This window comes from Lampetra fluviatilis, chromosome 48 (genome assembly GCF_964198595.1).
Source record: "Lampetra fluviatilis chromosome 48, kcLamFluv1.1, whole genome shotgun sequence".
NCBI lineage: Eukaryota > Metazoa > Chordata > Hyperoartia > Petromyzontiformes > Petromyzontidae > Lampetra > Lampetra fluviatilis.
In genome coordinates, this window is record NC_136322.1 from 8,281,944 (window position 1) to 8,353,290 (window position 71,347).

Sequence of the window (71,347 nt, forward strand, 5' to 3'; positions counted from 1 at the left end):
GGTGTAGTGTATAGTGTAGTGTATATAGTAGTGTATAGTGTAGTGTATAGAGTAGTGTATATAGTAGTGTATAGTGTAGTGTATAGTGTAGTGTATATAGTAGTGTATAGTGTAGTGTATAGTGTAGCGTATATAGTAGTGTATAGTGTAGTGTATAGTGTAGTGTATATAGTAGTGTATAGTGTAGTGTATAGTGTAGCGCATATAGTAGTGTATAGCGTAGCGTATAGAGCATCTGAAAGCGCCGCCACCGCTGCGCGGAATGACGACCGCAGTCACGGGCGGGTTCCTCGCTCCCCTGACGAGATAATCACCAGTGGAGGCTTCAGCGGTTCAATTTGCGGCGTGCACTTTGCGTGCGTGCGGTCCTTGAAAACGGCGGCGCTCAGCGTTGTCCTTGTTGCGCTGCTGTCCCCCGTAACTCAACGCAGTCGTACCCATGCGCGCTCCAGGCTACATTGGCACCACATCACCCGCACCGGTCCCCCGTCAGCGTGTCGTGTTTGTTGTGTCAGCGTCAAACGCCAAACCCGAAACGGAAACATTGGCCCACCGCTGGCGTGCAAAGGATGAACGGTTGATGCACGTGGCGCTCTCGTGACAAGAATGGCCCCCCGGGGTTGGACGGCGTTTGCGTGGAGTTTGTACGATTTCCCAACGTGTGTTCTACAGAGTGAGTGGCGTTTGTAAGATGTCCCCCTGTTCTACAGAGTGAGTGCAGATGCCCCGTTGTAGGCTCCACAGACTGGCGGGGCAAGTGCTGTTAGCAGCACCTATTGAAGGCTACTGGCACCGTGGCACACGAGGGGGTGGGTGGGTGAGTGGGTGGGTTGGTGGGTGGGTGGGTGGGTTGGTGAGTGGGTGGGTGGGTTGGTGCATGGGTGGGTTGGTGGTTGGGTTGGTGGGTTGGTGGCTTGGTGGGAGGGTGGGTGGGTTGGTGGTTGGGTTGGTGGGTTGGTGGGAGGGTGGGTTGGTGGGAGGGTGGGTGGGTGGGTGGGTGGATGGATGAGTGGGTGGGTTGGTGGTTGGGTTGGTGGGTTGGTGGGAGGGTGGGTGGGTGGATGGATGGGTGGGTTGGTGGTTGGGTTGGTGGGTTGGTGGGAGGGTGGGTGGGTTGGTGGGTGGGTGGGTTGCTGGGTGGGTGGATTGGTGGGTTGCTGGGTGGATGGGTGGGTTGGTGCGTGCGTGAGTGGGTAGGTGGGTGGGTGGGTTGGTTGGTGGATGGGTGGGTTGGTTGGTGGATGGGTAGGTGGGTGAGTGGGTAGGTGGGTTGGTGGGTGGGTGGGTGGATGGATTAGCGTGGATGGGTGGGTTGGTGGGTGGGTGGCCAGCACCACGCCCGGGACGCCTTTCATGGCGGAGCTCCGCTAATTGCTGCGCCACCGCTCCCCACGCATCACCCCCCCCAACCCCCACCTCGTCACTTCGCTTTGTTTACGCGGCAACCCGCGAAGGGCGAGAGAGGATGCTGCGGAACAAAGGGGCCCTTTGAGATCAATTCAGCTGAGTAAATAACCCCGCCCCTGCATCCTCAGAGCCGATGCAATGATGGACAGCAAGATCGGTGTAGTAGGCAGAATGGCTGAACGATGAATCGATTTGAAATCGATGGGTCGCGATTTGAAACAACGCGATTAGGGAATCGCAAGGGCTGCGTTATTAAATATTTTATATTAAGTTCACTTGCTTGCTTGCTTGCGCGCTTAAGACCGTGCAAATCTTTCGGTCGTTTTTTAACCCACTTCCCGTGATCCAATCGAGCTGACATTTCGCACACAGACTCGTTTGTGCGTGACAATTTATTTTCGTGAATTTTTTTTTCCCAAAATTTTACACTTTTTAGGAAAAAATAAATTGTATTTAATTACCAATTGCTTAATGGTGGCAGGCAATCATCTGACCCATAGGTGGCAGCCATCTCAAGCCAGAGGACGAGAGGACTCTAGCCGCCACGCATATAAAGGATTTATAGTGAAAACTTTGTTTTAACGGGTTAATTTTTTATCGATTTGAAAAGTCCGATTGCTTTCTTTTTGTAAAATGTTTTATTTTCGTATTATTATAACTTTTTTAATTTAACAATTGATTGTTCGATTTCAAATGAAACATTTTAATAAAGACACGTTGCAAAAAATTCATATATTTTAAGTTCTCATCCTTGCATTAGAAAATATAGAGCGGTTCATATTTTGATGGAATCATGTGGTAACGCTCCATCACATGTTTTAACAAAGTGAATATTGAACTGAAGCTTGACTTCAAAAAATGTAATCGCAAATCAAATGGCAATCGCAAGATCTGTCAGAAAAATCGCTATGAGATATTTCCCCAAAAAAATCGTTCAACACTGGAATTCAGCATGCCACACACACACACTCACCCACTCGCTCACTCGCTCACTGACTCACTCACCCACCCACTCAGGAATTCATCCCTTCACTCACTGGCTCACTGAATCGCTCACCCACCCATTCATTCATTCAGTAACCCACCCACCCGTTGATTCACCCACTCATTCATTAATCACTTTGCTTGCTGACTCGATCACCCACCCACTCATTCAGTCACCCACCCACCCACTCGCTCATTCGCTCACTCATGCATTAATCCCTTCACTCGCTGACTTGCTCACTCACTCATTCAGTCACCCACCCACCCACTCGTTGATTCACTCACTCATTATTCTAGACACTACATTCCTATATACAATACACTATACACTCCACTACTATATACACTACACTACCATATACACTACGGTATACACTACACGACAATACACTATTATTCACTACACTATACACTACACTAATATACATTCCACTATACACTACAATACTATATACAATACAATACTATATACAATACACTACTATGTAGACTACACTATGCACTACTATACACTACACTAAACACTACACTACTAGATACACTACACTATTATGTAGTCTACACTATGCACTACTATACAATACATTAAACACTACAATACTATATGCACTACACTATACACTACACTACTATATACACTAAACTATGCACTACTTTACTCTACACTAAACACTAGACTACTAAATACACTATACACTACACTACTATATACACAAGAACATGTGTGTGTGTGCACCCACCCCAAGACACACACAAACACAAGAACGTGGGTGTGTGTGTGTGCACCCACCCCAAGATACACACAAACACAAGAACGTGTGTGTGTGTGAGTGTTTATGTGGGTGCACACACGCACGCACATCGATTTAAAAGCAAAAAAAAATTAACCCGTGAAAACAAAGTTTTTCACTATAAATCCTTTATATGCGTGGCATCGGTTTTATTTTATTATTCATTTCTGTTTTTCTTGAGTAAGAGTTTCATTTTTTATCACATTGGTATTTTAAATTAAATATGAAAAAAAAACTCCCTAAGTGGAAATTTTTTTAATTTTTTTTTCACGAAAATAAATTGTCACGCACAACGAGTCTGTGTGCAGAATGTCAGCTCGATTGGATCACGGGAAGTGGGTTAAAAAAAACGACCGAAAGATTAGCACGGTCGTAAGCGTGCAAGCAAGCATGCAAGTGAACTTAATATAAAGGATTTAATAACCCGCTCCCCAACCCCCTCGTGGTTCGCGAATCAATGTGACGGCGAGTGGTGAATTAACGACCTAAACGACTGGGGGCTCCACTGGGTCCGCCCCGCCTAGCCCGCCCGCACGCCCTCCGCCCCCAGGGCAAAGGGGGAACTTCGTTGCCCCGAGGGCGCAAAGTCGCGGACACGGAGGGAGATGCCACGTGCTCATCGATCACGTCGCCCAAACCTTGACGGAACGTGCGCGTTGTCACGTGACTGGCGGTGGCGGTGGTGGTGGTGGTAGTGGTGGTGGTGGTAGTGGTGGTGGTGGTAGTGGTAGTGGTGGAGGTGGTAGTGGTGGAGGTGATAGTGGTGGTGGTGGTGGTGGTAGTGGTGGTAGTAGTGGTGGTTGTAAAGGTGGTAGTGGTAGTGGTGGTAGAGTTGGTGGTGGTGGTAGAGGTGGTAGTAGTGGTGGTAGTTGTGGTGGTAGTGGTGGTAGTAGTAGTGGTGGTGGTGGTGGTAGTGGTGGTGGTAGTGGTGGTGGTGGTGGTGGTGGTGGTGGTGGTAGAGGTGGTGGTGGTAGAGGTGGTAGTGGTGGTGGTAGTTGTGGTGGTAGTGGTAGTGGTGGTAGTGGTAGTGATGGTGGTAGTGGTGGTGAGGATGGTGGTAGTGGTGGTGGAGGTGGTCGTGGTAGTGGTGGTGGTAGTGGTGATTTTGGTAGTGGTGGTGGTGGTGGTAGTGGTGGTAGTGGTGGTAGTGGTGGTGGTGGTAGTGGTGGTGATGGTGGTAGTAGTGGTGGTGATGGAAAGTTGGCACAGTGGGGGGGCACAGGTGGTGCATCGGCCAGTAGTCATCTCAGTCAGTCGACCCGTGGCACCACCTGGGTCTGCCCCGTGACCTCCTCCTGCACCTAGCCTGGCACAAGCGCCGGTCGTGACGTCGCCGAAACTTAGTGACGAATGGCGTTTGTTGTTATTGTTGTTGGTAGGTAGTGGTAGCGGTCGGTGGTGGTGGTGGTGGTATTTCTGGTGGGGAGCGGTGGGTGTAGTGGTTAGCGCTACGCTACGCTATGAACCCGGCGACCCGAGTTCGATTCCCTCTCACGGCCAACACCACCAGTGACGATTATCTGAACCGGTCCTGGGCCTCCCCTAGGTCGACTCAGCCTCAACTGAGTAGCTGGTGTAGCGGTGTGTAGTGAACATCGCTAGCACTGGGGAGATAAAGGCGGTCGGGCGTGATGCTGGCCACCCACCCCCTCTGTGTGTGCCACAGTGCCGGTAGCCTTCATAGGTTGCTGCTGCTACTCGCTATTAACAGCACTTGCCCCTGCAGTCTGTTAGAGGCTACACGGAAAATCTTTGTCTTTTGTAGGTGGTGGTAGTGGTGGTGGTAGTCGTGGTGGTTGTGGTGTTAGTGGTGGTTGTAGTGGTTGTGGTGGTTGTGATGGTAGGTGGTGGGAGTAGTGATGGAAGTAGTGGTAGTTGTGGTGGTAGTGGTGGTTGTCGTGGTAGTTGTGGTGGTAGTGGTGGTTGTAGTGGTGGCAGTAGTTGTGGTGGTAGTGGTGGTTGTGGTGTTAGTTGTGGTAGTAGTAGTGGTGTAAGTGGTAGTGGTGGTTGTGATAGTAGGTGGTGCTAGTGGTGGTTGTGGTGGTAGTGGTGGTTGTGGTGGTAGGTGGTGGTGGTAGTAGTGGTGGTTGTGGTTGTAGTGGTGTAAGTGGTAGTGGTGGTTGTGATGGTGGGTGGTTGTGATGGTAGGTAGTGGTGGTAGTGGTGGTAGTTGTGGTGGTTGTGGTGGTAGTAGTGGTAGTGGTGGTTGTGGTGTTAGTTGTGGTGTTAGTAGTGGTAGTAGTGGTAGTTGTGGTGGTTGTGTTTGCGGGACATCCAGCATGGCGGAGGCCATGGCTCCTGAGAACAGAGAAAACTGAGGCTGGATCCACCCAGCCTCGTGGCGAAATTCTCAATCGATGCGAAACTCTGCAAAGTTTCACCTGGGGATAGGTTGCAAGCATCCTCCGCCAGCCCCTCCCCCTTCCCCCCCTAGCCCCGCCCCCATCCTCCTCGCCCCCCCCCCCCCTTCCAGCACCACCCCATCGTTTGCGGTTTGACGTCGGCAAATACATCTTCTGACAGATGGTTCTGACGCCCTTAAGCATGGATATTTTACGTCTTGATTATTAGAAGCTTTCGTGACTGCAGGCATGGCTCTTTGGTTCTTTGGGTAGAGTCACGTAGAAAGAAAATGAATTAAATAATAATTGAATACGACTTTTTTCGATTTAAAGCTGTTCGTGACTGCAGGGATTCATCTTCTTGGTTCTTTCGGTGAAGTCATCACGTAGAAGGGAAATAATAAAATAGTAAAAATAAAACATAATAAAAATTCTCACGACGGCTGCTTGCGTTGTGGCCGAAACGTCGTGAGAATTGTATTTTATTATGTTTTATTTTTATTATTTTATTATTTCCCTTCTACGTGACTTCACCGAAAGAACCAAGGAGATGGAATATGACGTTTCGATTGCAACACAAGCAACCATCATCGGGTACGAATGAATTTCTGCCCTTGGCGAGCGGATGACCCTGGACAATAGGCTCACAAACAAGCACGGAGGAAGGAAATCGAGTAAATTTAGGAAGTGTAATTCAATGCAACAACAGAGAGTCGGTTAACACACAGTTAACGCGTAGCCTGGTTGATTACATTCTTCCAAAGATTGCTAAATTAGAAGTTAACTGTGCAACAAACACGGGAAATCCTCCCCGTAAGAGGTGGTTCAAACTTTTAACTTCTTGTTCGAATGCGTGTGCGTGTGTGGAGCGGTGGTGCCGCGCTTAGCGCTACGCTGCCCAGTGACGATTATCTGAACCGGTTCCGGGCCTCCCCCAGGTCGACTCAGCCTCAACTGAGTAGCTGGTGCAGCGGTGTGTAGTGAACATCGCCACTGGGGGAGACAAAGGCGGCCGTGCGTGGTGCAGGCCACCCACCCCATCTGTGTGTGCCACAGTGCCGGTAGCCTTCATAGGTGCTGCTCGCTAACAGCACTTGCCCCTACAGTCTCTTACAGTCTCTTACAGGCTACACGGGGGATCTTTGTCTTTGTACTGCATCGTACATTATCACGGTGGAGCGGTAGTGGCTCGGTTAGCAGCTGCGCTACAAACCCCGGCGACTCGAGTTGGATTCCCTCTCACGGCCACCGACATTGGTAACATCCCCCCCACCACCCACCCACTCTCGCTGGCATCCACAGGACACGCGAACGAAACACGGAGGAATGAACGACTGGAAACGAACGAACGAACAAACGAACGACAAACACGTGCGCCGCAGCCGCCATTACGTTCCTTTCTTCCTGTACACGTCACGTGGCCGCGTCACGTGGGACTGCCGTAGCCAATCGGGGGACACTTGGCGAGGCAGCGGCCAACGCGTCGTTAACGTCACGGAGTGGGAGGACCAACGCGAGTGACGTGGGTTGTCTGTGTGTGTGTGTCTGTGTGTGTCTGTGTGTGTCTGTGTGTGTGTGTCTGTGTGTGTCTGTGTGTGTGCCTGTGTGTGTGTCTGTGTGTGTATGTCTGTGTGTATGTGTGTGTCTGTGTGTATGTCTGTGTGTGTGTCTGTGTGTGTGTGTCTGTGTGTGTGTGTCTGTGTGTGTCTGTGTGTGTGTCTGTGTGTGTGTCTGTGTGTGTGTGACTGTGTGTGTGTCTGTGTGTGTGTCTGTGTGTATGTCTGTGTGTGTGTGTGTCTGTGTGTATGTCTGTGTGTGTGTGTTTGTGTGTGTGTGTCGGTGTGTGTCTCAGTGTGTGTGTGTGTCTGTGTGTGTGTGTCTGTGTGTGTGTATGTCTGTGTGTGTGTCTGTGTGTCGGTGTGTGTCTCAGTGTGTGTGTGTCTGTGTGTGTGTGTCTGTGTGTGTGTGTCTGTGTGTGTGTGTATGTCTGTCCGGCAAAACAACCTCCTACCTCCTCGCGGTGCCGGACGGGCAACACTGTCGTGGGCAGTGCTGTGGGGGGAGGGCCAATGCCCATTGGCCTCTCCCCTCATGGCGTCTGTGACCACCACAGTGGCTAAACGGGGGCTCTGGACGGGTGCGAGGGGCTGGTAACCCCTCCACCTTCAATTAACCACCACTAAACTACGATTTAAACATAAACCTGTAATTAATAAGCTTGTGCCGGAGGCCCCGGGGGGTCAGGCTTTTATGACGTCTCCTGGCCAAACCCCATTTGGCGGAGCCAGGAGATTGAATTTTAACCCTCGGGGCTCCTCCAGTAACAACGAAAAACCATTGCGGATGGCCACGTGGAATGTTCGAACGCTCACTGCGGAGGAGAGGCTGCCACTCCTCTGTCGGGAGCTGGACCGGTACCGCCTGGATCTCTGTGGCATTCAGGAGGTCCGGTGGACCGGTTCTGGCTCCTGCCACCATGAGGGGTGGACAGTCCTCTACTCGGGGCAGGAGACTGCCAAACAACAGGGTGTGGCTCTTCTTCTGAACAAAAGAATGAAGGGGGCGTGGGAGCGTGGCGGTGAGGTGTGGGAAGCTGTAAGCCCCAGGATACTTTGGGCTCGCCTTCCCATCAACCAGAGGCGAGGAGTGGTGGTCGTGGTTACTTACGCCCCCACCGAAGACGAACATCCGTGGAGGGATGCAGGCAAAGCCGATGAGTCAGACGCTTTCTATGACCTACTGTCACAGGTGCTGGCTAAAGTGGCCACTCGAGACAGAGTCATCTTGTTGGGTGACTTCAATGCCCGAGTTGGTCATGATGCTGGCACCTGGTCTGGAGTGATTGGAAGGCATGGGCCAGATCAGCTCAATAACAACGGTAGGAGGCTGCTAGATTTCTGTGCAGCCCATGGGCTTGTAATTACCAACACGCTCTTCCGGCATCGGCGCATCCACACAACATCATGGATGCATGCCGGGTCCAAGCAAGAACATCTGCTGGACTACGTAGTGACGGACCAGCGGATGCGAGCCCATGTCCTTGACACCAGGACCTACCGTGGAGCTGATCTGCCCTCTGACCATCGACTAGTCATCTGTAAGATGCGCCTGCCATTCTTCCACTCCGGTGGTGGGTGTACACCCAGGATCCCATTCCAACCAAAAGTGGCCTGGTCTAAGTTAGCTGATGAAAGTTGCAAGCGAGAATTTCATCATCGCTTGCAGCTGGGGTTGGCATCGTCCCCCACTCCACCTGATGTCGAGGGTAAATGGGCGAGGTTTAAGACTGTGACTCATGCAGCTGCAATGGCTGCTTTGGGTACGCGGTCCAGACCTCCCCGGGAACCCTGGCTGACGGAGGAGGTGTTCAGGTTAATTGAGAAAAAGCGACAGGCCCACTCTCATCGCCTACAGCATCCCACGTCAGAGAATGAGGAGGTTTACCGCAGCCTTCGCTCGGAGGTTCGGAGAGCCGTAAGGCGCTGTAAGGATGGGTGGTGGTCGCGGGTTGCTGAGGAGATGGAGTCTGCCTCAGTGGCCCGCGATCACAAATCACTATTTAACTCCATCAAAAAAGTAACCTGCAGCGCCACACCTATTACCATCATTAGAGGAAAAAACGGTGATCCAATCTCCGACCCCCAGGAACAGGTTTGCAGATTTGCTGAGCATTTCTGTGAGGTCCTGGGGGAGGGAAAATCTCTCAGCCAGGAAAACATCATGGCACAAAGTGGGGATAACCCTGCTGAGGCTGCGGTGCCTCAAATATTGGAAGAGGTCACCCCCTGTGAGTGGCTGGCTGAGGTACCGGCTGTTGAGGAAGTACTGAGGGCGATCCGGAGTCTGAGACCAGGGAAGGCACCGGGCAGAGATGATCTCCCAGGCGAAATGCTGAGGGAGGGTGGCGTTTGTGCACAGACTGCCCTATATGACATCATAACAACAGTCTGGACCACTGGACGGGTTCCGCAGGACTGGAAGGATGCCCTGGTGGTCCCCCTCTTTAAGAAGGGGGACCGCACAGACTGTAACAACTACAGGGGCATCTCACTCCTCAGTGTGCCGGGTAAGGTCCTGGCAAGGATTATTCAACATCGCCTTGCTAGGCATGCTGAGGAGAGGCTTGCGGAGCCCCAATGTGGTTTCAGGAAAGGGCGGTCCTGCACAGATGCCATATTTTCTGTCCGTCTGCTACAGCAGAGGTGTAGGGAATTCCAAAAAGACCTACATCTCTGCTTTATTGACCTGGTCAAGGCCTATGATACCATCAGTAGGACTGGGCTCTGGGTTGTTCTTCGTGCTTTCGGAGTCCCTGACCCTCTGCTCACGATCATTAAGGACCTTCATGATGGTGAGCGGGCCCGGGTAAAACTACGTGGCCGGGAGTCGGAGCCTTTCCCTGTACACCTTGGGGTGCGACAGGGATGTCCTCTGGCTCCCACATTATTTAACATCTATTTCGACTGCGTAGTTCGTGAAGCCTTCAATAGCTGTACCGGGGGAATTACCATTTGGTACAGATATAATGGGAGGCTGATCGACGCCCGGGTGCGATCAAGGGATGGCTCCCTATTGGTCAACCACGTTATGTATGCCGATGATTTGGTAATAGCTGCTCATTCTGAAGAGGAGTTGGAGACGCTGCTGCTGAGGCTGGAGTGTGCCACTAAGAGGTGGGGCCTTACCATCAGCCCCACCAAAACTAAGCACCTGCCTGGGTATTTTGTACCATCGGGCACTCCGCCCCCACAACTCCCAATCGGTGATGGGGCAGTTGTGGAGAGAGTAGAGAGTTTCCCATACCTGGGCAGTGTGCTCATGACCAGCTCCAGTTTATCAGCAGAGGTCTCACTCCGAATCAGTCGAGCGGCAATATCTTTTCATCGGTTGCGTAACGCTGTGTGGAAGCTACCTGGTCTGTCGCTCCGCACGAAGCTTCAGGTCTTCTCGGCCACGGTCATTCCCTCCCTTCTCTACGCTTGCGAAACGTGGACCCCCCTAGTGGAGCATCTTCGCCGGTTGGAAACATTTAGGCTGGCCTGCCTACGATCCATCCTGGGTTTGACCAGGCTGGATTGTGTGAGGAGCTCACAAGTCCTTGAAAGATCTGGGCAAAGTCCCATCAGTGAGCTCCTCCGGCAGGCAAGGCTGCGTTGGCTGGGTCATGTAGCCCGCATGCCCAGCCACCGCATGCCTAAACAGCTTTTGTTCGGCCGGATCGAGGGGGCTAAACGGGCGCGGCACGGGCTAGAGAAGAGATGGAGTGATGTGGTACAGGAGGACGTGGAGCTGAGTGGACTTGCCGATGACTGGTACCAGCGGTGTCAAGATCGGCCTCAGTGGAGGAGGCTCGTGAAGGACGCTACTGGGCAGTTGGAGGCAGTCGCCCTCCAACAACAACGGAGGGCGGAGGAGCGACGCTCACAACAACGAGCGGAGCGCCGGGTGGCTAAAGCACAGCAAGTTGGCACAGTAGGGGGCACAGGTGGTGCATCAGCCAGTCATCTCGGTCATCTCGGTCAGTCGACCCGTGGCACCTGGGTCTGCCCCGTGACCTCCTGCCAGCGGGCGTTCGACACTTCACGTGGCCTCAAGGTGCACATGGCCTGGCACAAGCGTCGTGGTGACGTCACCGCCACTTAGTGGCGAATGGCGGTTGTTGTTGTTGTGTGTATGTCTGTGTGTGTGTGTGTCTGTGTGTGTGTCTGTGTGTGTGTATGTCTGTGTGTGTGTGTGTGTCTGTGTGTGTGTGTCTGTGTGTGTGTGTGTATGTCTGTGTGTGTCTGTGTGTGTGTGTGTGTGTGTCTGTATGTGTGTCTGTATGTGTGTATGGCTGTGTCTGTGTGTGTGTCTGTGTGTGTGTGTGTGTATGTGTGTCTGTGTGTCTGTATGTGTGTCTGTGTGTGTCTGTCTGTGTGTGTGTGTCTGTATGTGTGTCTGTATGTGTGTATGGCTGTGTCTGTGTGTGTGTCTGTGTGTGTGTCTGTGTGTGTGTGTCTGTATGCGTGTCTGTGTGTGCCTCTGTATGTGTGTGTGTGTGTGTCTGTGTGTGTGTGTCTGTGTGTGTGTCTGTGTGTGTCTGTCTGTATGCGTGTCTGTGTGTGCCTCTGTATGTGTGTGTGTGTCGGTGTGTGTCTCAGTGTGTGTGTGTCTGTGTGTGTGTCTGTGTGTGTCTGTCTGTGTGTGTGTCTTTATGTGTGTGTGTCTGTGTGTGTGACGACTGTGTGTGTGTCTGTGTGTGTGTCTGTGTGTGTGTGTCTGTATGCGTGTCTGTGTGTGCCTCTGTATGTGTGTCTGTGTGTGTCTGTGTGTGTGTGTCTGTGTGTGTGTGTCTGTGTGTGTGTGTCTGTGTGTGTGTGTCTGTGTGTGTGTCTGTGTGTGTGTGTCTGTATGCGTGTCTGTGTGTGCCTCTGTATGTGTGTCTGTGTGTGTGTGTGTGTGTCTGTCTGTGTGTGTCTGTGTGTGTGTGTCTGTGTGTGTGTCTCTGTGTGTGTCTCTGTGTGTGTGTGTGTGTGTCTGTGTGTGTGTGTCTGTGTGTGTGTCTGTGTGTGTGTGTCTGTGTGTGTGTGTCTGTGTATGTGTGTCTGTGTGTGTGTCTGTGTGTGTGTGTGTCTGTGTGTGTGTGTCTGTGTGTGTGTGTCTGTGTGTGTCTGTGTGTGTGTGTCTGTGTGTGTGTGTCTGTGTGTGCGTGGGGAGCGGTAGTGTAGTGGTCAGCGCGCTGCTCTATGAACCTCGATTCCCGATCACGGCCAACACCAGTGACGATTATCTGACCCGTTCCTGGGCCTCCCCTAGGTCGACTCAGCCTCAAATTAGTACCCGGTGTGGTGTGTAGTGAACATCGCCACTGGGGAGACAAAGGCGGCCGGGCGTGGTCCTGGCCACCCACCTCCTCGTGCGCCACAGTGCCGGTAGACTTCATAGGTGCTCGCTAACGGCACTTGCCCCAACAATCTGTGAAAGGCTATACGGGGGATCTATGACTTTGTGCTGTGCGTGAACGTTGTGTGAACGTTGTGTGAACGGTTGTTGCACTTCTTTCGCACCGTACGTAGCCAACCGCGCTAAACGACAGGCAGTTCTACAGAAATACATTCTCAATATAGTATAGTGTAGTGTATAGTGTATAGTCGTGTATAGTCGTGTATAGTGTAGTGTATAGTAGTGTATAGTGTAGTTTATAGTGTAGTGTATAGTGTAGTGTATAGTAGTGTAGTGTATAGTGTAGTGTATAGTGTAGTGTATAGTGTAGTGTATAGTAGTGTAGTGTATAGTGTAGTGTATAGTATAGTGTATAGTAGTGTAGTGTATAGTGTAGTGTATAGTGTAGTGTATAGTGTAGTGTATAGTAGTGTAGTGTATAGTGTAGTGTATAGTATAGTGTATAGTAGTGTAGTGTATAGTGTAGTGTATAGTGTAGTGTATAGTGTAGTGTATAGTAGTGTAGTGTATAGTGTAGTGTATAGTGTAGTGTATAGTGTAGTGTATAGTGTATAGTGTAGTGTATAGTATATTGTATAGTGTGGTGTATAGTATAGTGTATAGTATAGTGTATAGTGTAGTGTATAGTGTAGTGTATGGTGTAGTGTATAGTGTAGTGTATAGTATAGTGTATAGTGTAGTGTATAGTATAGTGTATAGTATAGTGTATAGTATAGTGTATAGTATAGTGTATAGTGTAGTGTATAGTGTAGTGTATAGTGTTGTGTATAGTGTAGTGTATAGTGTAGTGTATAGTGTAGTGTATAGTGTAGTGTATAGTAGTATATAGTGTAGTGTATAGCGTAGTGTATAGTGTAGTGTATAGTAGTGTATAGTGTAGTGTATAGTGTAGTATATAGTGTAGTGTATAGTGTAGTGTATAGTGTAGTGTATAGTATAGTGTATAGTGTAGTGTATAGTGTAGTGTATAGTAGTAGATAGTGTAGTGTACAGTGTAGTGTATAGTAGTGGATAGTGTAGTGTATAGTGTAGTGTATAGTGTAGTGTATAGTAGTGTAGATCGACGATGATGATGATGATGACGACGTTGACGACGACGATCGACTAACCGTGAGGTCCCCACGCAGGGCGCTCCGCTCATCTCCCCCCGGGCGACACAAAACGAGTCTCGAGTCAGCAATGTTCGCTGAGGTTATTTGCGTTCGATGCATCGTACCACTAATTAACAACCACGCCCACAATACCCTCCCTGCGCCCCCAGTAGTCATAATATTGATGGGTGTTGACGTTGCGACGTTGCAATTTGAACTCATGAGCGTCGTTATTTATCCATATCAGGGGCGTACAATAATTATCATCATCATCATCACCACGGTGGCTATGAGATGTTGACTACCTCGCCTGGTGTGCAGGATGTCGTGGGTTCGATCCCGACCCTGACGCCTGCTGCTGCTGTATATTTGGAGTCTGTGTGTCTCTCTCTCATCATCATCATGGTGGTGAGGAGATGTTAACTGCCTCGCCTGGTGTGCAGGAGGTCGTGGGTTCGATCCCGACCCTGACGCCTGCTGCTGCTGCTATATATTTGGAGTCTGCGTCTCTCGTCTCTCTCATCACCACGGTGGCTAGGAGATGTTAATTACCTCGCCTGCTATGCAGGATGTCGGAGGTTCGAAATCTGAATATTGGTGGCAAAATACCTACGCGTTGAATGGGGAAGGGCTGATTTAAAAACAAAGAAATGCAGTTGCTGATTTGTGGTCACACTCGTGTGCGCACGCAAGCCGCCAGAGGATTGTGGAATGTCCACTCCCATGGGCTCTGATGAGGCTTACTCATTTTTAAATCCTTTATATTAAGTTCACTTGCTTGCTTGCTTGCGCGCTTACGACCGTGCAAATCTTTCGGTCGTTTTTTTAACCCACTTCCCGTGATCCAATCGAGCTGACATTTTGCACACAGACTCGTTGTGCGTGACAATTTATTTTTTAGGAAAAAAATAAATTATATTTAATTACCAATTGCTTAATGGTGGCAGGCAATCATCTGACCCATATGTGGCAGCCATCTCAAGCCAGAGGACGAGAGGACTCTAGCCGCCACGCATATAAAGGATTTATAGTGAAAAACTTTGTTTTTACGGCTTAATTTTAATTCGGTTCAACATGTCAGGCGTCCGCGAACAATATAGTTCACAGCAAAGGTTGGGTTGGGTTAGATCGCGTTGAGTGTAAATGTCGTGTCGTAACCCTCCACCACCCAACACAGCCAGGAACGGTGTTGTCACGTAAATGGAACGTGCCAATTAGTTTGTTTTGTTTGTTCATGGAGCCATCCAGATATATAAACATAGACATAACTTCAACCGAGAAGATGGATACAAATTGAGCAGTCATTGGAAGGATGTTATTAACCAGGTAAAACCCTAACTTCTTCTTGGTTCTTTCGGTAAAGTCACGTAGAACAGGTCTGTATTTCCGACAGACCTGTTCTTCACCTGAGGACGGCTGCTTGCGTTGTGGCCGAAACGTCGTGATAATTATTTTATTATGTTTTATTTTTTTTATTTTATTATTTCCCTTCTACGTGACTTTACTGAAAGAACCAAGATTATGAATCCCTGCAGTCACGAAAGAAGCTTTAAATCGAAAAAAAACCCTAACTGCTTTGTATTGGTTGTCGTCTATCATATCTGCAGGGTACTACTACACCACGCAGCGCTCACCCTCCCCCTCACTCTCCCTAGCTCCTCCCCTTTTCTTACCTATATAACCTCTTACCACAGCAACTCTTTCTCCCACTTCATCAAAAAAATTGTACTGGTAGGAACCTCCTGGTTACACCAGCCCACAGGGGATTATTGTGTCCGTCCGTCGTGCAGGCAGGGGCTGGGTGGGGAGGGGAGGGTGGGGAGGGGCTGGATGGGGAGGGGCGGGGCTGGGTGGGTAGGGGCTGGTCACCCCGTGGTGCCCTTATAAAACTCAACGTTTAACCTACTCACGCCGGCTTGTGCCCGCCCTCACAGTCGGGCATATTTGCCGAATACACCACGCCGCCGTTGACCCTGGCCATTGACCGAGCAACTCAACGTTCCTACCAGCTCCCTCCGCAGGAATGTGTTCTTGCTGTGGTTTTCCCACCTGATGATGATTGCTTGTGTTGCAATCGAAACGTCGTGATTTAATTTATTTTATACCTACATGACTTTACCGAAAGAACCAAAGAGTAATTAGTTGACAATTGTAAACGGCTGGGCTGATGCACGTTCCGTTTACACGACACAAAACCTTACCGAGTGGCCGTGTCGGCCGGTGACGGATTAAAGCGACGCAGATTTGTACGTCACGGTGATGTTACCCCAAAACAAAACAACCCTTCATTGTGACCGTGTTTCTTGTTGTTGTATTTACACGCTTTTGATCAACTCATTTTGTATGTTGTATCCTCAAATCTTGTAACTAAATGTTTTACCCACTTCCCAATGTGGTATAGACTGCAAACTTGGTATACGTATGTTATACTGATGACAATACTATATTCTATCATGAAAAAAAATTTGTAAACATTATTTTTTACACGTTAGGTTTCGGCTTGGGTCTAATTGCCCATGCTCAACTGACCTTGGCTGTAAACCACCACGATCCCTTACGTTATGGTAAGCTTCGGGGCCACTTCCTGGAGTCGTGGAGTTCTTCCATTACTCGTACGGTATATTTCAATAAAGCGTGTTTTACAAATATATATATTTTTTTATATGACTTATTTTTTCAACGGTTTCATTTCACTTCACTTGGTGTTTGTCGTGGTCAAATCTTGTCATCACAAGTTACTCTACTTCCTGTTGTCCAATCAATTCCAAATTTTGCACACGTGTAGTGCTGAACTTTACGCGGACAACTTCTTCCCTTTCCGTCGTCACTTTATTTGTCCAACACACCACATTTCGCCACCATCCTTTAAACGCGTTCTTCGCTCGCTCCGTTCCTCCCGACTCGCTTCTCCGCTTCCCTGTCCCACTCCAGCCGTCGCTCTCTCTCTGCTTTTCCATCTCACTCCGACTCTCTCTCTCATTCAGCTTCTCCGTATTGTCTGCTACCCTATACTTCTTATTCCACTCCACTGCTACCCTACACTTTTCGATGTAAAGCTTTCGCGACTGCAGGGATTCATCTTCTTGGTTCTTTCGGTAAAAATTCGGACGCTGTCTTTCCGACAGACCTGTTCTTCACCTGAGGACGGCTGCTTGCGTTGTGGCCGCAACGTCGTGAGAATTGTATTTTATTTGCCGCCGCCGCCGCAGTATATAGTACGGTGTAGACTCGTGTGATGTAAGAGAATTAAGTTTAGCTGGAAGCATATTATATTTTTTGCGACATAGAATTGTAATGTATTACTTACTGTTAGTTACTCAGCTTATTGTAGAGTATATTTAGTATACTGATGATACTATGTAGTTTATACTTTAGTTGTTTACGTGGGGGTTTAGTTACTGCAGCTACATACTATTAACACTCCTTTCCTTTATTAATGCTACCACTTTCCCCTCCCTTTGATGCTGCTAATCCTGCATAAGGCACGGGCATAATGACTTTAAACCCCTCGCCAAACCTACGCATTTCACAAGTAGTACTAATCGCATATCTGCATTTCCCATAAATATGTTAAATTACTATTGATATGCAAATTCTTTTGTCAAGGCGCTCTTTGCCCCCTCCATCCCAGCTTAAATAGTCGCTCCAAGCCTGGGGCTTGTCATTCAGACTCTGTCTCCTCGACAGACCTGTTCTCCACCTGAGGACGGCTGCTTGCGTTGTGGCCGAAACGTCGTGAGAATTATTTTATCATGTTTTATTTTTATTATTTTATTATTTCCATTCTTCGTCACTTTACCGAAAGAACCAAGAAGATGAATCCCTGCAGTCACGCAAGCTTTAAATCGAAACTACACCACGATACAATGCAGAAAACTCGTTTCTCTAGAACTGCTGTTTGTGTTGTTGTTGTTGTTGTGTATTTGTTTGTCGCCCTTAGCAACGCTTGCCGACGTACGCGCGAAAAAACCTTCAACTGACACACACTACACTACACACACACGCGCGCGTATGTGTACATCAACAACAACAACAACAACGCAACAACAACAACTTTGTACTTAATTCTAGATTTGAATCTTTCGTGATTTGATGCAGTCATTTTTGCTGTGACGGTCCCACCTGATGACGGAGACTTGTGTTGCCTCCGAAACGTCGTGATTTTTATTATTTTATTTTATTCCCATTATTACTTTTGTTAACTTTTAATTTTACTTTTTTTACCTACGTGACTTTACCGAAAAAACCCCTAACAGTATGAAACTTTGTACTTCATTAGAGGCATATTTTTCGTGTTTTGCGTTTGCTGCGTTGGCGGCTTTCCTGAAGCCTAACACCGCATCGTGGTGATTCATTCCCCATCAACGCACGGCTTATTAATTGCCACGACGATTTGCGAAATGAGCGCATGTCAGTAATCACGACGTGGCCCCGGGGCTATCTGGCAACTCACGTTGACACAAAGGCACAGACAAAGGTCCCCCGTGTAGCCTCTGGGCGAATGTCGGCGCAAGTGCTGGTTAGCTAACACCTCACAAACAGACAAAGACAAAGGTCCCCCGTGTAGCCTCTGGGCGAGTGTCGGGGAAAGTGCTGCTAGCGATCAGGCAGCAACCTTTGAAGGCCACACGCACAAAGACAAAGGTCCCCCGTGTAGCTTCTGGGCGAGTGTCGGGGCAAGTTGCTGCTAGCTATATAGCGGCAACCTCTGAAGGCCAAACGCACAAAGACAAAGGTCCCCCGTCTAGCCTCTGGGCGAGTGTCGGGGAAAGTGCTGCTAGCGATCAGGCAGCAACCTTTGAAGGCCACACGCACAAAGACAAAGGTCCCCCATGTAGCCTCTACCAGACTGTCGGGGCAAGTGCTGTTAGGTAGCAGCAGCAACCTATGAAGGCCAAACGCACAAAGACAAAGGTCCCCCGTGTAGCCTCTGACAGGCTGCAGGGGCAAGTGCTGTTAGTAGCGAGTATCAGCAGCAACCTATGAAGGCTACCGGCACTGTGGCACACACAGAGGGGGTGGGTGGCCAGCACCACGCCCGACCGGATTTGTCTCCCCAGTGGCGATGTTCACTACACACCGCTACACCAGCTACTCAGTTGAGGCTGAGTCGACCTAGGGGAGGCCCAGGACCGGTTCTGATAATTATCGTCACCTGGTGTTGGCCGCTACACTACTGCTCCCCACACACACACTCACACACACTCACACACACTCACACACACTCACACACACTCACACACATACACACTCACTCACACTCACAAACACTCACACAACAACAACAACAACCGTCATTCGCCACTAAGTGGCGGTGACGTCGCCACGACGCTTGTGCCAGGCCATGTGCACCTTGAGGCCACGTGAAGTGTCGAACGCCCACTGGCAGGAGGTCACGGGGCAGACCCAGCAGGTGCCATGGGTTGACTGCTGTGCCAGGCTGGGTGCAGGATGTCACGGGACAGACCCGGCAGGTGCCATGGGTTGACTGCTGTGCCAGGCTAGGTGCAGGTATCACGGGACAGACCCAGCAGGTGCCATGGGTTGCCTGCTATGCCAGGCTGGGTGCAGGAGGTCACGGGACAGACCCAGCAGGTGCCATGGGTTGCCTGCTATGCCAGGCTGGGTGCAGGAGGTCACGGGACAGACCCAGCAGGTGCCATGGGTTGACTGCTGTGCCAGGCTGGGTGCAGGAGGTCACGGGACAGACCCAGCAGGTGCCATGGGTTGCCTGCTATGCCAGGCTGGGTGCAGGAGGTCACGGGACAGACCCAGCAGGTGCCATGGGTTGACTGCTGTGCCAGGCTGGGTGCAGGAGGTCACGGGACAGACCCAGCAGGTGCCATGGGTTGCCTGCTATGCCAGGCTGGGTGCAGGAGGTCACGGGACAGACCCAGCAGGTGCCATGGGTTGACTGCTGTGCCAGGCTAGGTGCAGGATGTCACGGGACAGACCCAGCAGGTGCCATGGGTTGCCTGCTATGCCAGGCTGGGTGCAGGAGGTCACGGGACAGACCCAGCAGGTGCCATGGGTTGACTGCTGTGCCAGGCTAGGTGCAGGATGTCACGGGACAGACCCAGCAGGTGCCATGGGTTGACTGCTGTGCCAAGCTAGGTGCAGGAGGTCACGGGACAGATCCAGCAGGTGCCATGGGTTGATTGCTATGCCAGGCTAGGTGCAGGAGGTCACGGAACAGGCCCAGGAGGTGCCATGGGTTGACTGCTGTGCCAGGCTGGGTGCAGGAAGACACGGGACAGACCCAGCAGGTGCCATGGGTTGACTGCTGTGCCAGGCTGGGTGCAGGAAGACACGGGACAGACCCAGCAGGTGCCATGGGTTGACTGCTATGCCAAGCTAGGTGCAGGAGGTCACGGGACAGACCCAGCAGGTGCCATGGGTTGATTGCTGTGCCAGGCTGGGTGCAGGAAGACACGGGACAGACCCACCAGGTGCCATGAGTTGACTTCTGTGCCAGGCTGGTTGCAGGAGCTCACAGGACAGACCCAGCAGGTGCCATGGGTTGATTGCTGTGCCAGGCTGGGTGCAGGAGGAGATGGGAACGACCCAGCAGGTGCCATGGGTTGACTGCTGTGCCAGGCTGGGTGCAGGAGGTCACGGGACAGACCCAGCAGGTGCCATGGGTTGACTGCTGTGCCAGGCTAGGTGCAGGAGGTCACGGGACAGACCCAGCAGGTGCCATGGGTTGATTGCTGTGCCAGGCTAGGTGCAGGAGGTCACGGAACAGGCCCAGGAGGTGCCATGGGTTGACTGCTGTGCCAGGCTAGGTGCATGAGGACACGGGACAGACCCAGCAGGTGCCATGGGTTGATTGCTGTGCCAGGCTGGGTGCAGGAAGTCACGGGACAGACCCAGCAGGTGCCATGGGTTGACTGTTGTGCCAGGCTAGGTGCAGGAGGTCACGGGACAGACCCAGCAGGTGCCATGGGTTGATTGCTGTGCCAGGATAGGTGCAAGAGGTCACGGAACAGGCCCAGGATGAGCCATGGGTTGACTGCTGTGCCAGGCTGGGTGCAGGAGGTCACGGGGCAGATCCAGCAGGTGCCATGGGTTGACTGCAGTGCCAGGCTAGGTGCAGAAGGTCATGGAACAGACCCAGCAGGTGCCATGGGTTGACTGCTGTGCCAGGCTGGGTGAAGGAGGTCACGGGACAGACCCAGCAGGTGCCATGGGCTGACTGTGTCAAAATCATACACACGCACGCAATAAATACGTCCATAGACACACGAAACAGACCCCCATTATTAACGAAATATGCATACATTAAATGTATTAGATAAACGCCTAATCATATTTGCACAATCGGCAGCAGCCCCCCTCCCACTTCGACAACACCACAACCTGGGTGATTGATTGTGTGGGTGGGTGTGTGGGTGGGTGTGTGGGTGGTTGATTGTGTGGGTGGGTGTGTGGGTTGGTGTGTGGGTGGGTGTGTGGGTGGGTGGGTGGGTGTGTGGGTGGGTGTTGGGTGTGTGGGTGGGTGGTTGATTGTGTGGGTGGGTGTGTGGGTGGGTGTGTGGGTGTGTGGTTGATTGTGTGTGTGTGTGTGTAGGTGGGTGGGTGTGTGGGTGGGTGGGTGTGTGGGTGGGTGGTTGATTGTGTGGGTGGGTGTGTGGGTGAGTGTGTGGGTGGGTGTGTGAGTGGGTGGGTGTGTGGGTGGGTGTGTGGGTGGGTGTGTGGGTGTGTGGGTGGGTGTGTGGTTGATTGTGTGGGTGGGTGTGTGGGTGGGTGGGTGGGTGTGTGGGTGGGTGGGTGTGTGGGTGGGTGGGTGGGTGTGTGGGTGGGTGGGTGTGTGGGTGGGTGTGTGGGTGAGTGTGTGGGTGGGGCAGTTGTGGAGAGAGTGGAGAGGTTCCCATACCTGGGCAGTGTGCTTATGACCGGCTCCAGTTTATCAGCAGAGGTCTCACTCCGAATCAGTCGAGCGGCGATATATTTTCATCGGTTGCGTAACGCTGTGTGGAAGCTACCTGGTCTGTCGCTCCGCACGAAGCTTCAGGTCTTTTCGGCCACGGTCATTCCCTCCCTTCTCTACGCTTGCGAAACGTGGACCCCCCTAGTGGAGCATCTTCGCCGGTTGGAAACATTTAGGCTGGCCTGCCTACGATCCATCCTGGGTTTAACCAGGCTGGATTGTGTGAGGAGCTCACAAGTCCTTGAAAGATCTGGGCAAAGTCCCATCAGTGAGCTCCTCCGGCAGGCAAGGCTGCGTTGGCTGGGTCATGTAGCCCGCATGCCCAGCCACCGCATGCCTAAGCAGCTTTTGTTCGGCCGGATCGAGGGGGCTAAACGGGCGCGGCACGGGCTAGAGAAGAGATGGAGTGATGTGGTACAGGAGGACGTGGAGCTGAGTGGACTTGCCGATGACTGGTACCAGCGGTGTCAAGATCGGCCTCAGTGGAGGAGGCTCGTGAAGGACGCTACTGGGCAGTTGGAGGCAGTCGCCCTCCAACAACAACGGAGGGCGGAGGAGCGACGCTCACAACAACGAGCAGAGCGCCGGGTGGCTAAAGCACAGCAAGTTGGCACAGTAGGGGGCACAGGTGGTGCATCAGTCAGTCATCTCGGTCATCTCGGTCAGTCGACCCGTGGCACCTGGGTCTGCCCCGTGACCTCCTGCCAGCGGGCGTTCGACACTTCACGTGGCCTCAAGGTGCACATGGCCTGGCACAAGCGTCGTGGTGACGTCACCGCCACTTAGTGGCGAATGGCGGTTGTTGTTGTGGGTGGGTGTGTGGGTGGGTGTGTGGGTGGGTGTGTGGGTGGGGGGTTGATTGTGTGGGTGGGTGTGTGGGTGTTGGGTGTGTGGCTGGGTGTGTGGGTGGGTGTGTGGGTGGGTGGTTGATTGTGTGGGTGGGTGTGTGGGTGTTGGGTGTGTGGGTGGGTGCCTGAGGCCCCGGGGGGACAGCTGTTTATGAGGTCTCCTGGCCAATCCCCATTTGGCGGAGGCAGGAGATTGAATCTTTACCCTCGGGGCTCCTCTAGAAATGACAAAAGTCCACTACGGATGGCCACGTGGAATATCCGAACGCTCACTGCGGAGGAGAGGCTGCCACTCCTCTGTCTGGAGCTGGACAGTTACCGCCTGTATCTCTGTGGCATTCAGGAGGTCCGGTGGACCGGCTCTGGCTCCTGCCAACATGAGGGGTGGACAATCCTCTACTCGGGGCAGGAGACTGCCAAACAACAGGGTGTGGCTCTTCTTCTGAACAAAAGAATGAAGAGGGTGTGGGAGCGTGGCGGTGAGGTGTGTGAAGCTGTAGGCCCCAGGCTACTTTGGGCTCGCCTTCCCATCAACCGGAGGCGAGGAGTGGTGGTCGTGATTACTTATGCCCCCACCGAAGACGAACATCCGTGGAGAGATCCAGGCAAGACCGATGAGTGATATGCCTTCTATGACCTCCTCTCACAGGTGCTGGCTAAAGTATCCCCTCGGGATAGAGTCATCTTGTTGGGTGACTTCAATGCCCGAGTTGGTCATGATGCTGGCACCTGGTCTGGAGTGATTGGAAGGCATGGGCCAGATCAGCTCAGTAACAACGATAGGAGGCTGCTAGAATTTGTGTGCATGGGCTTGTAATTACCAACACGCTGTTCTGGCATCGGCGCATCCACACAGCATCATGGATGCATGCCGGGTCCAAGCAAGGACATCTGCTGGACTACATAGTGACGGACCAGCGGATGCGAGTCCATGTCCTTGACACCGGGACCTACCGTGGAGCTGATCTGCCCTCTGACCATCGACTAGTCATCTGTAAGATGCGCCTGCCATTCTTCCACTCCGGTGGTGGGTGTACACCCAGGACCCCATTCAAACCTAAGGTGGCCTGGTCTCAGCTAGCTGATGAAAGTTGCAAGCGAGAATTTCATAATCGCTTGCGGCTAGGGTTGGCATCGTCCTCCACTCCTCCTGATGTCGAGGGTAAATGGGCGAGGTTTAGGACTGTGACTCATGCAGCTGCAATGGCTGCTTTGGGTACGCGGTCCAGACCTCCCCAGAGACCCTGGCTGACAGAGGAGGTATTCAGGATGGTTGAGAAAAAGCGACAGGCCCACTCTCATCGGCTACAGCATCCCACGTCAGAGAATGAGGAGGCTTATCGTAGCCTTTGCTCGGAGGTTCGGAGAGCCGTGAGGCGCTGCAAGGATGGGTGATGGTCAGGGTGTTCCTGAGGAGATGGAGTCTGCGTCAGTGGCCCGCGATCACAAATACCTATTTAACTCCACCAAAAAGTAACCTGCAGTGCCACACCTATTACCATCATTAGGGGAAAAAACGGTGATCCAATCTCCGACCCCCAAAAACAGGTTGGCAGATTTACTGAGCATTTTTGTGAGGGCCTGGGGAGGGGAAACCCCTCTTTCAAGAAAACAACGTGAGACAAAGTGGGGATGACCCTGCTGAGACAGCGGTGCCTCAAATATTAGAAGAAGAAGTCACCCCCTGTGAGTGGCTGGCTGAGGTGCTATCTGTTGAGGAAGTACTGAAGGAGATCCAGAGTCTGAGATCAGGAAAGGCACCGGGCAGAGATGATCTACCAAGCGAAATGCTGAGGGAGGTTGGTGTTTGTACACAGACTGCCCTACATGACATCAGAACAACAGTCTGGACCACTGGAGGGGTTCCGCAGGATTGGAAGGATGCCCTTGTGGTCCCCCTCTCTGAAAAGGGGGACCGCACAGACTGTACCAACTACAGGGGCATCTCACTCCTCAGTGTGCCGGGAAAGGTCCTGGCAAGGATTATTCAACATCGCCTTGCTAGGCATGCTGAGGAGAGGCTTGCGGAGGCCCAATGTGGTTTCAGGAAAGGACGGTACTGCCCAGATGCCATATTTTCTGTCCGTCTGCTACAGCAGAGGTGTAGGGAATTCCAACAAGACCTACATCTCTGCTTAATTGACCTAGTCAAGGCCTATGATACCATCAGTAGGCTTGGGATCTGAGTTGTTCTTCGTGCTTTCGGAGTCCCTGACCCTCTGCTCACGATAATTAAGGACCTTCATGATGGTGAGCGGGCCCGGGTAAAACTACGTGGCCAGGAGTCAGAGCCATTCCCTGTACACCTTGGGGTGCGACAGGGATGTCCTCTGGCTCCCACATTATTTAACATTTATTTTGACCACATAGTTCGTGAAGCCTTCAATAGCTGTACCGGAGGAATTTTTATTTGGTACAGATATAATGGGAGGCTGATCGATGCCTGGGTGCGGTCAAAGGATGGCTCCCTATTGGTCAACTACGTTATGTATGCCGATGATTTGGCAATTGCTGCTCATTCAGAGCAGGATTTGGAGATGCTGCTGTTGAAACTGGAGCGTGCCACTAAGAGGTGGGGCCTTACCATTAGCCCCACTAAAACTAAGCACCTGCCTGGGTATTTTGTACCATCGGACACTCCACCCCCACAACTCCCAATCGGTGATGGGGCAGTCGTGGAGAGAGTGGAGAGTTTCCCATACCTGGGCAGTGTGCTTATGACCGGCTCCAGTTTAACAGCAGAGGTTTCACTCCGAATCAGTCGAGCGGCATTATCTTTTCATCGGTTGTGTAACGCTGTGTGGAAGCTACCTGGTCTGTCGCTCCTTACGAAGCTTCAGGTCTTCTCGGCCACGGTCATTCCCTCCCTTCTCTACGCTTGCGAAACGTGGAAACCCCTAACGGAACATCTTCACCGGTTAGAAACATTTAGGCTGGCCTGCCTAAGATCCATGCTGGGTTTAACCAGGCTGGATTGTGTGAGAAGCTCACAAATCCTTGAAAGATCTGGGCAAGTCTCATCGGTGAGCTCCTCCGGCAGGCAAGGCTGCGTTGGCTGGGCCATGTAGCCGTAGCCGTCAGCGCTAAGCTGCGCTACGAACCTGGCGACCCGGGTTCGATTCCCGCTCACGCCCACCAACACCACCAGTGAAGATTATCTGAACCGGTCCAGGGCATCCCCTAGGTCGCCTCGGCCTCAAATGAGTACTTGGTGCGGTGTGTAAACTTCGCCACTGGGGAGACAAAGGCGGTCAGGCGCGGTGTTGGCCACCCCCCCCCCCCCCCGTGTGCAGTGCCGGCCTTTATAGGTGTTCGCTAACAGCACTTGCCCCTACATTCTAATAAGGCTACACGGGGGATCTTTGTCTTTGGTAGCCTTTATGGGTTGCTGCTACTACTGGCAATCAAATCGGCCACTGTTTGATGGCGAAGCAGCCCAGTTTGGAACCAAATCGAGCCACGGTCAAACCGTGACAACCGTCCTCTATACTCTTTGGTTCTTTCGGTAAAGTCACGGAGGTGGAAATAAAATAAAACAAAACACGACGTTTCGACACCCGGTTTTGGGGCTGTGTAATGCTGTGGCGGGCCGAGTTTAACGATGCATTTATATCGTCGCGATCTAACACAACCATCACAACACAACACCACCACCAACACCTTCGTTAGGGACATTGGTCGCGAAAGGCTAACTGCAATAGAACTATATTGTTTGGATCGTTCGGTAAAGTTACGTGGATGGATGGGTTCAAACAAAACAACGCAAAAATAATAAAAACTCACGACTTTTCGAACGCTACCCAAGCGGGTCGTCTTTTTCACGTTGATAGGTTCAAAGAAAACGACAAAAAATGACAAAAAACCTCACGACGTTCTAATTGCAACACACAAGCGGGGCGTTCTTTTTCACGTTGATAGGTTCAAATAAAACGACACAAAAATAACAAAAAAACTCACGACCTTCCGATCGCAACACACAAGCGGGTCGTTCTTTTTCACGTTGATAGGTTCAAAGAAAACGACACAAAAATAACCCAAAAAACCTCACGACGTTCCCGATCGCAACACACAAGCGGGTCGTCTTTTTCACGTCGATAGGTTCAAAGAAAACGACACAAAAATAACAAAAAAACTCACGACCTTCCGATCGCAACACACAAGCGGGTCGTTCTTTTTCACGTTGATAGGTTCAAAGAAAACGACACAAAAATAACAAAAAAACTCACGACCTACCGATCGCAACACACAAGCGGGTCGTCTTTTTCAAATCGATAGGTTCAAATAAAACGACACAAAAATAACAAAAAAAACTCACGACCTTCCGATCGCAACACACAAGCGGGTCGTTATTTTTTCCCCGATAGACGACCACTTGCGTTTCCATCGAACCTATCGCGACGCGACTTTACCGAAAGACCCAAACAATAAGAATTCCATCTTGATTTGAAGCTTTCGTGACTGCAAGGATTCATATTTTTCGGTTTTTTCTTCAAAGTCACGTAGGTAAAACATTAAAATTAATAAAAGTAAAATAAAATAAAAATCACGACGTTTCGGAGGCAACACAAGCTTCCGTCTTCAGGTGGAACCGTCACAGCCACGACAGCTGTATCTCATTTACTTGATACAGCTGTCGTGGCTGTGACTGTTCCCCCTGAAGACGGAAGCTTGTGTTGCCTCCGAAACGTCGTGATTTTTATTTTATTTTACTTTTATTAATTTTAATGTTTTACCTACGTGGTGACTTTACAGAAAAAACCTAAGAATAGCAATTGTCCAACAACAAAAAACCACACGATCTGTTCAAGCTACACCCGGGTGGCTGGGTGGATCTTTGTGTCTTCGGGGAGCGGTGGCGCAGTGGTTAGCGCTGCCCCGCGCCTCCTCCGAGACCCCGGCGGAGGCCCCCGAGTTCGATCCCCTTCCCAGAGTGGCGATTCATCTGAACCGGTCCAGGACCTGAACCCCATCAGGTTCCCACGCAGTCTGCTGTGAAAACCTCTCCACTAGGGAGAGAGACAAAGGCGACCGGGCTACGTATGGCGCTTGTCCACACACGCCACACCACGCCAACCCCACCCACTCGCGCGTGAAGCACTTGCCCCGACAGTTCTGCCAAGGCTACACGGGGGAACTTTTCCTGTTGTGTGTGTCTTTTTGTAGGGTGTGGGTGCGTTAGGCGTGTGGATCGACGGGTGGAGAGACGTAGCCGGAGGCGATGAATCTTCAGGTTGTCTCTCAACGTAGTCCCCCTCCCTTCCCTTCCCCCCCCCCCCACTAACCCCCTCTCCCACTATCCACCCTATAAAACGGGCCTCCAGTGGAGGAGGCCACAAGGGAGAGGGCCACAAGGAGGCCTCTAGGGAAGAATTTCAAGCGAGTTAGACGGACACAGCCACCACCACCACGACCACCACCACCCACCAACCCAGGGCAGCCATGGGTGGAACGACGCTGTGGTTGACAGCGATGGTGACCTCGAAGCATCTCCCTTCCCTCCTCCTGCTGCTGCTCCCGCTCATGCTGACGCTGAGTCCGGCGGTGATCCGAGGTGAGAACCATTCGCACGAGCGCGAGCGCAGAGGTCGCAAACGGGTTTTGATTCCTTACCCGTACCCGGACGCACCAGGGTCGCAAACGGGTACCCGGCCGGGTACGGGTAGCCGGATATCGAGTAGGGTACGGGTATCGGGTACCCGATTGCGACCTCTGGGATGAAGCCATGTTGCAGGCGCGGGTGGGTTGATTCTAGGAACTTGAATAGTGAGAAGAGACAAGACGTTGGGAAATGAGTGACAAACGGTGACTCACCGCTGACTCACGGCCTACCCGTACCCGGCCGCACCAGGGTCGCAAACGGCTACCCGTACCCGTACCCGGCCGGGTACGGGTAGCCGGGTATCGGGTAGGGTACGGGTATCGGGTACCCGATTGCGACCTCTGGGATGAAGCCATGTTGCAGGCGCGGGTGGGTTGATTCTAGGAACTTGAATAGTGAGAAGAGACAAGACGTTGGGAAATGAGTGACAAACGGTGACTCACCACTGACTCACGGCCTACCCGGCCGCACCAGGGTCGCAAACGGGTACCCGGCCGGGTACGGGTAGCCGCTAGGGCAGAAGTCGGTTGCGACTTCTGCCCTAGCGCCTCGCAGCGCAATCATCGGATTCGTCGGCTGGAGGGTGGAATCCGAACGGCTCCGATGCTCTTTTTGGGTGTTGCGCGTTTTTGACTTTCCGAACAGGAGATGTTGACTACATCGCCTGGTGTACAGGAGGTTGTGGGTTCGATCTCGAACCCTGACGCCTGCTGCTGTACATTTGGAGTCTGCGTCTCTCTTTCTCATCATCATCGTGGGGGCTAGGAGATGTTAACTACATCGCCTGGTGTACAGGAGGTCGTGGGTTCGATCTCGAACCCTGACGCCTGCTGCTGTACATTTGGAGTCTGCGTCTCTCTTTCTCATCATCATCGTGGGGGCTAGGAGATGTTAACTACATCGCCTGGTGTACAGGAGGTCGTGGGTTCGATCTCGAACCCTGACGCCTTCTCTATATTTGGAGTCTGCGTCTCTCTCTCTCATCATCATCTCGGTGGGATATGATATGTTAACTACCTCGCTTGGTATACAGGAGGTCGTGGGTTCGATCTCGAACCGTACGCCTGCTGTATATTTGGAGTCTGCATGTCTCTCTCTCATCATCATCTTGGGGGCTAGGAGATGTTAACTACATCGCCTGGTGTACAGGAGGTCGTGGGTTCGATCTCGAACCTAACGCGTGCTGCTGTACATTTGGAGTCTGCGTCTCTCTTTCTCATCATCATCACGGTGGGCTAGCAGATGTTAACTACCTCGCCTGGTATACAGGAGGTTGTGGGTTCGATCTGGAACCCTGACGGCTTCTATTTATTTGTAGTCTGCGTCTCTCACTCTCATCACGGTGGCTAGGAGATGTTAACTACCTCGCCTGGTGTACAGGAGATCGTGGGTTCGATCTCGAACCTAACGCCTGCTGCTGTACATTTGGAGTCTGCGTCTCTCTTTCTCATCATCATCGTGGGGGCTAGGATATGTTAACTACCTCGCCTGGTGCGCAGCAAGTCGTGGGTTCGATACCGAATCTGACGCCTGCTGCTGTATCTCTGTGGGTATCCACGCATCTCCCCGAGTCTCTCGTCTCTCTCGATGCGTTGTAGAGCGCTTGCCTACTGCTGTGAACGTCCTTGCGATGGTGATCGGCTGACACATCGCCCAGCTGGTGGCTGTTTTGAAGAAAAATAAACTAAAACAGCGCTGCACGGTAGCTCAACGCTCCATCTGGTAACAACAACAACCACAAATACCATTGGTACCTCATTTGCCAGTAAACAAATATGATAATTGGATTTTTACCCTTTTTATCTGGCAACAAAACTGACACCTTTTTTTAAAGTGACGATGTGTGACGAGGGAGGGGGCAGGGGGTTGAGAAAAGTGACGTCACATTAAAATGCGCAACTTTAAATAAATGTAGACAACACGTTCTACTTTATTAAATAGACGTTTTAATAAATGTCTTCTCCTACAACATCAGAGTGCAGCGCCACATTAAATACGCACTACAATGGCAATAGTTTCAAGCGAGTTGAAGCATGTTTTATATATTTTTTGGGGGGGGCAGAGCTTTGTGACGTCATATTTGAGGGGGGGTCTGACTTTTTGTGACGCCCTATGACTAGGGGGGGGGGGGGGGGGTAAAAAATCGTCCTAAATCGCGTGACGTCATTTATGGACGGCCCCATATGCGTTCGCACCTTGAGGCACTACGAGTTGACCGGGCGAGGGAGGGATTGGGATGGATAGCGGGTGATGAATCTCAGTGAGTCTGTGCGTGTCTGTGTGTGTGTGTGTCTGTGTGTGTGTGTGTCTGTGTGTGTGTGTGTCTGTGTGTGTGTGTGTCTGTGTGTGTGTGTTTCTGTGTGTGTGTGTCTGTGTGTGTGTGTCTGTGCGTGTCTGTGCGTGTCTGTGTGTCTGTGTGTGTGTGTCTGGGTGTGTGTTTCTGTGTGTGTGTCTGTGTGTGTGTCTGTGTGTGTCTGTGTGTCTTTGTGTGTCTGTGTGTGTGTCTGTGTGTGTGTGTGTCTGTGTGTTTGTGTCTTTGCGCGTCTGTGTGTGTGTCTGTGTGTGTCTGTGTGTGTGTCTTTGTGTGTCTGTGTGTGTGTCTGTGTGTGTTTGTGTGTCTGTGTGTGTGTGTGTTTGTTTGTCTGTATGTGTGTGGGGAGCGGTGGGTGTAGTGGTCAGCGCTACGCTGCGCTACGAACCCGGCGACCCGGGTTCGATTCCCGCTCACGGCCAACGCCGGTGACGATTATCTGAACCGGCCCTGGGCCTCTCCTAGGTCGACTCAGCCTCAAATGAGTACCTGGTGCGATGTGTAAACATCGCCACTAGGGAGACAAAGGCGGCCGGGCGTGGTGTTAGCCACGCACCCCCTCGTGTGCCGTGCTGGCCTTTATAGGTGCTCGCTAACAGCACTTGCCCCTACAGTCTGTTAAGGCTATATGGAGAATCTTTGTCTTTGTGTGTGTGCGTGTTAATTTATTTCGCTTTTCGCTGCCAAAAGACGACTTGACGAGTTTGGGTTGGGGAGGGGGTACAGATAAACCGGTTTGCGACTCGCTTACCGGTTCGTCCGGTACATTCAGAATCAGAATCTTGATTTATACTGCAGACGGAGGAATCCGATGAGCTATGAAGCTCTTCTTAATTATAACAAAAGATTAAGTTTACAGATGACCAGCAAGGGTGTAACAACGCAATGCGCACACACGCGATATGGCAGTGCAGAGTTTAGGAAGGGTACGAAGCGTAAATATACAGATACAACTGAAACATTGAAGAATAGGTTTTGCCCTTTTCTTGCTGTGGTTGTCCCCACCTGATGACGATTGCTTGTGTTGCGATCGAAACGTCGTGACCTATTAATGTTTCTACCTAAGTGACTTTACGGAAAGAACCAAAGAGCGGGGATTCCTGCAGTCACGAAAGGTTAAAATCAAGAGTTTACCCTTTCTGTTAAGATGTTCAAACGCCAAACGGAAACCTTTTCGAAAGGAATCCCGTTACTGCATTAACCAAACACACACACAGTAGTTGTGGTGGACATCCAAACACAAAACCATGCTCTGGTAGTATGTGATGATGATGCCTGGTCTTTGAAGCTGATTGGTCCACACCAGAAACAGCTTTCTTTAACCTAGTCTCAGTTTCATTAGAGCCCAGTCTCAGTTTCTTTAGAGCCCAGCCTCAGTTTCTTTAGAGCCCAGCCTCAGTTTCTTTAGAGCCCAGTCTCAGTTTCTTTAGAGCCCTGCCTCAGTTTCTTTAGAGCCCAGCTTCAGTTTCTTTAGAGCCCAGTCTCAGTTTCTTTAGAGCCCAGCCTCAGTTTCTTTAGAGCCCAGTCTCAGTTTCTTTAGAGCCCTGCCTCAGTTTCTTTAGAGCCCAGCCTCAGTTTCTTTAGAGCCCAGTCTCAGTTTCTTTAGAGCCCAGTCTCAGTTTCTTTAGAGCCCAGCTTCAGTTTCTTTAGAGCCCAGCCTCAGTTTCTTTAGAGCCCAGCCTCAGTTTCTTTAGAGCCCAGTCTCAGTTTCTTTAGAGCCCAGCCTCAGTTTCTTTAGAGCCCAGCCTCAGTTTCTTTAGAGCCCAGCCTCAGTTTCTTTAGAGCCCAGCCTCAGTTTCTTTAGAGCCCAGCCTCAGTTTCTTTAGAGCCCAGTCTCAGTTTCTTTAGAGCCCAGTCTCAGTTTCTTTAGAGTCCAGTCTCAGTTTCTTTAGAGCCCAGTCTCAGTTTCTTTAGAGCCCAGCCTCAGTTTCTTTAGAGCCCAGTCTCAGTTTCTTTAGAGCCCAGTCTCAGTTTCTTTAGAGTCCAGTCTCAGTTTCTTTAGAGCCCAGTCTCAGTTTCTTTAGAGCCCAGCCTCAGTTTCTTTAGAGCCCAGCTTCAGTTTCTTTAGAGCCTAGTCTCAGTTTCTTTAGAGCCCAGCTTCAGTTTCTTTAGAGCCCGGTCTCAGTTTCTTTTGAGTCTAGTCTCAGTTTCTTTAGAGTCTAGTCTCAGTTTCTTTAGAGCCCAGCCTCAGTTTCTTTAGAGCCCAGTCTCAGTTTCTTTAGAGCCTAGTCTCAGTTTCTTTAGAGCCCAGTCTCAGTTTCTTTAGAGCCCAGTCTCAGTTTCTTTAGAGCCCAGCCTCAGTTTCTTTAGAGCCCAGCCTCAGTTTCTTTAGATCCCGGTCTCAGTTTCTTTAGAGCCCAGCCTCAGTTTCTTTAGAGCCCAGCCTCAGTTTCTTTAGAGCCCAGCTTCAGTTTCTTTAGAGCCCAGCCTCAGTTTCTTTAGAGCCCAGTCTCAGTTTCTTTAGAGCCCAGTCTCAGTTTCTTTAGAGCCCAGTCTCAGTTTCTTTAGAGCCCAGCCTCAGTTTCTTTAGATCCCGGTCTCAGTTTCTTTAGAGCCCAGCCTCAGTTTCTTTAGAGCCCAGCCTCAGTTTCTTTAGAGCCCAGCTTCAGTTTCTTTAGAGCCCAGCCTCAGTTTCTTTAGAGCCCAGTCTCAGTTTCTTTAGAGCCCAGTCTCAGTTTCTTTAGAGCCCAGTCTCAGTTTCTTTAGAGCCCAGTCTCAGTTTCTTTAGAGCCCAGCCTCAGTTTCTTTAAAGCCCAGCCTCAGTTTCTTTAGAGCCCAGTCTCAGTTTCTTTAGAGCCCAGTCTCAGTTTCTTTAGAGCCCAGTCTCAGTTTCTTTAGAGCCCAGCTTCAGTTTCTTTAGAGCCCAGCCTCAGTTTCTTTAGAGCCCAGTCTCAGTTTCTTTAGAGCCCAGTCTCAGTTTCTTTAGAGCCCAGTCTCAGTTTCTTTAGAGCCCAGTCTCAGTTTCTTTAGAGCCCAGCCTCAGTTTCTTTAGAGCCCAGCCTCAGTTTCTTTAGAGCCCGGTCTCAGTTTCTTTAGAGCCCAGTCTCAGTTTCTTTAGAGTCCAGTCTCAGTTTCTTTAGAGCCTAGTCTCAGTTTCTTTAGAGCCCAGCCTCAGTTTCTTTAAAGCCCAGCCTCAGTTTCTTTAGAGCCCAGCCTCAGTTTCTTTAGAGCCCAGTCTCAGTTTCTTTAGAGCCCAGCCTCAGTTTCTTTAGAGCCCAGTCTCAGTTTCTTTAGAGCCCAGCCTCAGTTTCTTTAGAGCCCGGTCTCAGTTTCTTTAGAGCCCAGCCTCAGTTTCTTTAGAGCCCAGTCTCAGTTTCTTTAGAGCCCAGCCTCAGTTTCTTTAGAGCACAGCCTCAGTTTTTTTAGAGCCTAGTCTCAGTTTCTTTAGAGCCCAGTCTCAGTTTCTTTAGAGCCTAGTCTCAGTTTCTTTAGAGCCCAGCCTCAGTTTCTTTAGAGCCCAGCCTCAGTTTCTTTAGAGCCCAGTCTCAGTTTCTTTAGAGCCCAGCCTCAGTTTCTTTAGAGCCCAGCCTCAGTTTCTTTAGAGCCCAGCCTCAGTTTCTTTAGAGCCCAGTCTCAGTTTCTTTAGAGCCCAGCCTCAGTTTCTTTAGAGCCCGGTCTCAGTTTCTTTAGAGCCTAGTCTCAGTTTCTTTAGAGCCCAGTCTCAGTGTCAATAAACTGATACCGGGCTCTAAATACACTGAGACTAGGCTCTAAAGAAACTGGCACGAGGCTCTAAAGTAAAGCTGTTCTCTGGTGCGGACCAATCACTTCCAAAGACAACGCACCATCAGGGGCATTGATAGATCGGGGGGGGGGGGGGGTGAGAATCTCCCGCATATGAGCAGCGTACAAAATCTTGTTGTGATGGTTCCCATCGCCGATTTGGTTGTTCCCGACTCCCCTCCCTTGCCCTGGGCTACTATCCCGCACGACAGCAACTCGTCGCAATGCCCTCGCTGGCAAGCGATTGATCGGGTATCGAGTGCGGTACGTGCGTCAATGTGTGCGTGTCGGTGTGTGTGTGCCGGGAGCGGTGGTGCAGCGGTTAGCGCTACGCTGCGCTATGAACCCGGCGACCCGAGTTCGATTCCCGCTCACGGCCAACACCCCCCAGTGACGATTATCTGAACCGGTCCTGGGCCTCCCCTAGGTCGACTCAGCCTCAAATGAGTTACCTGGTGCTGTGTGTGTGTATACGTCGCCACTGGGGAGACAAAGGCGGTCGGGCGTGGTGCTGGCCACCCACCCCCTCGTGTGCCACAGTGCCGGTAGCCTTCATAGGTGCTGCTCGCTAACAGCACTTGCCCCTACAGTCTGCTAAGGCTGTAGTGTATAGTAGTGTATAGTGTAGTGTATAGTGTAGTGTATAGTAGTGTATAGTGTAGTGTATAGTGTAGTGTATAGTAGTGTATAGTGTAGTGTATAGTGTAGTGTATAGTGTAGTGTATAGTGTAGTGCATAGTGTAGTGTATAGTAGTATATAGTGTAGTGTATAGAGTAGTATATAGTGTAGTGTAGTGTAAAGTGTAGTGTATAGAGTAGTGTATAGTGTAGTGTAGTGTATAATGTAGTGTATAGTGTAGTGTATAGTAGTGTATAGTGTAGTGTATAGTAGTGTATAGTGTAGTGTATAGTGTAGTGTATAGTAGTGTATATTGTAGTGTTTAGTAGTATATAGTGTAATGTATAGAGTAGTGTATAGTGTAGTGTAGTGTACAGTGTAGTGTATAGTGTAGTGCACAGTACTACACCGGTTGTGTGTTGGAGAGCGAACCCGCTACAACATTTACAACTCGAGTACCGTGACGGTTCGCCGGTAATCTACAACCGACAGCGTCATCAGGCGGACAGCAGAGGTCACAACCGGGTACCCGATACCCGTACCCTACCCGAGGGGGGGGGGGGTCTTTGTCTGTGTGTATGCTGAACTTCTATCGCATCGTACGTAGCCACCTGCGCTAATCGCAAGTTCGGGGTAAGGACAACAAAATAAACACAACAACAACAACAAGCAGTTCTAAACAGATGCGTTTTGAATCTAGACGATGCACAGCTGACCTTGATGACACTGCTGCTGATGATGATGATGATACTGCTGATGACACTGCTGATGATGATGATACTGCTGATGACACTGCTGATGATGATGATGACGACGCTGATGCATGCGTGTGCTTTTTTTTTTCTCTCTCTCTCTCGCAGCATCTGAACCGACCCTGCAAGGTAAGAGTGTGTGGACTAATCTCCATCTGTTCCATCTCACTCCCTTCTACCCGTGTGTGGACTAATCTCCATCTGTTCCATCTCATTCCCTTCTACCCGTGTGTGGACTAATATCCATCTGTTCCATCTCACTCCCTTCTACCCCATGTGTGGACTAATCCCCATCTGTTTCATCTCACTCCCTTCTACCCCGTGTGTGGACTAATCTCCATCTGTGCCATCTCACTCCCTTCTACACCGTGTGTGGACTAATCTCCATCTGTTCCATCTCACTCCCTTCTACACCGTGTGTGGACTAATCCCCATCTGTTTCATCTCACTCCCTTCTACCCGTGTGTGGACTAATATCCATCTGTTCCATCTCACTCCCTTCTACCCGTGTGTGGGCTAATATCCATCTGTTCCATCTCACTCCCTTCTACCCGTATGTGGACTAATATCCATCTGTTTCATCTCACTCCCTTCTACACCGTGTGTGGACGAATCTCCATCTGTTCCATCTCACTCCCTTCTACCCCGTGCGTGGACTAATCTCCATCTGTTCCATCTCACTCCCTTCTACCCCATGTGTGGACTAATCTCCATCTGTTCCATCTCACTCCCTTCTACACCGTGTGTGGACTAATCTCCATCTGTTTCATCTCACTCCCTTCTACCCCGTGTGTGGACTAATATCCATCTGTTCCATCTCACTCCCTTCTACCCGTGTGTGGACTAATATCCATCTGTTCCATCTCACTCCCTTCTACCCCGTGTGTGAACTAATCTCCATCTGTTACATCTCATTCCCTTCTACCCCGTGTGTGGACTAATTTCCACCTGTTCCATCTCACTCCCTTCTACCCCGTGTGTGGACTAATATCCATCTGTTCCATCTCACTCCCTTCTACCCGTGTGTGGACTAATCTCCATCTGTTCCATCTCACTCCCTTCTACCCCGTGTGTGGACTAATCTCCATCTGTTCCATCTCACTCCCTTCTACCAGCGTATGTGGACTAATCCACATCTGTTTCAACTCACTCCCTTCTATCCCGTGTGTGTATCAGCAAATCTGGCTGTGACGGTCTCACCTGATGACGGAGATGGAACAGATGGAGATTAGTCCACACACGGGGTAGAAGGGAGTGAGATGGAACGGATGCAGATTAGTCCACACACGGTAGAAGGGAGTGAGATGGAACAGATCAGGTGGGACCGTCACAGCCAGATTTGCTGTGTCAGCAAATCTGGCTGTGACGGTCCCACCTGATGACGGAGACTTATGTTGCCTCCGAAACGTCGTGATTTTTATTATTTTCTTTTTATACATTTTATTTCATTTTTTACCTATATGGTGACTTTACCGAAAAAAAAACTAAGAGTATGCACGGTTCCACCTGAAGACGGAAGCTTGTGTTGCCTCTGAAACGTCGTGATTTTTATTTTATTTTGATTTTACTTTTATTAATTTAAAAAAAATTACCTACGTGACTTTACCGAAAAAACCCCTAAGAATATGAATCCTTGCAAGTCACGAAAGCTTCAAATCTAGAAGTATGAACGAATGACCGACCGACCGACCGAAACGCCCCGAACCAAACGACCGTCTCAACGTGCTCTACACGTCTGCAGGCTCGCGTGCGGTGTGCACGCTGTGGGCCACCGAGGGCCTTGCCCACGTGGCCGCGTTCGACGGCGAGGTGGCGTCCGTGAGCGGCTCGGGGCTCTGCAGCTTCGCGCTCACGGCCGAGGAGCTGGGACGCTTCAACGTTGAGTCGTCCGTGCGGGTCGCGGACGGCGAGCCCGCCGCGATCGAGATCTCCACCGACGAGGCCAAGATCCACGTGGACCTGCAGGGAGGCCCCGTCAGCCTGCTCGGCAAAGCGTGAGTCTGGGGGGGCCTGGGGGATCCTTTGACCACGTGTAAAGCACCCACCGCCCCCCCGCCCACACAGTTGCTGTGGCTGTCCGCCAGAGGTCGCAAACGGGTTTTGATTCCTTACCCGTACCCCGTACCCGGCCGCACCAGGGTCGCAAACGGGTACCCGTACCCGTACCCTACCCGATACCCGGCTACCCGTAACCGGCCGGGTATCGGGTAGGGTACGGGTACCCGTACCCGTGCCAGTACCCTACCCGATATCCGGCTACCCATACCCGGCTAGGTATCAGGTAGGGTACGAGTACAGGTACCCGATTGCGACCTCTGGGATGAAGCCATGTTGCAGGCGCGGGTGGGTTGATTCTAGGAACTTGAATTGTGGGAAGAGACAAGACGTTGGGAAATGAGTGACAAACTCACCAGTGACTCACGGCCTACCCGTACCCGTACCCGGCCGCACCAGGGTCGCAAACGGCTACCCGTACCCTTACCCGGCCGGGTACGGGTAGCCGGGTATCGGGTAGGGTACGGGTATCGGGTACCCGGTTGCGACCTCTGCTGTCCGCCTGATGACGCTGTCGGTTGTAGATTACCAGCGAACCCTCACGGTACTCGAGTTGTAAATGTTGTAGTGGGTTCGCTCTCCAACACACAACGGGTGTAGTGCTGTACTATTGCACTACACTATACACTACACTATACACTACACTATACACTACACTATACACTACACTATACACTACACTATACACTGCACTATACACTACACTATAAACTACACTATACACTACACTATACACTACACTATACACTACTCTATACACTACACTATACACTATACACTACACTATACACTACCCCATACACTACACTATACACTATAATTGTAAATTTTGCTGTGGGTGTTACTCACTGTTGTTCTCGTAACGAATTGGCACGTTCCGTTCACGTGACAAAACCTTGATAATTGGCCGTGCCGGGTGGCGGCGGGTTTCACGACACAATCACGTTCACGCGGTCTAACCCCTGCAAGCAAACAAAAACCAAAAACCCTCCGTTGCGATGGACGTTGAACTTCGTTCCACATGCGTACGGGGCCATGCGTGCTCATCGGAGGGTGCAGCATCGACTCTAATGACCGTCCGTCGCCTTGTTTTCGTTGCCGCTGCCGCTGCTGCTGCTGATGCTGCTTCTTCTGCAGACTCACGCTGCCGTACATCGGCAAGGGCTTCTTCATCAAGAGCTACGGCCCCTACACCAAGTTCACGGCCAAGCTGCTGGGACTCTCGGTGGTGTGGGGAGAGAAGTTTGTGACGGTGAGAGGAACGCGCAACGCCCACGCCACGCCTCGCTCGCTCGATCGATCGATCGCTCGCTCGATAGATCGATCGATGGCTTGCTCGATAGATCGATCGATGGCTCGATAGATCGATCGATCGATGGCTCAATAGATAGCTCGCTCACTCGATCGATCGGTGACGTCACGGTCGATGACGTCACCTGTCGATGGCGTCACATTTGATGACGTCAAGGTCGGTGACGTCATCGACCTGCATCTACATCAACAAGATCGATCGCTCGATAGATCGATAGATCCATCCATGGCTCGCTCGCTCCCCCACGCAGGACGGTCTTGGGCTCCCTGCCAACCCGCGTCGCAGTCGATGACGTCACGGTCGATGAAGTCAGGTCCGGTGACGTCACGGTCGATGACGTCACCTGTCGATGGCGTCACGGTCGGTGACGTCACGGGCCGGTGACGTCACGGTCGATGACGTCACCCGTAGATGGCGTCACAGTTGATGACGTCACGGTCGGTGACGTCATCGACCTTCATCTACATCAGCAAGCCATACTACCCCTACACTGTCACGACCCCTATCACTATCACTACCCCTATCACTACCCCTATCACTGTCACTACCCCTATCACTACTCCTATCACTACCCCCATCACTCCCCCTATCACTACCCCTATCACTATCACTACCCCTATCACTGTCACTACCCCTATCACAGCTGGTGCACGCGCACACGCGTGTGTGTGAGTCGGTGTGTGAGTTTTGTGTGTGGTACGGGTAGGGTACGGGTATCGGGTACCTGATTGCGACCTCTGGGATGAAGCCATGTTGCAGGCGCGGGTGGGTTGATTCTAGGAACTTGAATTGTGAGAAGAGACAAGACGTTGGGAAATGAGTGACAAACGGTGACTCACCAGTGACTCACGGCCTACCCGTACCCGGCCGCACCAGGGTCGCAAACGGGTACCCGTACCTGTACCCGGCCGGGTACTGGTAGCCGGGTATTGGGTAGGATACGGGTATCGGGTACCCGGTAGCGACCTCTGGTCCTGACCCTGTGCCGCGTGCTCTCTTACAGGTGAAGGTGGACAAGAAATACGAGAACACGACGGTGGGACTCTGCGGAAGCTACAGCGGCGTCCGTGGAGCCGGCGGTAAGAATTACCGCGAATCTCTGTCCGTCGCCTGACGAAGCTGGTTGTAGTTGATGGCGGTAACGTCGGGCTCGGGTTGTGAAATGTTGTGGCTTGGCTCTGCAACGCAAGCAGTGTGGTGCTGTACTAGTATCATATACTATAGACTACTACACTATACACTACACAATACACTACTGTACACTACTATACACTACACTATACACTACACTATACACTACACTATACACTACACTACTAAACACTATACACTACACTACTATACACTACACTATACACTACACTTTAAACTACACTATACACTACACTATACACTACTATACACTATACACTACTATACACTACACTATACACTACACTATACACTACACTATACACTACACTATACACTACACTTTACACTACACTATACACTACACTATACACTACACTATACACTGCACTATGCACACAGCGTTGGTGTACGGTGCTTTTTTCCGGAATTTTTGCTGTTTTTTCCCCCCTGGATTTTCTGTTTGCACATAGTCACTTTAAGATGTTTTCTTGTTCATGTTTTAGTTTTTTGTTTGTTGCGGTTGCACCCGATTCAAGAGCCGAATGGCTCACAGGGCTGTACTTAATAAATGAACTTGAACTCGAATTCCACAACCCTCTCCTCCTACCCCCTGCCGCCCTACCCGCTGGCCTGACCCTCCACAGATTCCGTCTCCTCGTGGGTGCAATCCATGAGCACGGGGTCCTGCACAGCGAACGTCTACACACCGCTCGCTGACCCCACCAAAGTGAGTGTCGCTGGGGGGGGGGGCGCCCCGGGCCCCGCACTTTGGGGGGGGGGGTGTGGCGTTGCGTATTCTGGGTAACAAAGACAAAGGTTCCTCCCTCCCCCCCGTGTAGCCTCTACAGGGACTGGGGGCAAGTGCTGTTCGGAGCAAGTCGAAGGTGTCTCGATGGGGGGAGTGAGTAGGCCTGCTCCTCTTTTTTTAAGGCCGAGTCGACCTAGGGGAGGTTCGAGCTCGGGTTCGCCGGGTTTTGTAGCTCGGTGCGCTAACTGCTGCACCACCCATCGCCCCACCCACCACCACCCCCATACAGACACACGCCAAACAAAAACAAAGATCCCCCGTGTAGCCTTAACAGACTGTTGGGGCAAGTGCCGTTAACAAGTGGCACCTGTGAAGGCTACCGGCCAGTGTGGCGATGTTCAATACTACACACCACTACACCAGCTACTCACTTGAGGCTGAGTCGACGTAGGGGAGGCCCAGGTGTCCCACACACAGCGATCCTGCGTGTAGGGCACGCGGGCAACTGCTGCTGTCTCCAGACGGAGGCCAGTCCAGAGACAGAAAGTAGGAAGATTTAGGATGTTCAGCTGATGTTCTCTGTGTCTCGTCTGCACCTCCTCCACCACCTCTTCCACCACCTCCACCTCCACCACCTCCACCGCTACCACCACCACCTCCACCACCACCATCTCCTCCACCACTACCACCACCACATCCACCACCTCCACCACCACCACCTCCACCACTTCCGCCACCACCACCGCCACCTCCACCACCACCACCACCACCTCCATCACGACCACCTCCACCACCACCACCACCTCCTCTTCCTTCATCTCCTTCACCTCCACCACTTCCATCACCACCACCTCCACCACCTCCACCACCACTACCACCTCCACTACCTCCACTACTTCCACCACCACCACCACCGCCACCTCCACCACCACCGCCACCTCCGCCATCACGACCACCTCCACCACCACTACTTCCACCACCTCCATCACCACCACCATCACTACCACCGCCACCTCCATCCCCACCACCACCACCATCACCACCACCGCCCCCTCCCACCCCAGCAAGCGGAGTGCGTGGCGCGCTACTCGGCCTTCGCCTCCTGCACGGAGAACAACTCCCCCTTCGTGGAGCTCTGCCTGGACGCCGCCGCCTCCGCCGCCGCCTCTGCTGCTGCCTCGGCGTGCGCGTCCGAGACGGTCTACGCTCGCCGCTGCCTCCTGCACGGGTTCCCCGCCGACTCCTGGAGGGAGGCCGGCGCCTGCCGTGAGTTTTCGCCGCGCGCCCCGTAGCGGCTGGAGGGAGAGGTCAGGGTTTTTGGTCGGGTGGTGGAGGCTCAGGGTGGTAGAGGGTCAGGTGCTCGGGGGTCAGGTGGTGGAGGGTGGTGGAGGCTTAGGGTGGTGGAGGGTCAGGGTTTTTGGTCGGGTGGTGGAGGCTCAGGGTGGTGGAGGGTCAGGGTTTTTGGTCGGGTGGTGGAGGCTCAGGGTGGTGGAGGGTCAGGGTTTTTGGTCGGGTGGTGGAGGCTCAGGGTGGTGGAAGGTCAGGGTTTTTGGTCGGGTGGTGGAGGCTCAGGGTGGTGGAGGGTCAGGGTTTTTGGTCGGGTGGTGGAGGCTCAGGGTGGTGGAGGGTCAGGGTTTTTGGTCGGGTGGTGGAGGCTCAGGGTGGTGGAGGGTCAGGGTTTTTGGTCGGGTGGTGGAGGCTCAGGGTGGTGGAGGGTCAGGGTTTTTGGTCAGGTGGTGGAGGCTCAGGTGGTGGAGGCTCAGGTGGTGGAGGCTCATGGTGGTGGAGGGTCACGGTTTTTGGTCGGGTGGTGGAGGCTCAGGGTGGTGGAGGCTCAGGGTGGTGGAGGGTCAGGGTTTTTGGTCAGGTGGTGGAGGCTCAGGGTGGTGGAGGGTCAGGGTTTTTGGTCGGGTGGTGGAGGGTCAGGGTGGTGGAGGGTCAGGGTTTTTGGTCGGGTGGTGGAGGCTCAGGGTGGTGGAGGCTCAGGTGGTGGAGGCTCAGGTGGTGGAGGGTCAGGTGCTCGGGGGTCAGGTGGTGGAGGGTGAGGTGCTAGAGGGTCAGGGGTCAGGTACTAGAAGGTCAGAGGTCAGCTGGTGGAGGGTCAGGTGCTCGGGGGTCAGGTGTTGGAGGCTCAGGTGGTGGAGGGTCAGGTGTTGGAGGGTCAGGGGTCAGGTGCTAGAGGGTCAGGTAGAAGGTCAGAGGTCAGGTGGTAGAGGCTCAGGTGCTAAAGAGTCAGGGGTCAGGTACTAGAAGGTCAGGGGTCAGGTACTAGAAGGTCAGAGGTCAGGTGGTAGAGGCTCAGGTGCTAGAGGGTCAGGGGTCAGGTACTAGAAGGTCAGGGGTGAGATACTAGAAGGTCAGAGGTCAGGTGGTAAGAGGCTCAGGTGTTTTAACACAGCTCCTGGTTTTATTGCCAGAAAGGCGAAAACCCGATTGTCGTGATGTAATACTGCCAAAGGAGGTCACGTGATAATCGATGTTGTGGCAAAACCCTCCACCACCCGATACAGCCGACAAGTGAGGGATTTGTCACGTGAACAAATCGACAAATAGTTTGCTGCTATAGTTTAGTGTATAGTGTAGTGTATAGTGTAGTGGAAAATAGTTTAGTGTATAGTGTAGTGTATAGTGCAGTGTATAATAGTTTAGTGTATAGTGTAGTTATATAGTGTCGTGTATAGTAGTGTAAAGTGTAGTGTATAGTGTACTGTATAGTGTAGTGTATCGGGTAGTGTATCGTAGTTTAGTGTATAGTGTAGTGTATAGTGTAGTGTATAGTGTAGTGTATAGTAGTGTAGTGTATAGTAGTGTAGTGTATATTAGTGTATAGTGTAGTGTATAGTGTATAGTAGCGTAGTGTATAGTCGTGTATAGTGTAGTGTGTAGTGTATGCCTTTGTTATGCAATTTCTGATACATTCTGATCAATCGACCGACCCCTCCGTGTCCCCCCCCCCCCCTTACTCCCCCCCCCCCCTCACCCCCCTTCCTCCCCGTCCGCGTCACAGAGGAGCCGAGCTGCTCTAAGAGCTTCGTCTTCAGCGACTGCGGTAGCCCCTGCACCAAGACGTGCTCCAACCCCGTGGGGGAGGTGCAATGCGATGAGAGCTGTCTGCCTGGATGCTTCTGCCCCGAAGGTGGGTGGGGTGTGGTGGGTGGGTGGGTGGGTGAGTGGGTGGGTGGGTGGGTGAGTGAGTGAGTGAGTGAGTGGGTGGGTGGGTGGGTGAGTGGGTGGGTGGGTGGGTGGGTGGGTGGGTGGGTGGGTGGGTGGGTGAGTGAGTGAGTGAGTGGGTGGGTGAGTGGGTGAGTGGGTGGGTGGGTGGGTGGGTGAGTGGGTGAGTGGGTGGGTGGGTGGGTGAGTGGGTGAGTGGGTGGGTGGGTCGGTGAGTGTGTGGGTGGATGGGTGAGTGGGTGGGTGGGTCGGTGAGTGAGTGGGTGGGTGGGTGGGTGGGTGGGTGAGGGAGTGAGTGAGTGGGTGGGTGGGTGGGTGGGTGGGTCGGTGAGTGGGTGGGTGGGTGGGTGGATGGGTGAGTAAGTGGGTGGGTCGGTGGGTGGGTGTAGTGGGTGGGTGGGTGGGTGAGTGAGTAGGTGGGTGGGTGGGTGGGTGGGTGGGTGAGTGAGTGAGTGGGTGGGTGGGTGAATGAGTGGGTGGGTGGGTCGGTGAGTGGGTGGGTGGGTGGGTGGGTGAGTGAGTGAGTGAGTGGGTGGGTGGGTGGGTCGGTGAGTGGGTGGGTGGGTGAGTGAGTGGGTGGGTGGGTGGGTGGGTGGGTGAGTGAGTGGGTGGGTGGGTGGGTCGGTGAGTGAGTGGGTGGGTGGGTGAGTGAGTGGGTGGGTGGGTGAGTGGGTTGGTGGGTGGGTGAGTGAGTGAGTGAGTGAGTGAGTGGGTGGGTGGGTGGGTGGGTGAGTGAGTGGGTGGGTGGGTGGGTGAGTGGGTGGGTCGGTGAGTGGGTGGGTGGGTGGGTGGGTGAGTGAGTGAGTGAGTGAGTGAGTGAGTGAGTGAGTGAGTGGGTGGGTGGGTGAGTGAGTGGGTGGGTGGGTGGGTGGGTGGGTCGGTGAGTGGGTGGGTGGGTGGGTGGGTGAGTGAGTGAGTGAGTGAGTGGGTGGGTGGGTGAGTGGGTGGGTGGGTGGGTGAGTGAGTGGGTGGGTGGGTCGGTGAGTGAGTGAGTGGGTCGGTGGGTGAGTGGGTGAGTGAGTGGGTGGGTGGGTGGGTGAGTGAGTGGGTGGGTGGGTCGGTGGGTGAGTGGGTGGGTGGGTGGGTCGGTGGGTGAGTGGGTGGGTGGGTGGGTGAGTGAGTGAGTGGGTCGGTGGGTGAGTGGGTGGGTGGGTGAGTGAGTGAGTGAGTGAGTGGGTGGGTGGGTGGGTGAGTGGGTGAGTGGGTGGGTGGGTGGGTGGGTGAGTGAGTGGGTGGGTCGGTGGGTGAGTGGGTGGGTGGGTGGGTGAGTGGGTGAGTGGGTGGATGGGTGAGTGGTCGGTGGGTGAGTGGGTGGGTGGGTGGGTGGGTGAGTGGGTGGGTGGGTGGGAGGTGCAGTTCGACGAGACCTGCCCACCCACTTACCCATCCACCCACTTACCCATCCACCTAACCAACCACTCTCCCACCCACCCACCCTACTCACCCACCCACCCGACTCACCCAGCCACTAACCTACTCGCCCACTCACTCACCTGCCCACCTACTCGCCCACCCACCCCAATCACCCAGCCACTAACCTACTCGCCCACCCACTCACCCACCCACTCACCCACCCACCCACCCACTCACCCACCCAACCACCCACTCACCTACCCAACCAACCACTCACTCACCTGTCCCCCTACTCGCCCACCCACCCCACCCATCCGCAGGCACTGTGCTGGACGACTACGAGACCTTGAGCTGCGTGCCTCCTACCTCGTGCAAGTGCAAGCGCAACGGCCTCCTCTACAACTCGGGCACCGTCCTTGAAGAGGCCTCCAGCATCTGGTGAGAAAGGGGGCCCACACCATACCCCTCCCCCCAGCCCCCCACTCTACCCCGCAGGCCCCCCACGCACTCTCCTATCTCTCCCTTCTCATCTCACTCCACTCCTCTCTGTTTCAAAGAACAAATTTGACCTAAGGTCTACACTCATTTACCAGCTTCATATTCCCTACATATGTAATAAAGGACTCTTTCACTGTGTCTGTCTCCGTTGTCCTTTATTTGGGTTCTTACAACTTTGGCCCACACGGCCCTCGCTCAGAGCCTTCCCCGCCTCCCGCTTGGCAGCTTGGCAGCTGCCGTCGCTCACGTAGCCTTTTCTCCTCGCTTCCGATGCAGCTCCGCTGCTGGCTCTCCTCTCAGCCTCTCCGCCTTTATGCAGTCTCTCAGCTGCTCTCTCTGCAGCCTCACCGCTGCTCTCCGGTTCCCCCGTGCCCGGACACCGCTGGCCAACGGTGCCGAGTCCCGTCCTGTGGCGATCGCGCCACTCTCCACCCTCTGCCCTGCGTGGCCTCCTCCCGTCTTTATTCTTACACTCTCCTCCCGTCTCTTCCGGTTCCCGCCCTTAAGAGCTTTCCCTTCTCCCCCACGTGACCTAACTCCTCCCCCCGTTACGTCATATCCGCGAGGCCGTTTACGCCCGCATTACACCTATACTGGAGGAAGGGCCTTTGCTATTGATGTCCCCAGGGTCTGGAATGCTATTGCCAATAAATTGAAACTTGAGTCACTACCTATGAGATCTTCACTCAAAACTGCTCTAGAGGAGTTGTACACCCCTAGCTGCCAGTGCTATTCAGTGGCCTAAAATAAAATGTTTCGCTCCGGATGATCGCTACAAAGTATGACTTGATGACTCTGCTGATGACGACCCTGATGATGATGTTGATGATGACCCTGATGATGATGATGCTGACTCTGCCCGATGACGACCCTGATGATGATGATGCTGATGACGCTGCCGCTTGTCCGCTTTGTCCGCGAGCAGCCATTGCGCAAGCGGCGTCTGGAGCTGCACCTCAACGGCCGCCGACGCCATGTGCTCCCTGGAGGGCAGCACCCACGTGACCACGTTCGACTTCAACACCTACGGCTTCTTTGGGGCGGGCAGCTTCCTCCTCCTGTCGGTGTGGACCGCATCCTCAGGCGCACACGGAGAACCCGTAGAGACACACAGGAGACCCACAGAGATACACAGAGACACGTAGAGACCCATAGAGACACGTGAAGATACACAAAGACCCCACGGAGACACACAGAGACCCACAAAGATACACAGAGACACGTAGAGACCCATAGGCACACGTGAAGATACGCAGAGACCCCACGGAGACACACAGAGACCCACAGAGATACACAGAGATACACAGAGATACACAGAGACACATAGAGACCCATAGGGATACATGCAGATACACAGAGTCCCACAAAGTCACACGGAGACCCACAGAGATACACAGAGACACGTAGAGACCCATAGGGACACGTGAAGATACACAGAGACCCCACGGAGACACACAGAGACCCACAGAGACGCACAGAGACACGTAGAGACCCATAGGGACACGTCACAAAAGCTTCAAATCTAGAACGAGTGACTGACCCGCTCCGGCAGCTTTGGTCTCGAGTCTGAGTCTAACGCAGCCGGGCGTTGCAACCCTGTCTCCCTCCTCCACTTCCGACCCCACTAACTCCCCCCCATCTCACCCCCCCCCAACCCCCCCCCCCCCCCCCCCCCCACACACCTTCTCCGCCTGTTCCTGCACAGACGAACGGCTGGTCGGTGCAGATCGACATCGCAGACAAGTCGCCGGATTCACCGCGTCTGGAGGCCGTCTACCTCAAGATGAATTCGGTAAGCGGCGGCAGCCCCGTCTCGTTTCGCTCGCCGTCTCTACGTGTCTCTGTTATCGCGCTGGCCGCGACCTCTTGACCTGCCCGTGCTAAAGAGGCGTTTGTTGTTGTTGTTGTCGGTGGGTTTTTTTGGCGGAGGTCAGATCGCGCAAGCGCATAAAAAAAAAAAGCGCTGTTACGGATATTGCTCGCGAAAGCCCTACCGCGGCGGCTACTAACACTACTACTATTACGTGTTAAACTCTTGAACTGCCACTTCGCACAGCGTGCAGAGTTTGAGCTCCCCATTGCACACCAGGCGAGAGAGTTAATATCTACTAGCCACCCTGATGATGATGAGAGAGAGAGAGGTGCAAACTCCACATTTACAGCAGCAGGCATCAGTGTCGGGATCAAACCCACGACTTCCTGTAGACCAGGCGAGGTAGTCAACATCTCCTAGCCACCGTGATGATGATGATGATGAGAGAGAGACAGACGCAGACTCCAAATATACAGCAGCAGCAGGCATCGTCAGGGTTCAGGATCGAACCCACGACCCTCCTGTAGACCAGGCGAGGTAGTCAACATCTCCCTTAGCCACCGTGATGATGAGAGAGAAAGACAGACGCAGACTCCAAATATACAGCAGCAGCAGCAGGCATCGTCAGGGTTCAGGATCGAACCCACGACCCTCCTGTACACCAGGTGAGGTAGTCAACATCTCCCTTAGCCACCGTGACAATGAGAGAAAACAAAACCAAAACGTAACGTGTCTCGTTACCCCCTCCGGCAGGGCCTGCTGGAGATCCGCTCCGACGGGCGAGTGTACCTGGACGACACGGCACTCGCGCTGCCCCACACCTCCGGTGAGACGCTGGCGACCGGCTCGCCCGACCGCTCGGTCGCTCGCGGCGCGAAAGGGGACGGCTGCCAGCGGGGGTGCCCCTAGGCTGGACCACGACGAAATTAACTGATGCTTAATTTGGAGCTTTCGTGACTGCAGGAATGACTCTTTGGTTCTTTCGGTAAAGTCACGTAGAAGGGAAGTAATAAAATAATAAAAATAAAAATAATAAAATTATATTATTTTATTATGTTTCGTAGAAGGGAAGTAATATAAAATAATAAAATAAAACATAATAAATGTATATTATTTTATTATGTTTAATTTTTATTATTTTATTACTTCCCTTCTACGTGAATTTACCGAAAGAACCAAGAAGATGAATCCCTGCAGTCACGAAAGCTTTAAATCGAAAAAGAGAAAGTAATACATAAAATACTAGCATACGACGTTTCGATTGCAACACAAGCAAATCATCATCAGGTATAAATGAAATAAAAACGCAAATGTAGTATACTTAGAAATGTAATGTAATGCAACAGAGAGTCGGATAACATAACAACACCCTACTTGGTTGATTACGTTCTTCCTGAGAATGCTAAATTTGAGAGAGAGAGATAAAACACACAACCAGAGACATATAGACAGACATATAAGTAGAGACAGATATCACAGAGATACATAGAGAGAGACGTACATAGGCACACAGAAGAAAGTAATCAACCAGGTAGGGTGTTGACTGTTATGTTATCCGACTCTCTGTTGTATTACATTACATTTCTAAGTATACTAGATTTGTGTTTCTATTTCATTTATACCTGATGACGATTGCTTGTGCTGCAATCGAAACGTCGTATGCTAGTATTTAATTTATTACTTTCTCTTTACACGTCACTTTGCCGATAGAACCAAAAAAAGCTTTGCTGGCAAACTAATACGGCAGCGGCAATCGTCACCCCGGGCAACCCACCCACCCTGCCACTACTCCCAGCAGCCTAGCACCCGCTCGCAGGCCACCGGTCACCCAGTTCCACGCAGAGACAGGTCCCACTGGGGGTGCCCCTAGGCACGACCACACTTAACTATCTTCTTGGTTTTTTCGGTAAAGTCACGTAGAAGGGAAGTAATAAAATAATAAAAATAAAACATAACATAATAAAATTAAACAATTTTAAACAAAATTAAACAATTTTATCATGTTTTATTTTTATTATTTTATTACTTCCCTTCTACGTGACTTTACCGAAAAAACCAAGAAGATGAATCCCTGCAGTCACGAAAGCTTTAAATCGAAATTTACACACTTAACTAGCTTAACTAAATTTAGATTTAAAGCTTTCGTTACTGCAGGAATTCACCTTCTTGCTTCTTTCGGTAAAGTCACGTAGAAGGGAAATAATAAAATAATAAAAATAAAAATAATAAAAATAATGTTTTATTTTTATTATTTTATTATTTCCCTTCTACGTGACTTTAGCTTAACTAACTATCGAACACAGCAGCAGCAGCAATTATCACCCCATCCACCCACTGCTGCCCGCAGACTAGCGAACGCACGCAGGCCGTGCCACGCAGGGACAGCTGCTGCTGGGGGCACCCCTAGGATAGACCACACTTAACTAGCTTAACTAACTAAGACAGTAGCAGCAATCATCACCCCATCCACCCACTGCTGCCCGCAGACTAGCGAACGCACGCAGGCCGTGCCACGCAGGGACAGCTGCTGCTGGGGGCACCCCTAGGATAGACCACACTAAACTAGCTTAACTAAGACAGTAGCAGCAATCATCACCCCATCCACCCACTGCTGCCCGCAGACTAGCGAAAGCACGCAGGCCGTGCCACGCAGGGACAGCTGTCCCCCCACTCACCCACCCCCCCTGGGGGTGGGGGGGGGCAGCCCCTCCCCCCCACAATCCCCCCACCCACCCCACCCCGCCGCTCTTCCCCGATGAGTCGCAACGACCACGACGACGATGACTCCGCGACTCGCCAAACACCGCCGGGCATCGTCGAGCGACAACTTTTTTGATTTGTTACCCTTCGGTGCCAATAATTCAGATGTCCTTCCCCCCTCTCCCCTCCCTTTGTGGGCGGGGGAGTTGCCTTCTCTCCCGGCTCTGTGACCTGCCCGATCTTGCAAACGCGTGTTGCGCGGGCGGGCGGGCGGCCGGGCGGGTTGTCCGCAGAGATGTCGATGTTGTTGTGTAGCCTCGGGCGAATGGGGCGGAGGTGGTGGGACTGGTCGCCGCTGCTGCATTGGCACGCGTCCCGAGCGATGGCAATGTTCGCTGCTGAAACGCGTTGCGGATTTAATATAAATATTAGTGGAAGTCGCCTTCTTTCGCAGCCGTGTGTAGCCAACTGTGCCCATCGCCACCCTCATCGGCAAGCACCTCGTCAATACGCCGTGGAAGGAAGGTCCCGAACGAGGATTGTAGACAAGAGAGGGAAAGTATATTGCTACCTTCAAATGATGCGTATGTGTCAATGTTTCATCCTTAAGTTTCACAACATAAAATAATAAAAATAAAACATAATAAAATAATTCTCACGACGTTTCGGCCACAACGCAAGCAGCCGTCCTCAGGTTGAAGACCAGGTCTGTCGGGGAGACAGCGTCTGAATGAATTCATTTTATTATGTTTTATTTTTATTATTTTATTACTTCCCTTCTACGTGACTTTACCGAAAGAACCAAGAAGATGAATCCCTGTAGTCACGAAAGCTTTAAATCGAAATTTCACAACATATTTGTATATATCCCATCGGACATAAAGCCATACCTGTTAACCCCTTATCAGTGCTGCCTATCTTATTACAGACCAATTCAGGCCTTTTTGGTTACCCCGTGCTCCTTATAAATCTCAACGTCCATCCTACAAAGTCCCATTATCACAAGGGAGAAACACAAACGGATAGGCAAAAAACAATTGCCCGCATTGACACGGCTGTACTCCGTGTGGACCTAAAACTATCCAAAAAATACGGACAAACCGTATGGGTTGACAGGTATGCGATAAGCCACTTCGTTGAGCTACCAGTTGTGATAGCGAGGTCACTTATGAATAAAAGCCACGTAGCTCAATGTAAATGTATAAGAGCAGCCTAATACTCTAAACGCATTTTTCTAAATGTGGAGGGGAAAAACCAGAGGACCCGGCGACAAATCCGCGCGACCACCACGGGAAGAGAGAGAGGGAAAAAAATTAACCCGTAAAAACAAAGTTTTTCACTTTAAATCCTTTATATGCGTGGCGGCTAGAGTCCTCTCGTCCTCTGGCTTGAGATGGCTGCCACCTATGGGTCAGATGATTGCCTGCCACCATTAAGCAATTGGTAATTTAATATAATTTATTTTTTCCCTAAACAGTGTAAAATTTTGGAAATTAGTTTTCACGAAAATAAATTGTCACGCACAACGAGTCTGTGTGCAAAATGTCAGCTCGATTGGATCACGGGAAGTGGGTTAAAAAACGACCGAAAGATTTGCACGGTCGTAAGCGCGCAAGCAAGCAAGTGAACTTAATATAAAGGATTTAAAAAAAGAGAAAACGCGCAGAATCCTTTACACAGCATGCAACGTCAGGGTCGAGATCGAGGCCATGACCTCCTGTATACCAGGCGAGGTAAATTTCGATTTAAAGCTTTCGTGACTGCAGGGATTCATCTTCTTGGTTCTTTCGATAAAGTCACGTAGAAGTTAAATAATAAAAAATAATAAAAAATTAAAAAACATAATAAATTAATTCAATAGTGAGAATTATTTTATCATGTTTAATTTTTATTTTTTATAATAATAAAAACAAAACATAATAAAATAATTCAATAGTGAGAATTATTTTATTATGTTGTATTTTTATTATTATTTTATTATTTCCCTTCTACGTGACTTTACCGAAAGAACCAAGAAGACCAGGCGAGGTAGTTAACACATCCCAGCCACCGCGGTCGCAAGATGGCGGACGTCCTGATAGGGGCAGAGCTCAGGGAAACAACTCCGGAACTTTCCCCGGAGTCCGTCTTACGCGCTCCCCCCACCCCACCCCACCCCACCCACCCACCCCCACAGATGCACTGAAGGTCTATGCGCAGACGACGACCTACATTCAGGTGTTCACTATCGTCGGCCTCAAGATGCAGGTTCAGCTGGCACCTCTCATGCAGCTCTACCTCACCGTGCCCACGTCCATGCAGGGGCAGACTCAAGGTGAGCGATTCCCTCCCCCACCACCACCACCCACCCCGCTGACCTCTGACCGTGACCTCCGACCTTAACCTCCGACTATGATCTCTGATCGTGACCTCCAATCGTGACCTCCGATCGTGACCTCTGACCGTGACCTCCGACCTTAACCTCCGACTATGACCTCTGATCGTGACCTCCAATCGTGACCTCCAATCGTGACCTCTGACCGTGACCTCCGACCTTAACCTCCGACTATGACCTCTGATCGTGACCTACAATCGTGACCTCTGATCGTGACCTCCGATCGTGACCTCTGCCCGTGACCTCCGACCTTAACCTCCGACTATGACCTCTGATCGTGACCTACAATCGTGACCTCTGATCGTGACCTCTGATCGTGACCTCCAACCGTGACCTCCGACTATGGCCTCTGATCGTGACCTCCGACCTTAACCTCCAACTATGACCTCTGATCGTGACCTCCAACCTTAACCTCCGACTATGACCTCTGATCGTGACCTCCAATCGTGACCTCTGATCGTGTCCTCCGACCGTAGCCTGCATTCGTGACCTCTGACCGTGACCTCCGACCTTAACCTCCAACTATGACCTCTGATCGTGACCTCCCATCGTGACCTCTGATCATGACCTCCAAACGTGACCTCTGATCGCGACCTGAAAATCGTGACCTCTGATCGTAACCTCCAAACGTGACCTCTGATCGTGACCTCCAATCGTGACCTCCGGTCGTGACCTCTGGCCGTGACCTCCGACCTTAACCTCCGACTATGATCTCTGATCGTGACCTCCAATCGTGACCTCCGATCGTGACCTCTGACCGTGACCTCCGACCTTAACCTCCGACTATGACCTCAGATCGTGACCTACAATCGTGACCTCTGATCGTGACCTCTGGCCGTGACCTCCGACCTTAACCCCCGACTATGACTTCTGATCGTGACCTCTGACCTTAACCTCCGACTATGATCTCTGATCGTGGCCTACGACCTTACCCCCCGACTATGACCTCTGATCGTGACCTCCGACCTTAACCTCCGACTATGACTTCTGATCGTGACCTCCAAACGTGACCTCTGATCGTGGCCTCCGACCGTAGCCTCCAGCCGTGACCTCTGATCGTTACCTCCAATCGTGACCTCTGATCGTGGCCTCCGACCGTAGCCTCCAGCCGTGACCTCTGACCGTGATCTCTTCGCGTGACTCCCTGCCCCCCCGTGCCACCCGCAGGGCTGTGCGGCAGCTACAACGCGGAGAAGGCGGACGACCTTCGCACGCCGCAGGGCATCGTGGAGAGCGTGGCCCCGCAGTTCGTGGCGGCTTGGAGCAGCAAGCCGCTGGAGGCCGTCATCGCCGCCGACGCCGGCTCCGTCTGCCGATACGGTGACCGCTCAGCACCGCGACCGTCACCGTCACCGCCACCGCCACCGCCGCATCGGTGCTCGTAGCTCAGCCGGCTCCGTCTGCCGATACAGTGACCGCTCAGCGCCGCGACCGTCACCGCCACCGCCACCGCCGCATCGGTGCTCGTAGCTCAGCCGGCTCCGTTTGCCGCGACGGTGGCCACTCAGCGCCGCGACCGTCACCGTCACCGCCACCGCCGCATCGGTGCTCGTAGCTCAGCCGGCTCCGTCTGCCGATACAGTGACCGCTCAGCGCCGCGACCGTCACCGCCACCGCCGCATCGGTGCTCGTAGCTCAGCCGGCTATGTTTGCCGCGACGGTGGCCACTCAGCGCCGCGACCGTCACCATCGCCGCCACCGCATCGGTGGTCGTAGCTCAGCCGGCTCCGTTTGCCGCGACGGTGGCCGCCGTCACGAACGATAGCAGCTCAAATTTCGATGTAAAGCTTCTTTCGTGACTGCAGGGATTCATCTTCTTGGTTCTTTCGGTAAAGTCACGTAGAAGGGAAATAATAAAATAATAAAAAGAAAACATATTTTATGTTTTAAAATAAAAATATTTTATTATGTTTTATTTTTATTATTTTATTATTTCTGTTCTACGTGACTTTACCGAAAACATATTTTATTATGTTTTATTTTTATTATTTTATTATTTCCCTTCTACGTAACTTTACCGAAAGAACCAGGAAAAAAATACAATTCTCACAAAGGAAAATAATAAAATAATAAAAATAAAACTTAAAAAAATCATTTTCACGACGTTTTCGCACACAACGCAAGCAGCCGTCTGTCGGAGAGACAGCGTCTGAATGAAAAAATTATGTTTTATTTTATTTTTTTATTATTTCCCTTCTACGTGACTTTACCAATAGCAGCTCAACGAAGTGACTGATCTAATCGTCACGTGGACATCTATAGCAGCGGTGGTGATGTTCATACTGAATGTAGGGGGGCGAGGAGATGGTAATAGACTCCAAATATACAACAGTGGGCATCGTCCGGGTCGGGATCGAACCCACGACCTCCTGCATACCAGGCGAGGTAGTCAACATCTCCTAGCCACCGTGATGATGATGAGAGAGAGAGACGCAGACTCAAAATACACAGCAGCAGCAGCCATCGTCAGGGTCGGGATCGAACCCACGACCTCCTGTATACCAGGCAAGGTAGTCAACATCTCCTAGCCACCGTGATGATGATGAGAGAGAGAGACGCAGACTCAAAATACACGGCAGCAGCAGCAGCAGGCATCGTCAGGGTCGGGATCGAACCCACGACCTCCTGCACACCAGGCGAAGTAGTCAACATCTCCTAGCCACCGTGATGATGATGAGAGAGAGAGAGATGCAGACTCAAAATACGCAGCAGAAGCAGCAGGCATCGTCAGGGTCGGGATCGAACCCACGACCTCCTGCACACCAGGCGAGGTAGTTAACATCTCCTAGTCCACCGCGGCGAGATGAACCCAGGCAAAATATTAACTCCTTCCCCTGGTATACAGGAGGTCGCGGGTTCGATCCCGACCCTGATGCCGGAATATTTGTAGTTTGCATGTTCTTACCGTGGTCGCATGTATATTCATCCAGGTCCTTCTTGTTTTTCCCTCCACATTTTCAATCAACATTTCTATGCGTTTAGAGCATTCGGCCGCTGCTATGAATTTCCACGCGACGATGATGATGATAATATGCCACTCTGTTGACCTGCTATCATTTGTGATGACCGCGTCGCTTCTGAAAAAGAGCTACACAGGAGCTCAATCGGAGTAACGGCGGCGGCGGTGGTGGTAGTGCAAACGTGGAGCCGTCCTTTATTCAACCCAAGCTCACACTTAGCCCACGGGCTTCTACTCGATCCGTTTCCTCCGCCAAATTCTAAGATGATCCCCTCCTATAACTGTATCGCCTGCTCCTCCTATTCCCCCACTGTCTCGCTCCCCTTTGGCGGGAATCCTCTCCATGCGCCTTAACCCACTGTCCACCTCCATCCTTAGCCCTGACATCCCTTATACTACTATACGCTACACTATACACTACACTGTACACTACACTATACACCACCCTATACACTACACTATACACCACACTATACACCACCCTATACACTACACTATACACCACACTATACACCACCCTATACACTACACTATACACCACACTATACACCAGTCATCACCAAAGGCCCTAACCGAGCCCACGTGACCTCGGGCCTGGCGAAATCCGTCGATCCGCCCCTCGCTCAGTGACGTCACCCTGGCCACGCCTCCTGACCCGTTGCCCCTCCCCCCCCCCCCGCCGCCCCACGTGTCTCCCCCCCACCCCGCAGAGGATCTGTCGAAGAACTGCGAGCTGATTGGTCCACCCGCTTTCCTCAAGTGCAAGGACGTAGTGGACCCCTTACCGTACTATCAGGTAAGGAGGAGGAGGGGTGTGTGTGTGTAGTGTGTGTGTGGTGTGTGTGTAGTGTGTGTGTGTTGGGTGTGTGTTGTGTGTGTGGTGTGTGTGTGTGTAGTGTGTACGTGTAGTGTGTGTGGTGTGTGTGTGTGTGTAGGGTGTGTGTGGGGGGGGGGGGTAGTGTGTGTGGTGTGTGTTGGGTGCGTGGTGTGTGTGGTGTGTGTGTGTGTGGTGTGTGTGTGGTGCGTGGCGTGTGTGTGTGTGTGTAGTGTGTGTGTGGTGTATGTGTGGTGTGTGTGGTGTGTGTGGTGCGTGTGGTGCGTGGCATGTGTGTGTGTGTGTGTGTGTTGGCATGTATAAGCGGCACGGGGTGACCAATACGCTCTGAAATAGTCTGTAATAAGGTAAGACACTGATAAGGGGGTTGACAGGCGTGGTATAGTAGTGTATAGTGGTGTGATATATACTGTGTATGGTATGTCATTGTCTCCGTGTCTCTGTCTCACCACGTATGTGTGTGTGTTTGTGTATGTCTGTCTGTACGTACGTCTCCCGACGCGTCTGCGCGTCTCTGCGCGTCTGTACGTCTGCATGATTGAACTCTGTCTCACCGCGTGTGTGCGCGTGTTTGTCCCACCTTGCCCTCTGCGTGTCTCTCAGAACTGCAAACACGACTCGTGCCACTGTGGGCAAGACTGCTTCTGCGCGTCAGTGTCGGCGTACGCGCACGCCTGCGCGCTGCGAGGAGTGATCATCGCCAATTGGAACCCCGCGATCTGCGGTGAGAGTCACAGAGGCGTAGCTAGAGGGGGGGGGGGGGTCGTGGGGGTACCTATGTCCCCGGGCGCCAAGGTAAAGGGGCGCCAGAATGAGGCTCACAACGTTACATTAGAACTTATTGCGGCGGGCGCGGCAGCCTGAAACTACTGCACAAATCTACACCTCAACCTAAAAGTTGATATATCCCGCCACACACAGCCTACATGCAGAGGTCGCAACCGGGTACCCGATACCCGTACCCTACCCGTACCCGGCTACCCGTACCAGGCCGGGTACGGCTACGGGTACCCGTTTGCAACCCTGGTGCGGCCGGGTACGGGTAAGGAATCGGGGTGAGCAGCAACATCATGGGACCCAACCCCAAACCCCCACCGACCCTTTTCGCGTCACCCTCCTCCTACTCTCACTCCATTCACTCTGTGTCCCACCAACCCCACCCCCATACACTTACCCACCCGTTCAGCCACTCACCCACCCACCCACCCACTCACCCACCCCCAAACCTCCACCCACCCTTTTCGCGTCGTCCTCCTCCTACCCTCACTCCGTTCACTCCGTGTCCCACCAACCCCAACCCCCATACACTCACCCACCCGTTCAGCCACTCACCCACCCACCCACTCACCCACCCACTCACCCACCCCCAAACCTCCACCCACCCTTTTCGCGTCGTCCTCCTCCTACCCTCACTCCGTTCACTCCGTGTCCCACCAACCCCAACCCCCATACACTCACCCACCCGTTCAGCCACTCACCCACCCGTTCAGCCACTCACTCACTCACCCACCCCCAAACCCCCACCCACCCTTTTCGCGTCGTCCTCCTCCTACCCTCACTCCGTGTCCCCCCAACCCCACCCCCATACACTCACCCACCCGTTCAGCCACTCACCCACCCGTTCAGCCACTCACCCACCCGTTCAGCCACTCACCCACCCGTTCAGCCACTCACCCACCCGTTCACCCACTCACCCACTCACCCACCCCCAAACCCCCACCCACCCTTTTCGCGTCGTCCTACTCTCACTCTGTTCACTCCGTGTCCCCCCAACCCCCACCCACCCCCGTCTCGCCCGTAGCGTCCAAGTGCCCTGCCGGTCAGGTGTTCGTTGATTCGGCCAGCCCCTGTGAGGCCACGTGCCGAGGCGTGGCCGAGCCCTCGTTGTGCGATGGGGAGGAGCCAGCCTCTGGCTGCCAATGCGCTGCGGGAACTCTGCTCGACAGCGCCTCGCAGTGCGTGGCGCCCGAACTGTGCCCCTGCTACGTGGGCAACCGCGTCGTGATCAACGGGCAGAGCTACAGCGTTGACGGGCGCGCGTGGTGAGTGGGTGGGTGGGTGAGTGGGTGGGTGGGTGAGTGGGTGGGTGGGTGAGTGAGTGTGAGGGTGGGTGAGTGGGTGGGTGGGTGAGTGGGTGAGTGGGTGGGTGGGTGAGTGGGTGAGTGGGTGGGTGGGGGGTGAGTGGATGAGTGGGTGGGTGAGTGGGTGGGTGGGTGGGTGAGTGAGTGGGTGGGTGAGTGGATGGGTGGGTGAGTGGATGGGTGAGTGGGTGAGTGGGTGGGTGAGTGGGTGGGTGAGTGGGTGGGTGGGTGAGTGGGTGGGTTGGTGAGTGGGTGAGTGGGTGGGTGAGTGGATGGGTAAATGGGTGGGTGAGTGGGTGAGTGGCTGGGTGAGTAGGTGGGTGAGTGGATGGGTGAATGGGTGGGTGAGTGGGTGAGTGGGTGAGTGAGTGAGTGAGTGGGTGGGTGGGTGGGTGAGTGAGTGAGTGGGTGGGTGAGTGGGTGGGTGAGTGGATGGGTGAATTGGTGGGTGAGTGGGTGGGTGAGTGGGTGGGTGAGTGGGTGAGTGGGTGAGTGAGTGAGTGGGTGGGTGGGTGGGTGAGTGAGTGGGTTGGTGGATGGGTGGGTGAGTGTGTGGGTGAGTGGGTGGGTGGGTGAGTGAGTGTGTGGGTGGGTGAGTGGGTGAGTGAGTGAGTGGGTGGGTGAGTGGATGGGTGAATGGGTGGGTAAGTGGATGAGTGAGTGAGTGGGTGGGTGGGTGAGTGAGTGGGTGGGTGAGTGGGTGGGTGAGTGGATGGGTGAATGGGTGGGTGAGTGGGTGGGTGAGTAAGTGGGTTGGTGGATGAGTGGGTGGGGGAGTGAGTGGGTGCTAGGGAGTGTGAGTGAATGAGTGAGTGTGAGTAAGTGCGTGATTGCCATCACCACGTGACCTCAGTCCCTTCTCCCGTCCTGTCCACAGCGTTTGCAAGGCGGGCAAAATCACCTGCGAATCGTCAGACCAAGGCGTTGGTGAGATTCCGTTCCCCGATCACTTTTTCTCAAGCTCGTTAACAAACATTTTTTTATTCTTATAACACGTGGGTATATTTATTTGTGCATCTCTATGAGTGTCTGTGGGGTGCCTGTGGGTTCACTGTCTGGTCCATCATTTGGGTTGCATGGCCACGGTCGCGCTCATGCGGCTTGCGTCTTCAGTGGGTCTCTGTGGGTCTCTGATTCTCTTTGCGGGTCGCTATGGGTCTCTGTCGGACTCTATGAGTCTCTGTGGCTCTCTATGAGTCTATGTGGGTTTATATGAGTCTCTGTGGGTCTCTATGAGTCTCTTTGCGGGTCTCTATGGGTCTCTGTGGGTCTCTATCTCCCCGTTTGTCCAGAACGAGGCATCTCCGCGTCTCTCCCGTTTGTCTACCACCACAACCACCACAACCACCACCACACCACCACCACACCACCACCACAACCACCACAACCACCACCACACAACCACCACACAACCACCACAACCACCCCCACCACCCCCACCACAACCACCACAACCACCACCACCACCACAACCACCACAACAACCACCACCAACCGGACCACCACCCAACCTGTCTCTTGTCCACAGAGGGCTGCGTCTCGCCCAAGGTCTACGCCAACTGCTCACAACTGGCGGACGGAGACCTCGGCGTGGCCTGCCAGGCCAGCTGTCGCAGCGCCGGCATGCCATGCGTGAGTTGATGATTATGAGCACACATTGATGATGATGATGACGACGACACAATGATAATGATGACAACACACCGATGATGATGATTATGATGACAATGATGACAATGACAATGACGACCTTCCACTCCCCCCCCCCCCCAAACACCACAGATGAAGAGCTCTTGCCAGTCTGGCTGCACGTGCCCCGCTGGCCTCGTGCTGGACGATGCTGGCGCGTGCGTGGTGCAGGACGCGTGTCCCTGCGTGCACAACGGCGTCACGTACCGCAAGGGCGAGGTGGCCACGGTGGACTGCAACAAGTGGTACGCGTGTCACCACCACCACCACACACAGGCAAATGTCCCCCGCGTAGCCTCTTAACAGACTGTCGGAGCAAGCGCTGATGGCGAGTGCCAGCTATGAAGGCGACCGGCACTGTGGCACACGAGGGGGTGGGTGGTTGGGTGGGTTGGTGGGTGGGTAGGTGGATGGGTGGCCAGCACCATGCCCTTGTTCTACACACAGGAAAAGGTCCACCACGTAGCCTCTTAACAGACTGTCGGAGCAAGCGCTGATGGCGAGTGGCAGCTATGAAGGCGACCGGCACTGTGGCACACGAGGGGGTGGGTGGGTAGGTGGGGGGGCCAGCACCATGCCCTTGTTCTACACACAGGGAATGGTTCCCCGCGTAGCCTCTTAACAGACTGTAGGGGGTAACCGCTGTTAGCGAGCACCTATGAAGGCCGGCACGGCACACGAGGGGGTGGGTGGCCAGCACCACGGCCCGGCCGACTTTGTCTCCCTAGTAGCGATGTTTACACACCGCACCAGGTACTCATTTTAGGCTGAGTAGGCCTAGGGGAGGCCCAGGACCGGTTCAGATAATAGCCACCAGTATTGGCCGTGAATCGAACCCGGGTCGCCAGGCTCATAGTGTAGCGCGCTAACCGCCACACTACCGCTCCCCATACACACACACAACAACAACAACCGCCATTCGCCACTAAGTGGCGGTGACGTCACCACGACGCTTGTGCCAGGTCAAGTGCACCTTGAGGCTACCACGTGAAGTGTCGAACGCCCGCTGGCAGGAGGTCACGGGACAGACCCAGCAGGTGCCACGGGTCGACTGACCGAGATGACCGAGATGACAGGCTGATGCACCACCTGTGCCCCCTACTGTACCAACTTGCTGTGCTTTAGCCACCCGGCGCTCCGCTCGTTGTTGTGAGCGTCGCTCCTCCGCCCTCCGTTGTTGTTGGAGGGCGACTGCCTCCAACTACCCACACACACGCACACACACGCGCACTCACTCACACACACACACACGCACTCACACACACACATGCGCACACTCGCGCGCTCACACACACGCACTCACACACACACACACGCGCACACACGCACTCACACACGCACTCACACACACACGCACTCACACACGCACACACACACACGCACTCACACACACACACGCACACACACACACGCACACACACACACACGCGCTCACACACACACACGCACACACACACACACGCACACACACACACGCACACACACACACGCACACACACACACGCACACACGCACACACGCACTCACACACACACGCGCTCACACACACACACGCGCTCACACGTACCGGCGTTGTGTCACCCCCATTGGCAGCACGTGCAACGGAGGCGTGTGGAGCTGCACGAACGCCACCTGTCCCGGCATGTGCAAGATGTACGGCGACGGCCACTTCATCACCTACGACGGACGCCGCTTCATCTTCGACGGGAAGTGCGACTACGCCATCACGCAGGTGAGACCCCAACGCCACGGTGGCTAGGAGATGTTAACTACCTCGCCCGGTACACAGGAGGTCGTGGATTCGATCCCGAACCTTGATGCCTGCTGCTGTACATTTGGAGTCTGCGTCTCTCTCTCTCTCGTCATCATCTTGGGGGCTAGGATATGTTAACTACCTCGCCTGGTATACATGAGGTTGTGAGTTCAATCTCGACCCTGACGATGCCTGCTGCTGTATATTTGGAGTCTGCGTCTATCTCTCCCATCATCACGGTGGCTAGGAGATGTTAACTACCTCGTCCGGTACACAGGAGGTCGTGGGTTCAATCTCGACCCTGACGCCTGCTGCTGTACATTTGAAGTCTGCGTCTCTCTCTCTCTCATCATCATCTTGGGGACTAGGAGATGTTAACTACCTCGCCTGGTGTACAGGAGGTCGTGGGTTCGATCTCGAACCTAACGCCTGCTGTATATTTGGAGTCTGCGTCTCTCTCTCTCATCATCATCTCGGTGGGCTAGGAGATATTAACTACCTCGCCTGGTATACAGGAGGTCGTGGGTTCGATCTCGAACCTGACGCCTGCTGTATATTGGGAGTCTGCGTCTATCTCTCCCATCATCACGGTGGCTAGGAGATGTTAACTACCTCGCCCGGTATGCAGGAGGTCGTGGGTTCCATCCCGACCCTAAAGCCATGGTGGCTATGAGATGTTAACTACCTCGCCCGGTTTGCAGGAGGTCGTGGGTTCCATCCTGACCCTAATAGCCACGTTGGCTTGGAGATGTTAACCACCTCGCCCGGTATGCAGGAGGTCGTGGGTTCCATCCCGACCCTAAAGCCATGGTGGCTATGAGATGTTAACTACCTTGCCTGGTATACAGGAGGTCGTGTGTTCGATCCCGACTTTGATGCCTGTTATATATTTGGGGTTTGCGTCTGTCTCTCTCTCTCTCTGTCCCCGTGGTCGCGCGGATTTCTCTCTGGGTTCTCTGGGGTTGTTTTTTCCTCTCCACATTTAGAATCAACGTCTCCACACGTTCGTCGATGACAAGCGACTTTGTTGAGCTGCTCTCGTTTGTGATGGCCAGGGTTCTCGCTTCCGTGACAGAAGCTAAGCAGTAGCAGTTCAGTAGTGGGGACCTTATACCTGTTGACGATAAAACTAGTTTAGATCCATGTTCTTGGTTCTTTCGGTAAAGTTACGTAGAAGTTACGTAGAAGGGACAGCTTTCCTTAGAGCCTAGTCTCACATGGTGTTGAACCAGATGACGCCAAAAGGCGCACAACTCAAAGACAATGCACCATCAGAGTATGAGAGCTCAGGGTAAGCATTTACATGGCTCCTTGTAAAAAGGTGTACAGTTTTGTTGCCAGATAGAAGGGTAAAAAAACTATTATCATTAGTTCAGTTGTCGCTTAGTTTATGGGTCACAATGCACCTCCGTGCGTTTGGAGAATGCGGCTGCTGCCGTAGATGTTCATTTGTGACGGACAAAGGGCCGCTTCTGAAAAAAATTAACCCGTAAAAACAAAGTTTTTCACTATAAATCCTTTATATGCGTGGCATCGGTTTTATTTTATTATTCATTTCTGTTTTTCTTGAGTAAGAGTTTCATTTTTATCACATTGGTATTTTAAATTAAATATGAAAAAAACATTTCCTAAAAAGTAGAAAATTTTGGAAAAACATTTTCACGACAATAAATTGTCACGCACAACGAGTCTGTGTGCAAAAATGTCAGCTCGATTGGATCACGGGAAGTGGGTTAAAAAACGACCGAAAGATTTGCACGGTCGTAAGCGCGCAAGCAAGCAAGCAAGTGAACTTAATATAAAGGATTAAAAAAATAGTTAGGCAGCTCCAGACGGCGGGGCCCCAGCCGCCCTGAAAGTTGCGAACGGCACCCGCCCCCGCCCCGGACAGCACTCCTAAAGGGGAACACTTTGTCCCGTAGGACTACTGCGGCGGAGCGTCAGGTGCAGGGACCTTCCAGATCATCACCGACAACGAAGACTGCGGAACCACGGGGGTCTCCTGCTCCAAGTCCGTGCGCCTATTCGTCAAGGTCAGAGGTCACCCCGACCCCACACCCCCACACCCCACACAACCCACCGTCTGGGTTTGAACCCCCGCGTCTGATCCCCTCTCTTGGTCTCCCTCCCTTCTCGTATTCGATTCACTCGCTCGCGCCCTCCCCCCACCCCCCCCCCCGTGTCTCCCCACCCGACCACGCATCTGTGTCTCCCTCCCTCCCTCCCCACCCACTCACCTGCGTCTCCCTCGCTCCCCACCCACCTGCATCTGCCTCCCTCCCAACCCACCACCCATCGGTTTCTCCCCCCCCACCTACTCCACCCACCCACCTTTATCTCTCTCCCTACCCACCACTCATCAGTGTCTCTCCCCACCCACCTGCGTCTCCCCCCTCCCCTCCCCACCCACTCACCCAACTGCATCTCCCCCCTCCCCTCCCCACCCACTCACCCAACTGCATCTCCCCCCTCCCCTCCCCACCCACTCACCCAACTGCATCTCCCCCCCTCCCCCTTCCACTCACCTGCGTCTCCCCCCCACCCACCCACCTGCATCTCCCCCCTCCCCCCCACCCACTCACCTGCGTCTCCCCCCTCCCCTCCCCCCTCCCACCCCCACCCACGGCGTAGGCGTACAACGTGGAGGTGCGCATGAAGGACGGCGCCGTGCAGGTTCTGCCCGTAAGCGGCGCGGCTTTGCCGGACGTCGGCGCGCTCAGCGTCCACTCGGTGGGGCTCTACCGCATCGTGCAGACGGACATCGGCGTCATGGTCATGTGGGACCGACACACGAGCATCTTCGTCAAGCTCGACGCGAGCTACAAGGTACGCGGGAGGAAGGCGGGCGGGCGAGCGGGCCGGGCCGGGCCTCCTTGTAGGGGGGCGTGGCGCGCGCAATGACGTGCGACACCACGTGACGGTTATTGTTTTCGTGTCGCGCGTGGCGCGTTGAGCACCGCGTGCTTTCTTTGGTCTATTGCAAGGGGTTCAATCGTAATTTGGAGCTTTCGTGACTGCAGGGATTACTCTTTGGTTCTTTCGGTAAAGTCACGTCTAAAGATAAAATAATACATTAAATAACAGCATTACTACGACGTTTCGATAGCAACACTTGCTTGTGTTGCAATTGCTTGTGTTGCAATCGAAACGTCGTAGTATGCTATTATTTAATCTATTATTTTATCTTTATACGTGACTTTACCGAAAGAATCAAAGAATAACCATTGCAGGGGGTGTCCAAACGTTTTTGCAAAGAGGGCCAAATTTGATAAAGTGACGATGCCCGGGTGCCAAATGTTCCTTCTGACATTTTTTTTACCACAAAAGTTACGTGAAAACTGTTATAAAACAATTATCATTGTCACAATTACCTTTATTTCGGGTTATTTGTTGCCGCTGACGACTTTGTGGGGTTTCGTATCGAAATCGGCTCCGGTGCTGTTGCTGCTGGCAGCAATAAAAGTGGTTTGAAAGTCAAAAGTCTCTCACTCTCACTCACTCACTCCTCTCTCACTTACTCACTCCCTCCCTCATTCTCTCACTCCCTTACTCTCTCACTCCACTCTCCCTCTCTCACTCCACTCTCCCTCCCTCTCTCAATCCACTCACTCACTCCTCACGCTCTCACTCACTCACTCACTGCACTCACTCACACTCCACTCTCCCTCAACTCACTCACTCCTCACGCTCTCACTCACTCACTCACTGCAACTCACTCACACTCCACTCTCCCTCAACTCACTCACTCCACTCACGTTCCACTCTCTCACTCACTCCACTTACTCCACTCACTCACTCCTCACGCTCTCGCTCACTCACTCACTGCAACTCACTCACACTCCACTCTCCCTCAACTCACTCACTCCACTCACATTCCACTCTCTCACTCACTCCACTTACCTCACTCACTCCTCACGCTCTCCCTCACTCACTCACTGCACTCACTCACACTCCACTCTCCCTCAACTCACTCACTCCACTCACAATCCACTCTCCTTGTCTCACTCACTCCTCTCTCCCTCCCTCACTCCCTCCCTCATTCTCTCACTCCCTTACTCTCTAACTCCACTCTCACTCCACTATCTCTCCCTCTCTCACTCCACTCACTCACTCCTCACGCTCTCACTCACTCACTGCAACTCACTCACACTCCACTCTCCCTCAACTCACTCACTCCACTCACATTCCACTCTCTCACTCACTCCACTTACGCCACTCACTCACTCCTCACTCACTCACTCACTGCAACTCACTCACACTCCACTCTCCCTCAACTCACTCACTCCACTCACGTTCCACTCTCTCACTCACTCCACTTACTCCACTCACTCACTCCTCACGCTCTCACTCACTCACTCACTCACTGCACTCACTCACACTCCACTCTCCCTCAACTCACTCACTCCTCACGCTCTCACTCACTCACTCACTGCAACTCACTCACACTCCACTCTCCCTCAACTCACTCACTCCACTCACGTTCCACTCTCTCACTCACTCCACTTACTCCACTCACTCACTCCTCACGCTCTCGCTCACTCACTCACTGCAACTCACTCACACTCCACTCTCCCTCAACTCACTCACTCCACTCACATTCCACTCTCTCACTCACTCCACTTACCTCACTCACTCCTCACGCTCTCCCTCACTCACTCACTGCACTCACTCACACTCCACTCTCCCTCAACTCACTCACTCCACTCACAATCCACTCTCCTTGTCTCACTCACTCCTCTCTCCCTCCCTCACTCCCTCCCTCATTCTCTCACTCCCTTACTCTCTAACTCCACTCTCACTCCACTATCTCTCCCTCTCTCACTCCACTCACTCACTCCTCACGCTCTCACTCACTCACTGCAACTCACTCACACTCCACTCTCCCTCAACTCACTCACTCCACTCACATTCCACTCTCTCACTCACTCCACTTACTCCACTCACTCACTCCTCACGCTCTCACTCACTCACTCACTGCAACTCACTCACACTCCACTCTCCCTCAACTCACTCACTCCACTCACATTCCACTCTCCATGTCTCATTCACTCTACTCTCCCTCTCTCACTCCCGCCCTCACTCCACTCACACTCCACTCTCCCTTTCTCACTCACTCTCTCCCTCCCTCACTCTCTCTCTCACTCACTCACTGCACTCACTCACACTCCACTCTCCCTCAACTCACTCACTCCACTCACATTCCACTCTCTCACTCACTCCACTTACTCCACTCACTCACTCCTCACGCTCTCACTCACTCACTCACTGCAACTCACTCACACTCCACTCTCCCTCAACTCACTCACTCCACTCACAATCCACTATCCTTGTCTCACTCACTCCTCTCTCCCTCACTCCCTCCCTCATTCTCTCACTCCCTTACTCTCTAACTCCACTCTCACTCCACTATCTCTCCCTCTCTCACTCCACTCACTCACTCCTCACGCTCTCACTCACTCACTGCAACTCACTCACACTCCACTCTCCCTCAACTCACTCACTCCACTCACGTTCCACTCTGTCACTCACTCCACTTACTCCACTCACTCCTCACGCTCTCACTCACTCACTGCAACTCACTCACACTCCACTCTCCCTCAACTCACTCACTCCACTCACATTCCACTCTCCATGTCTTACTCACTCTACTCTCCCTCTCTCACTCCCGCCCTCACTCCACTCACACTCCACTCTCCCTTTCTCACTCACTCTCTCCCTCCCTCACTCTCTCCCTCACTCACTGCACTCACTCACACTCCACTCTCCCTCAACTCACTCACTCCACTCACAATCCACTCTCCCTGTCTCACTCACTCTCTCCATCCCTCACTCTCTCCCTCACTCACTCACTGCACTCACTCACACTCCACTCTCCCTCAACTCATTCACTCCACTCACAATCCACTCTCCTTGTCTCCCTCACTCTCTCCCTCACTCTCTTCTTCCCTCAATCTCTTCCTCCCTCTCTCTCTCCCTCCCTCCCTCACTCTCTCCCTCCCTCACTCTCTCCCTCCCTCACTCTCTTCCTCCCTCACTCTCTCTCTCCCTCCCTCCCTCCCTCACTCTCTTCCTCCCTCACTCTCTCTCTCTCTCCCTCCCTCACTCTCTCACTCACTCACTCTCTCCCTCCCTCCCTCACTCTCTCCCTCCCTCACTCTCTCACTCACTCACTCTCTCCCTCCCTCCCTCCCTCCCTCACTCTCTCCCTCCCTCACTCTCTCCCTCCCTCACTCTCTTCCTCCCTCTCTCCCTCCCTCCCTCTCTCCCTCACTCTCTCCCTCCCTCACTCTCTCCCTCCCTCCCTCTCTCCCTCCCTCCCTCTCTCCCTCCCTCCCTCTCTCCCTCCCTCTCTCTCTCCCTCCCTCCCTCTCTCCCTCCCTCCCTCTCTCCCTCCCTCCCTCTCTCCCTCCCTCCCTCTCTCCCTCCCTCCCTCTCTCCCTCCCTCTCTCTCTCCCTCACTCTCTCCCTCACTCTCTTCCTCCCTCTCTCCCTCCCTCCCTCTCTCCCTCCCTCCCTCCCTCCCTCCCTCTCTCCCTCCCTCACTCACTCCACTCTCTCACTCCACTCCCCGTGTGTGTGTGTGTGTGTCCCCACCTCCCACCACCCACCACCACCAAAACCCCCACAGGGCAAGGTGTGCGGCCTCTGCGGCAACTTCAACGGTGACGTGAGCGACGACTTCCGCACGGCCGACGGCACGACGGTGGCGAGCGCCGTGGCGTTCGGCAACAGCTGGAAGATGAAGGAGAGTTGCGCTGCCGTCGAAGCCGAGGCGCGGCCATGCGAGCGCAACCCCTACCGCCTAGTGTGGGCTCAGCGCAAGTGCAACATCATCAACAGCGACGTCTTCCAGGACTGCCACGACCAGGTGCGCGCTGAGTGGTGGGGTGGCGTGGCAGAGGCGGCGGTGGTGGTGGTGGTGGTGGTGCTGTTGTCTTCACCGCTACCGTGGCCATAACTGACGGCATGCACCACCTCCGCCATGAGGTCCACCACCGCGGCCTTCACCGCTACCACGATCACCACCACCGCGACCTCCACCACGACCTCCGCCACCACCACCATGACCTCCACCACCGCTGCCACCATCACCACCTCCACCACCCCCGACCTACGAACCTCACCGTCTCTATCACGTCACTCACCGTGTGTGTCTTGCCTCCTCCACCCCCCCCCTCGTGTCCCCTCCAGGTGTACCACGTAGCTCACCACGTGTGTGTCCCCCCCCCCCCACGTGTCCCCCCCCCACGTGTCCCCCCCCCCCACGTGTCCCCCCCCCACGTGTCCCCCCCCCCCACGTGTCCCCCCCCCCACGTGTCCCCCCCCCCCCCCACGTGTCCCCCCCCCCACGTGCCCCCCCCCCACGTGTCCCCCCCCCACGTGTCCCCCCCCCACGTGCCCCCCCCCCACGTGCCCCCCCCCCACGTGTCCCCCCCCCCACGTGTCCCCCCCCCCACGTGTCCCCCCCCCCACGTGTCCCCCCTGCAGATGTACCACGTGCCTCCAGGTATACCACGTAGCTCACCACGTGTCGTCTCCCCCCCCTCCCCACGTGTCCCCCCTGCAGGTGTACCACGTGCCGTACTTCGATGCGTGCGTGCGCGACTCGTGCGCATGCGACACGGGCGGCGACTGCGAGTGCTTCTGCACGGCAGTGGCCGCGTACGCGCAGGCCTGCAACGAGGCCGGCGTGTGCGTCAAGTGGAGGACCCCCGAGCGATGCCGTGAGTGGTCGCGACGTGTGGGCGGGGAGGTGTGAGATGGAGGTGTGTGTGTACCCGTGTGTACCTGTGTGTGTGTGTGTTTCGCTGCGCTATGAACCCGGCGACACGGGTTCGATTCCCGCTCACTGCCAACATCCGCGACAATTATCTGAACCGGTCCCGGGCCTCCTTTAGGTCGACTCAGCCTCAAATGAGTACCTGGTGCGGTGTGTAAACATTGCCACTGGGGAGACAAAGGCGGTCGGGCGTGGTGGCTGGCCACCCACCCCCTCGTGTACCGTTCCGGCCTTCATAGGTGCTCGCTAACAGGACTTGCCCCTACAGTCTGTTAAGGCTATACAAGGGGTCTTTGTCTTTGCCTCTTTGTGTGTGTGTTTAGTGGTAATTTATTGAAGGTGGAAGGGTTATCAGCCCCTCGCATCCGTCCAGATCCCCCATTTAGCCACTGTGGGGGCTACAAACGCCCTGAGGGGAGAGGCCAATCAGAATTGGCCCCTCCCCCACGGCACCGTCCACGACAACGTTGCCCGTCCGGCACCACGAGGAGGTAGGGGGTTGTTTTTGCAGGACCCCCCCCTAATGGAGCTTCTTCGCAGATTGGAAACATTTAGGCTGGCCTGCCTACGATCCATCCTGGGTTTAACCAGGCTGGATTGTGTGAGGAGCTCACAAATCCTTGAAAGATCCGGGCAAAGTCCCATCAGTGAGCTCCTCCCGTGGGCAAGGCTGCATTGGCTGGGCCATGTAGCCCGCATGCCCAGCCACCGCATGCGTAAACAGCTTTTGTTCGGCCGGATCGAGGGGGCTAAACGAGCGCGGCACGGGCTAGAGAAGAAATTGAGTGATGTGGTATAGGAGGACGTGGAGCTGAGTGGTCTTGCCGATGACTGGTACCAGCGGTGTCAAGTTCGGCCTCTGTGGAGGAGGCTCGTAAAGGACGCTGCTGGGCAGTTAGAGGCAGTCGCCCTCCAACAACAACGGAGGGTGGAGGAGAGATGCTCACAACAATGAGCGGAGCATCGGGTGTCTAAAGCACAGCAAGTTGGCACAGTAGGGGGCACAGGTGGTGCATCAGCCAGTCATCTCAGTCAGTCGACCCGTGGCACCTGCTGGGTCTGCCCTGTGACCTCCTGCCAGCGGGCGTTCCACACTTCACGTGGCCTCAAGGTGCACATGGCCTGGCACAAGCGTCGTGGTGACGTTACCGCCACTTAGTGGCGAATGGCGGTTGTTTTTGTTGTTGCTGTTGCATATGTCGCCGTGTCCACCCGCCAACAGCCGTGTTCTGCGACTACTACAACAAGGACGACAGCGACTGCACGTGGCACTACAGCGCCTGCGGCACCCTGCCGCTTACCTGCCGCAAGCAGCAGCAGCCCGGCGGATTCGTGCTGCCTCGCATGGAAGGTGAACATCTCACCCCCACTACCCCCACCCCCCACTACCCCCACCCCCCACTCTCCACCACCCTCCACTCCCACCCCCACCCCACTCCCACCCACACTCCCACCCTACCCCACCCACACGCCACCCCCACGACCCACCCCACTCCCATCCCCCACTCCCACCCCACCCCCCACCCCAACCCCCATTCCCACCCCCCACTCCCACCCACACTCCCACCCCTACCCCACTCCCACCCACACGCCACCCCCACGACCCACCCCACTCCCACCCCCCACTCCCACCCCACTCCCACCCCCACGACCAACCCCACTCCCACCCCACCCCCCACCCCCACCCCACCCCCCACCCCCACCCCACTCCCACCCCACCCCCACCCCACCCCAACCCACTCCCACTCCCACC

At 53.2% G+C, this 71,347-nt stretch overlaps 2 protein-coding genes and 1 long non-coding RNA gene across 3 annotated transcripts in view; all 3 read left to right on the forward strand.

Moving 5' to 3' along the window:
* Positions 1–27,822: 27,822 nt before the first annotated feature.
* On the forward strand, positions 27,823–37,145 carry LOC144948231 (uncharacterized). The gene is made up of 3 exons (XR_013640126.1): positions 27,823–27,886; positions 35,448–35,468; positions 37,081–37,145. It is a non-coding gene; the product is annotated as an uncharacterized LOC144948231 (long non-coding RNA).
* Positions 37,146–38,580: 1,435 nt separating this feature from the next.
* LOC144948241 (uncharacterized) lies at positions 38,581–41,880 on the forward strand (the record flags this gene model as incomplete). Its single annotated transcript, XM_078877664.1, has 4 exons — positions 38,581–38,646; positions 39,710–39,785; positions 40,485–40,567; positions 41,653–41,880. Coding segments are annotated over 4 exons (453 nt in total), but the record flags the coding sequence as incomplete, so codon positions are not given.
* A 4,704-nt stretch (positions 41,881–46,584) lies between these two features.
* Positions 46,585–71,347, forward strand: part of LOC144948242 (mucin-2-like) — a 29,155-nt gene continuing 4,392 nt past the window's right edge. Inside the window, exons 1-17 of the mRNA XM_078877665.1 lie at positions 46,585–46,674; positions 47,316–47,402; positions 48,177–48,249; positions 52,300–52,437; positions 53,665–53,817; positions 56,167–56,252; positions 56,895–57,015; positions 58,093–58,333; positions 59,250–59,299; positions 59,901–60,004; positions 60,155–60,306; positions 61,655–61,793; positions 63,737–63,847; positions 64,446–64,640; positions 68,443–68,682; positions 69,382–69,538; positions 70,817–70,945. Of these exons, the coding sequence (XP_078733791.1) occupies positions 46,585–46,674; positions 47,316–47,402; positions 48,177–48,249; positions 52,300–52,437; positions 53,665–53,817; positions 56,167–56,252; positions 56,895–57,015; positions 58,093–58,333; positions 59,250–59,299; positions 59,901–60,004; positions 60,155–60,306; positions 61,655–61,793; positions 63,737–63,847; positions 64,446–64,640; positions 68,443–68,682; positions 69,382–69,538; positions 70,817–70,945 (2,266 nt within the window). The remainder of the gene's footprint in view (positions 46,675–47,315; positions 47,403–48,176; positions 48,250–52,299; positions 52,438–53,664; positions 53,818–56,166; positions 56,253–56,894; positions 57,016–58,092; positions 58,334–59,249; positions 59,300–59,900; positions 60,005–60,154; positions 60,307–61,654; positions 61,794–63,736; positions 63,848–64,445; positions 64,641–68,442; positions 68,683–69,381; positions 69,539–70,816; positions 70,946–71,347) is intronic.